This window comes from Dermacentor variabilis, chromosome 4 (assembly GCF_050947875.1).
Source record: "Dermacentor variabilis isolate Ectoservices chromosome 4, ASM5094787v1, whole genome shotgun sequence".
Lineage (NCBI taxonomy): Eukaryota > Metazoa > Arthropoda > Arachnida > Ixodida > Ixodidae > Dermacentor > Dermacentor variabilis.
Window position 1 is genome coordinate 197,910,182 of NC_134571.1, and position 72,089 is coordinate 197,982,270.

Consider the following 72,089-nt stretch of genomic DNA (forward strand, 5'->3'; position numbering starts at 1 on the left):
CTCATCTTGATTCTTCTGACATTTATGACATTCTGTTCGCTGAAGCCCTCCAAGAGCTCAGCCTCAGTCAGCTCCAATAAATCATCATCGGAGACTACGCCACGGGTGGTATTCATGGTACGATGAGGAGTTACTGTTACTTTGGCGTCACCAAATGAAACTAGATTGGGTAGATTTTCATATTGTTTCTGGTTGCGGAGCTCCAAGAGGAGATCGCCGCTTGCCATCCTGGATGCTTTATAACCTGTACCAAAAACTTGGGTAAGAGACTTGGACACGAGGAATGGAGAGATTGTTCGCACGGGTTTGCCTGGTGTTTCAGAGTGCACTACATGGAAACGAGGAAAAGTTTCTTTTTGGCGGGCAAAAAATTCAAAGACATCATCGGTGCGCCCCCTCTTGAGGGAGCGATCAGGTAATGGGGGGAAAGAAGAAGCCATAAGAGATTGTAATTTCGGCAGTAACGCCAGCCACCCACCGTGGAGTCCTACAAGGGGACGCTGCAGGATCCGTAAAACACGGCCTGTAAACGCCAGCAGTACGTTACCACTATAACCAAATACGAAATAACCTAGGTTGGCTATTCACACAAGGTTAACCCTTGCTGCCTGGAAAAATTGGAAGTAAGTGGAAGCTAGGAGAAGACAGGAGAGATAAAAAGTGAGAGAAAGACGAAGATTAGAGGAAGAGAGAAACAGGAAAAGGCAACTACCGATTTCCCCCGGGTGGGTCAGTCCGGGGGTGCCGTCTACGTGAAGCCGAGGCCAAAGGGGTGTGTTGCCGCCGCCGAGGGGCCGTAAAGGTCCAAACACCCGGCATTGGCTCAACCCCCAGGATCCCCTTTTCCCCGGACACGGCTAAGCCGCGCACGGCTACACGCGGGAGGGTCCAACCCTCGTGTGCTCGGGTCCGTGGTGTCGCAACACACCAAACGCCTGCTGACGCAGACGCCCCTGCGGGGTGCTCATTCTGCTCCTTCCTTATGACTGGACGAAAATTATGTACGCGTGCAATTTCTTTAAGGACAGCACTTGCTCCCCAGAAATATGCGAGTCCGCATTTGAAAGCGTTGGCTGCATTGACATTACCAGTTCAACTACTCGATTTCCGTGTCCAAGTTGCGTGGTTACTAGTTTTCTTTTTTATTTTCAAATTTTGAGACAAGCATGCGTTTTTATTGTTATATTCTGTCGACAGTTTCTAAGAGCGTGCGTGTTAGGGCTTACAGCCTTCGAAAATGGCTAGTGTAACGGTGACATGAATGTTTCTTTCATCACTAAAGAAACTGTATTAGCAGGTACATTCCGCTGAACAGCTGCATATGAAGCGTATCACGACGTTATAATTGCTCTGATTGTTCCGATAGGTTGAACTTGAGCTTGCGAGATAATGCTGCGGCAGATATCAGCAATCTAACCTATAAAAATAGTTAAGCAACAGCACATTTACTAGATTACGACCAATATTGCGCATTACCTTCCGCGTTATGGGCATTACAATAAACGTCATTTTGAAGGCCTTGCGATTTCATGTCCTCAGGCATAAACCAAGCAGCAGTGGAGCTGACACCTCTCAACCACTTCAACAAAGGCTTCACCCACCCGCTGTCAACAAAGGAATGTCAACGATTTGCTGGCCTCCCTTTCGTTTGTAAAAAATTCGTCACAGTTTGACCCTCCCCTTTCCTTTGCGGAGAACACGTTCTCACTTTGCTCTTGGTGTGCCAGCTGACAAGACGTGTTCGTTTTCAGAGCGAAGACGTCTTCACGGCAGACACGATGGAGAAGAATTTGCGCAAGATCCTTGCTATTTCGTACAAAAAGCAGCAGCTAACATTATCAAAGCGTGGCATGTAAGCCTTCGTGTTAAGGTGTTTGTGAAGTGTATGGTAGATAAGCTTGAATCAATACTGGCGGCGCAGCAAGACCAATATTCGGACAGCGATTCCTCTGACGACGGCATTGTGTCCGTTCTTGTTTGAAGTTTGAGTTTGCCTTCCGGAGGGGAAATATGAATAGCGCCACCTTTGTCAGAAAGCGAAGCACATTGCCTTAGCAGTGGCCGCGCGTGTGTAAGTATTCTTAACGTTCTTAGTTATTTCACTATTATTTTCGAAAGAATGTCAGACCAGTACCCCCACTTTGCTCTTTCTTACGTTATCTTTAAACCGCCCTACTTCCGTCCTTGTTTATTTCTTGACCGTTACTTTGCTTGTACTTTGGCAAAGGCTAGCTCGCGCCTGCTCATTCTCCTCCTTCCATATGACTGGACGAAAATTATGTACGCGTGCAATTTTTTTAAGGATAGCAGTTGCTCCCCAGAAATATGCGAGTCCGCATTTGGAAGAGTTGGCTGCATTGACATTACCAGTTCAACTACTCGATTTCCGTGTCCATGTTGCGTGGTTACTAGTTTTCTTTTTTATTTTCAAGTTTTGAGACACGCATGCGTTTTTATTGTTATATTCTATCGACAGTTTCTAAGAGCGTACGTGTCAGGGCTTACACCCTTCGAAAATGGCTAGTGTAACGGTGACATGAATGTTTCTTTCATCACTAAAAAAACTGTATTAGCAGGTACATTCCGCTGAACAGCTGCATATGAAACGTATCACAACGTTATAATTGCTCTGATGGTTCCGATAGGTCGCACTTGAGCTTGCGAGATAATGTTGCGGCAGATATCAGCCATCTAACCTATAAAAATAGTTAAGCAACAGCACTTTCACTAGATTACGACCACTACTGCGCATTACCTTCTGCGTTATGGGCATTACAATGAACGTCAGTTTGCAGGCCTAGCGATTTCAGTTCCTCAGGCATAAACCAAGCAGCAGTGGAGCTGACACCTCTCAACCACTTCAAGAAAGGCTTCACCCACCCGCTGGCAACAAAGGAATGTCAACGATTTGCTGGCCCCCCTTTCGTTTCTAAAAAATTCGTCACAGTTTGACCCTTCCCTTTCTTTTCCGGAGAACTCGTTCTCACTTTGCTCTTCGGGTGCCAGCTGACAAGACGTGTTTATTTTCAGAGCGAAGACGTCTTCACGGCAGACACGATGGAGAAGAATTTGCGCAAGATCCTTGCTATTTCGTACAAAAAGCAGCAGCTAACGTTATCAAATCGTGGCATGTAAGCCTTCGTGTTAAGGTGTTTGTGAAGTGTATGGTAGATAAGCTTGAATCAATACTGGCGGCGCAGCAAGACGAATATTCGGACAGTGATTCCTCTGACGACGGCATTGTGTCCGTTCTTGTTTGAAGTTTGAGTTTGCCTTCCGGAGGGGAAATATGAATAGCGCCAGCTTTGTCAGAAAGCGAAGCACATTGCCTTAGCAGTGGCCGCGCGTGTGTAAGTATTCTTAACGTTCTTAGTTATTTCATTATTATTTTCGAAAGAATGTCAGACCAGTACCCCCACTTTGCTCTTTCTTACGTTATCTTTAAACCGCCCTACTTCCGTCCTTGTTTATTTCTTGACCGTTATTTTGCTTGTACTTTGACAAAGGCTAGCTCGCACCTGCTCATTCTCCTCCTTCCTTATGAGGGGACGAAAATTATGTACGCGTGCAATATTTTTAAGGATGGCAGTTGCTCCCCAGAAATATGCGAGTCCGCATTTGGAAGCGTTGGCTGCACTGACATTATCAGTTCAACTACTCGATTTCCGTGTCCATGTTGAGTGGTTACTAGTTTTCCTTTTTATTTTCAAGTTTTGAGACATGCATGCGTTTTTATTGTTATATTCTGTGGACAGTTTCTATGAGCGTACGTGTCAGGGTTTACAGCCTTCGAAAATGGCTAGTGTAACGGTGACATGAATGTTTCTTTCATCACTAAAGAAACTGTATTAGCAGGTACATTCCGCTGAACAGCTGCATATGAAGCGTATCAGAACGTTATAATTGCTCTGATGGTTCCGATAGGTCGCACTTGAGCTTGCTAGATAATGTTGCGGCAGATATCAGCAATCTAACCTATAAAAATAGTTAACCAACAGCACATTTACTTGATTACGATCAATATCGCGCATTACCTTCTGCGTTATGGGCATTACAATAAACGTCAGTTTGCAGGCCTAGCGATTTCAGTTCCTCAGGCATAAACCAAGCAGCAGTGGAGCTGACACCTCTCAACCACTTCAACAAAGGCTTCACCCACCCGCTGGCAACAAAGGAATTTCAACGTTTTGCTGGCCCCCCTTTCGTTTCTAAAAAATTCGTCACAGTTTGACCCTTCCCTTTCTTTTGCGGAGAACTCGTTCTCAATTTGCTCTTGGTGTGCCAGCTGACAAGACGTGTTTGTTTTCAGAGCGAAGACGTCTTCACGGCAGACACGATGGAGAAGAATTTGCGCAAGATCCTTGCTATTTCGTACAAAAAGCAGCAGCTAATGTTATCAAATCGTGGCAAAGTAAGCCTTCGTGTTAAGGTGTTTGTGAAGTGTATGGTAGATAAGCTTGAATCAATACTGGCGGCGCAGAAAGACGAATATTCGGACAGCGATTCCTCTGACGACGGCATTGTGTCCGTTTTTGTTTGAAGATTGAGTTTGCCTTCCGGAGGGGAAATATTTATAGCGCCAGCTTTGTCAGAAAGCGAAGCACATTGCCTTAGCAGTGGCCGCGTGTGTGTAAGTTTTCTTAACGTTCTTAGTTATTTCACTATTATTTTCGAAAGAATGTCAGACCAGTACCCCCGCTCTGCTCTTTCTTATGTTGTTTTCAAACCGCCCTATTTCCGTCCTTGTTGATTTCTTGACCGTTATTTTGCTTGTACTTTGACAAAGGCTAGCTCGCACCTGCTCATTCTCCTCTTTCCTTATGAGTGGACGAAAATTATGTACGCGTGCAATTTCTTTAAGTATAGCAGTTGCTCCCCAGAAATATGCGAGTCCGCATTTGGAAGCGTTGGCTGCAGTAACATTACCAGTTCAACTATTCGATTTCCGTGTCCATGTTGCGTGGTTACTAGTTTTCTTTTTTATTTTCAAGTTTTGAGACACGCATGCGTTTTTATTGTTATATTCTGTGGACAGTTTCTAAGAGCGTACGTGTCAGGTCTTACAGCCTTCGAAAATGGCTAGTGTAACGGTGACATGAATGTTTCTTTCATCATTAAAAAAACTGTATTAGCAGGTACATTCCGCTGAACAGCTGCATATAAAGCGTATATGAACGTTATAATTGCTCTGATGGTTCCGATAGGTCGCACTTGAGCTTGCGAGATAATGTTGCGGCAGATATCAGCAATCTAACCTATCAAAATAGTTAACCAACAGCACATTTACTAGATTACGATCAATATTGCGCATTACCTTCTGCGTTATGGGCATTACAATAAACGTCAGTTTGGAGGGCTAGCGATTTCAGTTCCTCAGGCATAAACCAAGCATCAGTGGAGCAGACACCTCTCAATCACTTCAACAAAGGCTTCAGCCACACGCTGGCAACAAAGGAATGTCAACGATTTGCTGGCCCCCCTTTCGTTTCTAAAAAATTCGTCACAGTTTGACCCTTCCCTTTCTTTTGCGGAGAACTCGTTCTCAATTTGCTCTTGGTGGACCAGCTGACATGACGTGTTTGTTTTCAGAGCGAAGACGTCTTCACGGCAGACACGATGGAGAAGAATTTGCGCAAGATCGTTGCTATTTCGCACAAAAAGCAGCAGCTAATGTTATCAAACCGTGGCAAAGTAAGCCTTCGTGTTAAGGTGTCTGTGAAGTGTATGGTAGATAAGCTTGAATCAATACTGGCGGTGCCGCAAGACGAATATTCGGGCAGCGATTCCTAAGACGACGGCATTGTGTCCGTTCTTGTTTGAGTTTGCCTTCCGGAGGGGAAATATGAATAGCGCAAGCCTTGTCAGAAAGCGAAGCACATTGCCTTAGCAGCGGCCGCGCGTGTGTAAGTATTCTTGACGTTCTTAGTTATTTCACTATTATTTTCATAAGAATGTCAGACCACTACCCCCACTCAGCTCTTTCTTATGTTATTTTCAAACCGCCCTACTTCCGACCTTGTTTATTTCTTGACCGTTATTTTTCTTGTACTTTGACAAAGGCTAGCTGGCGCCTGCTCATTCTCCTCCTTCCTTATGACTGGACGAAAATTATGTACGCGTGCAATTTTTTTAAGGATGGCAGTTGCTCCCCAGAAATATGCGAGTCCGCATTTGGAAGCGTTGGCTGCACTGACATTATCAGTTCAACTACTCGATTTCCGTGTCCATGTTGCGTGGTTACTAGTTTTCTTTTTTATTTTCAAATTTTGAGGCACGCATGCGTTTTTATTGTTATATTCTGTCGACAGTTTCTAAGAGCGTACGTGTCAGGGCTTACAGCCTTCGAAAATGGCTAGTGTAACGGTGACATGAATGTTTCTTTCATCATTGAAAAAATTGTATTAGCAGGTACATTCCGCTGAACAGCTGCATATGAAGCGTATCAGAACGTTATAATTGCTCTGATGGTTCCTATAGGTCGCACTTGAGCTTGCTAGATAATGTTGCGGCAGATATCAGCAATCTAACCTATAAAAATAGTTAACCAACAGCACATTTACTAGATTACGATCAATATCGCGCATTACCTTCTGCGTTATGGGCATTACAATAAACGTCAGTTTGCAGGCCTAGCGATTTCAGTTCCTCAGGCATAAACCAAGCAGCAGTGGAGCTGACACCTCTCAACCACTTCAACAAAGGCTTCACCCACCCGCTGGCAACAAAGGAATTTCAACGTTTTGCTGGCCCCCCTTTCGTTTCTAAAAAATTCGTCACAGTTTGACCCTTCCCTTTCTTTTGCGGAGAACTCGTTCTCAATTTGCTCTTGGTGTGCCAGCTGACAAGACGTGTTTGTTTTCAGAGCGAAAACGTCTTCACGGCAGACACGATGGAGAAGAATTTGCGCAAGATCCTTGCTATTTCGTACAAAAAGCAGCAGCTAATGTTATCAAATCGTGGCAAAGTAAGCCTTCGTGTTAAGGTGTTTGTGAAGTGTATGGTAGATAAGCTTGAATCAATACTGGCGGCGCAGAAAGATGAATATTCGGACAGCGATTCCTCTGACGACGGCATTGTGTCCGTTCTTGTTTGAAGTTTGAGTTTGCCTTCCGGAGGGGAAATATTTATAGCGCCAGCTTTGTCAGAAAGCGAAGCACATTGCCTTAGCAGTGACCGCGTGTGTGTAAGTATTCTTAACGTTCTTAGTTATTTCACTATTATTTTCGAAAGAATGTCAGACCAGTACCCCCGCTCTGCTCTTTCTTATGTTGTTTTCAAACCGCCCTATTTCCGTCCTTGTTGATTTCTTGACCGTTATTTTGCTTGTACTTTGACAAAGGCTAGCTCGCACCTGCTCATTCTCCTCCTTCCTTATGAGTGGACGAAAATTATGTACGCGTGCAATTTCTTTAAGTATAGCAGTTGCTCCCCAGAAATATGCGAGTCCGCATTTGGAAGCGTTGGCTGCAGTAACATTACCAGTTCAACTATTCGATTTCCGTGTCCATGTTGCGTGGTTACTAGTTTTCTTTTTTATTTTCAAGTTTTGAGACACGCATGCGTTTTTATTGTTATATTCTGTGGACAGTTTCTAAGAGCGTACGTGTCAGGTCTTACAGCCTTCGAAAATGGCTAGTGTAACGGTGACATGAATGTTTCTTTCATCATTAAAAAAACTGTATTAGCAGGTACATTCCGCTGAACAGCTGCATATAAAGCGTATATGAACGTTATAATTGCTCTGATGGTTCCGATAGGTCGCACTTGAGCTTGCGAGATAATGTTGCGGCAGATATCAGCAATCTAACCTATCAAAATAGTTAACCAACAGCACATTTACTAGATTACGATCAATATTGCGCATTACCTTCTGCGTTATGGGCATTACAATAAACGTCAGTTTGGAGGGCTAGCGATTTCAGTTCCTCAGGCATAAACCAAGCATCAGTGGAGCAGACACCTCTCAATCACTTCAACAAAGGCTTCAGCCACACGCTGGCGACAAAGGAATGTCAACGATTTGCTGGCCCCCCTTTCGTTTCTAAAAAATTCGTCACAGTTTGACCCTTCCCTTTCTTTTGCGGAGAACTCGTTCTCAATTTGCTCTTGGTGGACCAGCTGACATGACGTGTTTGTTTTCAGAGCGAAGACGTCTTCACGGCAGACACGATGGAGAAGAATTTGCGCAAGATCCTTGCTATTTCGTACAAAAAGCAGCAGCTAATGTTATCAAACCGTGGCAAAGTAAGCCTTCGTGTTAAGGTGTTTGTGAAGTGTATGGTAGATAAGCTTGAATCAATACTGGCGGTGCCGCAAGACGAATATTCGGGCAGCGATTCCTCTGACGACGGCATTGTGTCCGTTCTTGTTTGAGTTTGCCTTCCGGAGGGGAAATATGAATAGCGCAAGCCTTGTCAGAAAGCGAAGCACATTGCCTTAGCAGCGGCCGCGCGTGTGTAAGTATTCTTGACGTTCTTAGTTATTTCACTATTATTTTCATAAGAATGTCAGACCACTACCCCCACTCAGCTCTTTCTTATGTTATTTTCAAACCGCCCTACTTCCGACCTTGTTTATTTCTTGACCGTTATTTTTCTTGTACTTTGACAAAGGCTAGCTGGCGCCTGCTCATTCTCCTCCTTCCTTATGACTGGACGAAAATTATGTACGCGTGCAATTTTTTTAAGGATGGCAGTTGCTCCCCAGAAATATGCGAGTCCGCATTTGGAAGCGTTGGCTGCACTGACATTATCAGTTCAACTACTCGATTTCCGTGTCCATGTTGCGTGGTTACTAGTTTTCTTTTTTATTTTCAAATTTTGAGGCACGCATGCGTTTTTATTGTTATATTCTGTCGACAGTTTCTAAGAGCGTACGTGTCAGGGCTTACAGCCTTCGAAAATGGCTAGTGTAACGGTGACATGAATGTTTCTTTCATCATTGAAAAAATTGTATTAGCAGGTACATTCCGCTGAACAGCTGCATATGAAGCGTATCAGAACGTTATAATTGCTCTGATGGTTCCGATAGGTCGCACTTGAGCTTGCTAGATAATGTTGCGGCAGATATCAGCAATCTAACCTATAAAAATAGTTAACCAACAGCACATTTACTAGATTACGATCAATATCGCGCATTACCTTCTGCGTTATGGGCATTACAATAAACGTCAGTTTGCAGGCCTAGCGATTTCAGTTCCTCAGGCATAAACGAAGCAGCAGTGGAGCTGACACCTCTCAACCACTTCAACAAAGGCTTCACCCACCCGCTGGCAACAAAGGAATTTCAACGTTTTGCTGGCCCCCCTTTCGTTTCTAAAAAATTCGTCACAGTTTGACCCTTCCCTTTCTTTTGCGGGGAACTCGTTCTCAATTTGCTCTTGGTGTGCCAGCTGACAAGACGTGTTTGTTTTCAGAGCGAAGACGTCTTCACGGCAGACACGATGGAGAAGAATTTGCGCAAGATCCTTGCTATTTCGTACAAAAAGCAGCAGCTAATGTTATCAAATCGTGGCAAAGTAAGCCTTCGTGTTAAGGTGTTTGTGAAGTGTATGGTAGATAAGCTTGAATCAATACTGGCGGCGCAGAAAGATGAATATTCGGACAGCGATTCCTCTGACGACGGCATTGTGTCCGTTCTTGTTTGAAGATTGAGTTTGCCTTCCGGAGGGGAAATATTTATAGCGCCAGCTTTGTCAGAAAGCGAAGCACATTGCCTTAGCAGTGGCCGCGTGTGTGTAAGTATTCTTAACGTTCTTAGTTATTTCACTATTATTTTCGAAAGAATTTCAGACCAGTACCCCCACTCTGCTCTTTATTATGTTATTTTCAAACCACCTATATACTTCCGTCCTTGTTTATTTCTTGACCGTTATTTTGCTTGTACTTTGACAAAGGCTAGCTCGCACCTGCTCATTCTCCTCCTTCCTTATGAGTGGACGAAAATTATGTACGCGTGCAATTTCTTTAAGTATAGCAGTTGCTCCCCAGAAATATGCGAGTCCGCATTTGGAAGCGTTGGCTTCCAAATGCGGACTCACATTACCAGTTCAACTACTCGATTTCCGTGTCCATGTTGCGTGGTTACTAGTTTTCTTTTTATTTTCAAGTTTTGAGACACGCATGCGTTTTTAGTGTTATATTCTGTGGACAGTTTCTAAGAGCGTACGTGTCAGGGCTTACAGCCTTCGAAAATGGCTAGTGTAACGGTGACATGAATGTTTCTTTCATCATTAAAAAACTGTATTAGCAGGTACATTCCGCTGAACAGCTGCATATGAAGCGTATAGTAACGTTATAATTGCTCTGATGGTTCCGATAGGTCGCACTTGAGCTTGCGAGATAATGTTGCGGCAGATATCAGCAATCTAACCTATCAAAATAGTTAACCAACAGCACATTTACTAGATTACGATTAATATTGCGCATTACCTTCTGCGTTATGGGCATTACAATAAACGTCAGTTTGGAGGGCTAGCGATTTCAGTTCCTCAGGCATAAACCAAGCATCAGTGGAGCAGACACCTCTCAACCACTTCAACAAAGGCTTCAGCCACCCGCTGGCAACAAAGGAATGTCAACGATTTGCTGGCCCCCCTTTCGTTTCTAAAAAATTCGTCACAGTTTGACCCTTCCCTTTCTTTTGCGGAGAACTCGTTCTCAATTTGCTCTTGGTGGACCAGCTGACATGACGTGTTTGTTTTCAGAGCGAAGACGTCTTCACGGCAGACACGATGGAGAAGAATTTGCGCAAGATCCTTGCTATTTCGCACAAAAAGCAGCAGCTAACGTTATCAAATCGTGGCATGTAAGCCTTCGTGTTAAGGTGTTTGTGAAGTGTATGGTAGATAAGCTTGAATCAATACTGGCGGCGCAGCAAGACGAATATTCGGACAGCGATTCCTCTGACGACGGCATTGTGTCCGTTCTTGTTTGAAGTTTGAGTTTGCCTTCCGGAGGGGAAATATGAATAGCGCCAGCTTTGTCAGAGAGCGAAGCACATTGCCTTAGCAGTGGCCGCGCGTGTGTAAGTATTCTTAACGTTCTTAGTTATTTCATTATTATTTTCGAAAGAATGTCAGACCAGTACCCCCACTTTGCTCTTTCTTACGTTATCTTTAAACCGCCCTACTTCCGTCCTTGTTTATTTCTTGACCGTTATTTTGATTGTACTTTGACAAAGGCTAGCTCGCACCTGCTCATTCTCCTCCTTCCTTATGAGTGGACGAAAATTATGTACGCGTGCAATATTTTTAAGGATGGCAGTTGCTCCCCAGAAATATGCGAGTCCGCATTTGGAAGCGCTGGCTGCACTGACATTATCAGTTCAACTACTCGATTTCCGTGTCCATGTTGAGTGGTTACTAGTTTTCTTTTTTATTTTCAAGTTTTGAGACATGCATGCGTTTTTATTGTTATATTCTGTGGACAGTTTCTATGAGCGTACGTGTCAGGGTTTACAGCCTTCGAAAATGGCTAGTGTAACGGTGACATGAATGTTTCTTTCATCACTAAAGAAACTGTATTAGCAGGTACATTCCGCTGAACAGCTGCATATGAAGCGTATCAGAACGTTACAATTGCTCTGATGGTTCCGATAGGTCGCACTTGAGCTTGCTAGATAATGTTGCGGCAGATATCAGCAATCTAACCTATAAAAATAGTTAACCAACAGCACATTTACTTGATTACGATCAATATCGCGCATTACCTTCTGCGTTATGGGCATTACAATAAACGTCAGTTTGCAGGCCTAGCGATTTCAGTTCCTCAGGCATAAACCAAGCAGCAGTGGAGCTGACACCTCTCAACCACTTCAACAAAGGCTTCACCCACCCGCTGGCAACAAAGGAATTTCAACGTTTTGCTGGCCCCCCTTTCGTTTCTAAAAAATTCGTCACAGTTTGACCCTTCCCTTTCTTTTGCGGAGAACTCGTTCTCAATTTGCTCTTGGTGTGCCAGCTGACAAGACGTGTTTGTTTTCAGAGCGAAGACGTCTTCACGGCAGACACGATGGAGAAGAATTTGCGCAAGATCCTTGCTATTTCGTACAAAAAGCAGCAGCTAATGTTATCAGATCGTGGCAAAGTAAGCCTTCGTGTTAAGGTGTTTGTGAAGTGTATGGTAGATAAGCTTGAATCAATACTGGCGGCGCAGAAAGACGAATATTCGGACAGCGATTCCTCTGACGACGGCATTGTGTCCGTTCTTGTTTGAAGATTGAGTTTGCCTTCCGGAGGGGAAATATTTATAGCGCCAGCTTTGTCAGAAAGCGAAGCACATTGCCTTAGCAGTGGCCGCGTGTGTGTAAGTATTCTTAACGTTCTTAGTTATTTCACTATTATTTTCGAAAGAATTTCAGACCAGTACCCCCACTCTGCTCTTTCTTAGGTTATTTTCAAACCACCTATATACTTCCGTCCTTGTTTATTTCTTGACCGTTATTTTGCTTGTACTTTGACAAAGGCTAGCTCGCACCTGCTCATTCTCCTCCTTCCTTATGAGTGGACGAAAATTATGTACGCGTGCAATTTCTTTAAGTATAGCAGTTGCTCCCCAGAAATATGCGAGTCCGCATTTGGAAGCGTTGGCTGCAGTAACATTACCAGTTCCACTACTCGATTTCCGTGTCCATGTTGCGTGGTTACTAGTTTTCTTTTTTATTTTCAAGTTTTGAGACACGCATGCGTTTTTATTGTTATATTCTGTGGACAGTTTCTAAGAGCGTACGTGTCAGGGCTTACAGCCTTCGAAAATGGCTAGTGTAACGGTGACATGAATGTTTCTTTCATCATTAAAAAAACTGTATTAGCAGGTACATTCCGCTGAACAGCTGCATATGAAGCGTATATGAACGTTATAATTGCTCTGATGGTTCCGATAGGTCGCACTTGAGCTTGCGAGATAATGTTGCGGCAGATATCAGTAATCTAACCTATCAAAATAGTTAACCAACAGCACATTTACTAGATTACGATCAATATTGCGCATTACCTTCTGCGTTATGGGCATTACAATAAACGTCAGTTTGGAGGGCTAGCGATTTCAGTTCCTCAGGCATAAACCAAGCATCAGTGGAGCAGACACCTCTCAACCACTTCAACAAAGGCTTCAGCCACCCGCTGGCAACAAAGGAATGTCAACGATTTGCTGGCCCCCCTTTCGTTTCTAAAAAATTCGTCACAGTTTGACCCTTCCCTTTCTTTTGCGGAGACCTCGTTCTCAATTTGCTCTTGGTGTGCCAGCTGACATGACGTGTTTCTTTTCAGAGCGAAGACGTCTTCACGGCAGACACGATGGAGAAGAATTTGCGCAAGATCCTTGCTATTTCGCACAAAAAGCAGCAGCTAATGTTATCAAATCGTGGCAAAGTAAGCCTTCGTGTTAAGGTGTTTGTGAAGTGTATGGTAGATAAGCTTGAATCAATACTGGCGGCGCAGAAAGATGAATATTCGGACAGCGATTCCTCTGACGACGGCATTGTGTCCGTTCTTGTTTGAAGATTGAGTTTGCCTTCCGGAGGGGAAATATGAATAGCGCCAGCTTTGTCAGAAAGCGAAGCACATTGCCTTAGCCGTGGCCGCGTGTGTGTAAGTATTCTTAACGTTCTTAGTTATTTCACTATTATTTTCGAATGAATGTCAGACCAGTACCCCCCCTCAGCTCTTTCTTATGTTATTTTCAAACCGCCCTACTGCCGTCCTTGTTTATTTCTTGACCGTTATTTTGCTTGTACTTTGACAAAGGCTAGCTCGCGCCTCCTTATTCTCCTCCTTCCTTATGACTAGACGAAAATTATGTACGCGTGCAATTTATTTAAGGATAGCAGTTGCTCCCCAGAAATATGCGAGTCCGCAATTGGAAGCGTTGGCTGCAGTGACATTACCAGTTCAACTACTCGATTTCCGTGTCCGTTTTGCGTGGTTACTAGTTTTCTTTTTTATTTTCAAGTTTTGAGACACGCATGCGTTTTTATTGTTATATTCTGTCGACAGTTTCTAAGAGCGTACGTGTCAGGGCTTACAGCCTTCGAAAATGGCTTGTGTAAGAGTGACATGAATGTTTCTTTCATCATTAAAAAAACTGTATTAGCAGGTACATTCCGCTGAACAGCTGCATATGAAGCGTATCAGAACGTTATAATTGCTCTGATGGTTCCGATAGGCCGCACTTGAGCTTGCGAGATAATGTTGCGGCAGATATCAGCAATCTAACCTACAAAAATAGTTAAGCAACAGCACTTTTACTAGATTACGACCACTATTGCGCATTACCTTCTACGTTATGGGCATTAGAATAAACGTCATTTTGCAGGCCTAGCGATATCAGTTGCTCAGGCATAAACCAAGCAGCAGTGGAGCTGACACCTCTCAACCACTTCAACAAAGGGTTCACCCACCCGCTGGCAACAAAGGAATGTGAATGATTTGCTGGCCCCCCTTTCGTTTCTAAAAAATTCGTCACAGTTTGACGCGTCCCTTTCTTTTGCGGAGAACTCCTTCTCACTTTGCTCTTGGTGTGCCAGCTGACAAGACGTGTTTTTGAATTTGCGCAAGATCCTTGCTATTTTGTACAAAAAGCAGCAGCTAACGTTATCAAATCGTGGCAAAGTAAGCCTTCGTGTTAAGGTGTTTGTGAAGTGTAAGGTAGATAAGCTTGAATCAATACTGGCGGCGTAGCAAGACGAATATTCGGACAGCGATTCCTCTGACGACGGCATTGTGTCCGTTCTTGTTTGAAGTTTGAGTTTGCCTTGCGGAGGGGAAATATGAATAGCGCCAGCTTTGTCAGAAAGCGAAGCACATTGCCTTAGTAGTGGCCGCGCGTGTGTAAGTATTCTTAACGTTCTTAGTTATTTCACTATTATTTTCGAAAGAATGTCAGACCAGTACCCCCACTCTGCTCTTTCTTATGTTATTTTCAAACCACCCTACTTCCGTCCTTGTTTATTTCTTGACCGTTATTTTGCTTGTACTTTGACAAAGGCTAGCTCGCGCCTGCTCATTCTCCTCCTTCCTTATGACTGGACGAAAATTATGTACGCGTGCAATTTTTTTAAGGATAGCCGTTGCTCCCCAGAAATATGCGAGTCCGCATTTGAAAGCGTTGGCCGCATTGACATTTCCAGTTCAACTACTCGGTTTGCGTGTCCATGTCGCGTGGTTACTAGTTTTCTTTTTTATTTTCAAGTTTTGAGACACGCATGCGTTTTTATGGTTATATTCTGTCGACAGTTTCTAAAAGCGTACGTGTCAGGGCTTACAGCCTTCGAAAATGGCTAGCGTAACGGTGACATGAATGTTTCTTTCATCACTAAAAAAACTATATTAGCAGGTACATTCCGCTGAACAGCTGCATATGAAACGTATCACAACGTTATAATTGCTCTGATGGTTCCGATAGGTCGAACTTGAGCTTGCGAGATAATGTTGCGGAAGGTATCAGCAATCTAACCTATAAAAATAGTTAAGCAACAGCACATTTGCTAGATTATGACCAATATTGCGCATTACCTTCTGCGTGATGGGCATTACAATAAACGTCAGTTTGCAGGCCTAGCGATTTCAGTTCCTCAGGCATAAACCAAGCAGCAGTGGAGCTGACACCTCTCAACCACTTCAACAAAGGCTTCACCCAGCCGCTGGCAACAAAGGAATGTCAACGATTTGCTGGCCCCCCTTTCGTTTCTAAAAAATTCGTCACAGTTTGACCCGTCCCTTTCTTTTGCGGAGAACTCGTTCTCACTTTGCTCTTGGTGTGCCAGCTGACAAGACGTGTTTATTTTCAGAGCAAAGACGTCTTCACGGCAGACACGATGGAGAAGAATTTGCGCAAGATCCTTGCTATTTCGTACAAAAAGCAGCAGCTAATGTTATCAAATCGTGGCAAAGTAAGCCTTCGTGTTAAGGTGTTTGTGAAGTGTATGGTTAATAAGCTTGAATCAATACTGGCGGCGCAGCAAGACGAATATTCGGACAGCGATTCCTCTGACGACGGCATTGTGTCCGTTCTTGTTTGAAGTTTGAGTTTGCCTTCCGGAAGGGAAATATGAATAGCGCCAGCTTAGTCAGAAAGCAAAGCACATTGCCTTAGCAGTGGCCGCGCGTGTGTAAGTATTCTTAACGTTCTTATTTATTTCACTATTATTTTCGAATGAATGTCAGACCAGTACCCCCCCTCAGCTCTTTCTTATGTTATTTTCAAACCGCCCTACTGCCGTCCTTGTTTATTTCTTGACCGTTATTTTGCTTGTACTTTGACAAAGGCTAGCTCGCACCTGCTCATTCTCCTCCTTCCTTATGACTGGACGAAAATTATTTACGCGTGGAATTTTTTTAATGATAGCAGTTGCTCCCCAGAAATATGCGAGTTCGCATTTGGAAGCGTTGGCTGCATTGACATTACCAGTTCAACTACTCGAATTCCGTGTCCATGTTGCGTGGCTACTAGTTTTCTTTTTTATATTCAAGTTTTGAGACACGCATGCGTTTTTATTTTTATATTCCGTCGACATTTTCTAAGAGCGTACGTGTCAGGTCTTACAGCCTTCGAAAATGGCTAGTGTAACGGTGACATGAATGTTTCTTTCATCATTAAAAAAACTGTATTAGCAGGTACATTCCGCTGAACAGCTGCATATAAAGCGTATATGAACGTTATAATTGCTCTGTTGGTTCCGATAGGTCGCACTTGAGCTTGCGAGATAATGTTGCGGCAGATATCAGCAATCTAACCTATCAAAATAGTTAACCAACAGCACATTTATTAGATTACGATCAATATTGCGCATTACCTTCTGCGTTATGGGCATTACAATAAACGTCAGTTTGCAGGCCTAGCGATTTCAGTTCCTCAGGCATAAACCAAGCAGCAGTGGAGCTGACACCTCTCAACCACTTCAACAAAGGCTTCACCCACCCGCTGGCAACAAAGGAATGTCAACGATTTGCTGGCCCCCCTTTCGTTTCTAAAAAATTCGTCACAGTTTGACCTTTCCCTTTCTTTTGCGGAGAACTCGTTCTCAATTTGCTCTTGGTGTGCCAGCTGACAAGACGTGTTTGTTTTCAGAGCGAAGACGTCTTCAAGGCAGACACGATGGAGAAGAATTTGCGCAAGATCCTTGCTATTTCGTACAAAAAGCAGCAGCTAGTGTTATCAAATCGTGGCAAAGTAAGCCTTCGTGTTAAGGTGTTTGTGAAGTGTATGGTAGATAAGCTTGAATCAATACTGGCGGCGCAGCAAGACGAATATTCGGATAGCGATTCGTCTGACGACGGCATTGTGTCCGTTCTTGTTTGAAGTTTGAGTTTGTCTTCCGGAGGGGAAATATGAATAGCGCCAGCTTTGTCAGAAAGCGAAGCACATTGCCTTAGCAGTGGCCGCGCGTGTGTAAGTATTCTTAACGTTACTAATTATTTCACTATTATTTTCGAATGAATGTCAGACCAGTACCCCCACTCTGCTCTTTCTTATGGTATTTTCAAACCACCCTACTTCCTTCCTTGTTTATTTCTTGACCGTTATTTTGCTTGTACTTTGACAAAGGCTAGCTCGCGCCTGCTCATTCTCCTCCTTCCTTATGACTGGACGAAAATTATGTACGCGTGCAATTTTTTAAGGAAAGCAGTTGCTCTCCAGAAATATGCGAGTCCGCATTTGGAAGCGTTGGCTGCAGTGACATTACCAGTTCAACTACTCGATTTCCGTGTCCATGTTGCGTGGTTACTAGCTTTCTTTTTTATTTTCAAGTTTTGAGGCACGCATGCGTTTTTATTGTTATATACTGTCGACAGTTTCTAAGAGCGTACGTGTCAGGGCTTACAGCCTTCGAAAATGGCTAGCGTAACGGTGACATGAATGTTCCTTTCATCATTAAAAAACTGTATTAGCAGGTACATTCCGCTGAACAGCTGCATATGAAGCGTATCACAACGTTATAATTGCTCTGATTGTTCCGATAGGTCGAACTTGAGCTTGCGAGATAATGTTGCGGCAGATATCAGCAATCTAACCTATCAAAATAGTTAAGCAACAGCACTTTTACTAGATTACGCCCAATACTGCACATTACCTTCTGCGTTATGGGCATTACAATAAACGTCATTTTGCAGGCCTAGCGATTTCAGTTCCTCAGGCATAAACCAAGCAGCAGTGGAGCTCACACCTCTCAACCACTTCAACAAACCCTTACACAAAATTCTAGTAACTTTCAATAAACTTTCTTTAGACAAATGTTACTAGAACCTACCGACAGTCTATTGAATTTTTTTAGACCGTTTTCAAACTTCTTATATACTTCATACCAACATCCTATCGACTATTGGCGACCGATATTCAATTGAAACCCTTTTTACAAACTTTCTTTAGACAATGAATGAACATCCTTTAGACACTAAAAGCAGGATTTATCGACCATTTTCATACTTCTTAGAAACATTTTAGTAACATTCTACTAACTTTCTATTGCTCGATCTAGAAACATCTTAGTAACTTTCTGTCGCTCGGTCTAGAAACTTTTTAGCAACATTCTGCTAACGTTCTGTTGCTTGATCTAGAAACATCTTAGCAACTTTCTATAACTCGACCTAGAAACGGCCTAGTAACATTCTACCAACTTTCTGTTGCTCCCCCTAGAAACATTCTAGCAACTATTTTAGTATGCTTTAAATGTGCTGGTGACATTTAAGCAAATTTCTCTGGTATTGTGGTGCTGTTCCAATGTAACCTTCAACATGGGTAGTATATATAAATGTACTTGCCTATGAACAAAACACTCCAATCTTTTTGAAAATTAACATTTATTTAGCACATTTCAAAACCTATGTGCAAGCATCAATGACATGTTTTTGATCTCCGCTGTGTCGAAGTGCCTTGCTGTGTAGCCTAAGGGAAGAGAAAAAGTAAAGAGTTAGTTGAGCCTTATGTCTCTGTTAGTGTATCTGGGTAGGACGGCACAAAGGGGTGATCCACAAGATTTTAACTTCAAATTACGAATTAAAGCAAACATTTAGTTGTCTGCGCTGTCACACATACTCAGAATGGCGTTCTCACGCCTTGGGTCCAAAGCCTCTTTTTCAGGGACATCCTTGTGGGCTTTGGAATGCCGCCCAAATAGAGATTTGTGCTCTCTAACTCTTCTGGGCTGAAAAGAACCTTCAGGAGGCCCCGTGCACATCTTTAGCCTGAGTTTTTGCGTCTCGCTGCAGTCGTGCCAGTGTGGCCTCATCAAGGAGGATTTCTTACCCAAGGTCCACCTGAAAACGAAAAGCAAACATTAGTTCTCGTTTTTATGCTTTGTAACTAAAACACTTGTTTTTCCTTTGCTATAATATTCGGAAAGAATAATTTCTTACTTAGATGGTCTATTGTAGGAAGTCATTCTATGATACAATAACATAGGTGACTTTGCAACAAAAGCTGTGGTTTATATCTATAGGTCTCTAAACACTTCCAGTGAGTCAGGATGCAAAAGAAATGTGATGGCTTCATTCGGCATATTGCTGCATCTAGACTTTCCAGCTCACGTAAAACTTGCAACAATTGCTACCCCATTTCACTCTTCAGAAGTGAAGTGTTTCATGTTTCGACTTTATTTTATGTCACCTCAGCAGCGAATTCCAGCAATTATGTAAGCTTTGCCACCAACCCATCTTTCGTCCTAACTAGCCAGTTTTTCATTTGGGGCACTTCAACTCTTTCAGCCACACACATTAAAATAAGAACTGCTCCTGGCTCCAGCCCATTTGTTCGTACGTATTCTGCTCTCCCTATCATGCATTGCTGCAGCAGATTGCACATTGGTCCTTATAGCATCAACATCAATGGCAGCTCACCATGCTAGTGGCTTTGATGAGCAAGGTGTCGGAAGGGTATGCCAGATGGAGTGTCAGGCTGAAACTATCTTACAGCCTTTGAAATAATGGTGTTGAACTTGACTAAGTGAACATCATTCAGGACTATACAAGATCTCTGCAACAACATATTGCATTGCACTGGTTAGTGCCAACAGCGTTTTATCCACATATCAGTGTACTGTCTGCATGTGCAGCATCTTACAATCACGTCACAAATATTCTAGGCTCGTGCAGACTAGCTAGTTCACACTCAGGTGGTTGGCAACAGCCAAACTTGCATGTGTGTGTTTGGTTTCATTTTCTTTAACCAAAGGTTTGCTACCAAATAAATGAAGAAAGGAGTTTTGAAGGAATAACTTATATGACTAAGATGTCTTAATGTTTCATTTAGTGTCTGTTTTGTGAGGTGGGCTAGGAGCTTCTGAAAGTCGTGCTGCTTGGTTCAGAAATGAAGTAGCTCATTTTTTTTTATGGAAGCAGAATTAACTGCACCTGCAATCAATGTAATGGAATTGAAGTAGTTTTTGAAGCCCAAATTGAAAATACCTCACTTCACTAGCTTTGAATGAGGTGAGTATGCAAGAATGAGTTTTTTGCCTCTAAGCTCGTAAAACCAACATGAGGCAAGAAACCCATCCTTGCATACTTATCAGCTCATGAATGTCCATAACCATAGTGTCTTACAAAGAGTATGCTACGTTCTCTTTGACAGATTACTGCTGAACAAGTATTTAGAAGAAATTCTGCATATTGAATAGAGTTATGATCAAATTTCAAAAACAGTAATCGAACAAATTAAATACACAGAATGCATAATGAAAGAAATCTATATGTACATTTACAGCAAGGTTCCACAATTACTTGCCCTATACTCAAAAGTATAATGTGCATGTAAATTTCTATTTTCTCGGCTAGATTGAACTTTGGCAGACATGCAACTGAAAAGCACTTTGCTTGAAGCAAATGGCAACTCGTGGCATCGAATGCTTTGGCAGAGCATGCAGCAATTATTAAGCACAACAATGACTGCATGAACTCTAGTGCAATTGGCCAGGAAAGAAACTGGAAGCCACACCTGTACCTGTGGGTTCTCTAGATATACAATCAACAGGACACACACTTATCAAAACGAAGGAACCCTCTCCATGTTATGCGCGATGGATGCGTCACATGCTAAAACCTACTAAGTAGGCACTTCTACTTTGTGCCCCATTGAGAATAAGGCTTTCGAATAGACGCCAAACTGTCTAGCTTTTAAAGTTTTATTTGATTAGTCTATGTCATTCTTTGTCATGTTCCATCGCGACCAGACAAGCTTCCATCAAACTCTCAATGATAGAACTTTTGGCGAAAGCATTAAGGCACTTTTTGCCTAAACCATGTATGTGGGTAGCAGAACACATTCTTCTAGGTGCTCTAGAGTGCATTATTCGCAGTATGAAACCTCAATTTGATAAGAAGTGCAACAAATAATTGCACTATAACAAAAAGTGAATAGTTCAAAAATTAAGTGCAAGGCAGCTTGAGCTTAAAGCAAGCCTTCTTGCGACATCTTGGTAAATCTGAGGGAAAGTAAAATCACTTCTTCGCATTACACATAAGTAATTGCACAGAACAAGCTTTAGCCCATGCCAACTGAAAAAGGGCAAGGAAATTGAGAAAAATTATGGCAATGTAACAGTGAATTGTCAGCATTGAGCTGTGCTGTCATGGTATGGTTCGCAACTACTGCATTGGGCTGGTTGCTATATGATTCATCAGTTTCCTATAGCATGTTACCAACTCAAATTTCTGTAATGTATAAAGGAGACCAGCTTCCAGCCTGAAACGAACCTGCACTTGAGACTCATTGTGAGCTTCTAACAGCAAAAGGTTAATGATTTGTTATAAGTTTGAGGAATTGAACACTCATACTGACTAGGAATTCAGCAGCTACATAATAAAGCCAGAAAACATTATTTTATGCAAATGTATTTAGCAGGTGAAGTATGGCATGCAATACATAAGTGTGACCGATTGGAGGGAAGAATATAGGCACACAGGCAATAGTGTGAGAATTTAACTCCATAAGACTGCATAATGAAAAGATAAAAATTATACACGTCTGGACACCTCATGCATCTCAACTACGTTCTTATAAAGGCAATTTGGCTAGATATTTATAGAGCCTGTATGGAGTATATCATGCATAATTACTTAAGCCCCCCTCCCCAATTATATGCAACTCAGAGGAGGCTACTTTGGTAAGTTGATTAAACTGAGGGCATTCCAGATCACCAAAAGATAAAATTCAAGTGATCTGCCACTAGAAATCCCGAAAATGGCACATACAGTAAAATGATTGCATACTGCACAAACGTATCCTACAACTCACAAGGTAGCGACAGTTTTGTACGCACCTTTGTGAAAGCATGCAGATCAGGTGCTTTATCGTTGTGCTTCCCAGCTTTCAGCAGTGCAGCAGGTTCCTGCGGGGTGTAGGGATGCCTCCAAAACCTGCATAGCCTTCAACAGGAAGAAATGATTGTTTATTGTACTGTGAAGGAGGAAATTTGTGATTTACCAGTGTCATGTAGAATTGCAATGAGTGCCTCACATAGCCAGCAGCATCAATCTATGTCTGGTTGTACAAATTTCTTTTCGTTATATCTCAGGTGGTTTACACTGCTATTTTGTAACAAGTGAAATTTCAGGAAGGAACGAAATCAGCAGCAACAACGGACGACTAGGACGATCATCAACAAAACTCGAATATATAGTAAAACACAGAGCATTGGATTAAGAAAAAAAATATTGAGCACATGAGAAGCATTCTGAAAGCTAGGCCGCGATTTCGTAGCGATGCTATTGTTTTCGCTATCCGTTAGTGGTCTGACCGACGCCTCGGCCCTTGTTAGCCGGCCGTTAGCGGTGGGCGACAAGAGTGGCATAGAATCGAGCGGTAAGCATCGCTAAAAAATCGCAGTCCTTACTTTATTATGCACTAGCCCTAACCTACGATTGCCAAGAGCGGACATCCAGTTATTTATATATAAAGAAGGCCAGCGTCTCACTGAAATGTCTCGATTAAAAAGAAACCTTGTCATTGTACTATCGGCGCCAAGAGCGGACATCCAGTTATTTATATATAAAGAAGGCCAGCGTCTCACTGAAATGTCTCGAATAAAAAGAAACCTTGTCATTGTACTATCGGCCGATATCTGCTCCGGTTCACAGATAAATTCGCGAAGACACTCAAGAACATGAACGATACAGGCAGGTTCTCGCGACGCAGACCTTCAAACCCAACTGCATACGTACAAACATCTTCATACAAGGCTATATCTGCTCAATCGTCAAACTTAGCTATCGTGTGCCAAAGCGCGAAGCCCATCACACATCAACGTATACATTACACATGTACTCTAATTGCGGGAACGCCGACATAACGAAGAATTTTTTGCCAGGAAACTACCGAGCAAAGAGCAACTTTCAGTGTTTTCTTAATTGTGCGCCTATTCAGTCATAGCAATCAATGCGGGTAGCATATACTTCACAGAAGAATACTAGTACGCTGCAACATCAGACGAAGCTTTCGTCAAATTGCTTGCTAAATGAACACAGCAACATGGGCAACCTGCGATCAGAAAGCGCTCTGCTCTGGCTAGTTACAGGACTCTCATTACATGGACCATAAGCTTCAAGAATGCGTGCAAGCGCCCAACTTGCTTACCTTTCAAGACGTAGTCAGCAAACGCTTCTTCGTCTCACCCGTACCGTGGCACCGACGTTTTTCTGGCGCAAGCACTGTAGAACTTTCGATGAACTCCAGCTCCGCAAAATCACCACCTTCAACAAAGTCTTCCACACACTATGATTCGAAGCCCCAGTACCAGACTTTTCACGAGAGCGCGGGCGGGCAGCTCGGCAGAACAAAGGTAGCTCGGACGGGCGGGCGCTGCAGTAGGACACTCACTGTCGACACTAGTGGATCGCACGCAACACACGGCGAACTAATGTCGTTACACGAGTCCGGAAGGTTTTGCGATGGTTAATGCACACGACAAGGTGCACATTTTGTCTAGGCACTTCTAAAACATAATTCCACTACCGCCTTACAGCGACGAGCACTTTGTACAACCAACGTGATCTGTGAACCAAACAAATACTGCAGTGGCGCCACACTGCGGTTCTTTGAAAAATGTAACGTAAATGAGAAAATTCCGTGTTTTTTCCTAATAAGAATCGGTAGAGACCTTTTAACGAATTTGGTAGGTTTGAAAAGTGTGTAATTTGTAAAAGTATGCACTTTGTGATACGAAGTTTAAGGAAATGTATATAAGAAGAAAAAAAGAAACGAAGTGGATATTGCCTCCAAGATTCCCATCCGCTTTAGGCGCATGCAGTTTTCAAAAGCACCGCCTTCGAGATCAGATTTTGTTACTAAAAGGAAGCCGCAGCTGGGAGGAGGGCAGGAATTAGTTAGTTAGTTAAATGGGGTTTAATGGCGCAAAAGCAGCTAAGGCTATGCTGCGCCAAACACGAGGTATTTTACAATCCTGTTTGTGAAGGAAAAGGCTTTGTTAATAACCTATATTTTATGTAAAAATCCAGTGTCATGTAGAAATTTACGGACGTCACATAATGGGACTAGCGGATCATCACCTAAAATCAGAGCAGGGTGTAAAGGTATGTGTAGTTGATATAATTTGTGCAAAAGTGTTCGTCTGTGTGTTTCAGTCTGCGTACATGTGAGTAATATGTGCATAACTGTTAGTGGCTGTTGACATTTCTCGCATGTTGGTGTGTCTTCTTTCGTAAGTAAGTAATTGTGTGTGAGGTGTGTGTGCCCAATGCGTAGCCGGCATAAAACTACTTCGATGAACCGCTCTTGATGATAACACGACTTCCACTCGCCAACTATGGGTTTCGTGAGATGTAGCTTGTTGTCAGTACAATGGTCCCATTCGCGTTGCCATTTTACCGTGAAGGCTTTTCTAATTGCACGGATGCTATCACTATATGGGAGTGTCGTGTTTGTAATATCTTTGTGCGCTGCCATCAATGCACATCTATCAGCTGCTTCGTTACCTGGTATCCCAACATGGCTCGGGACCCAGCAGAAACGAATTGACCTCCCGTATTCGTTAAGCACCAACATGTTTAAAATGTCTCCTATCAGGGGTTCACACTCAGATTTCAGATGTAGAGCCTTCAGTGTACTTAAGGAATCAGTGTATATGACTGTGTTTTTGTGCTTGCCAGTGATAATCTTTTTAACTGCAACCCATACAGCATAAACTTCAGCAGTGAAAACAGAAGCATGTATTGGTAGACGGACACTTGTTTCCCAATTTTCTGTTACGGCCCCTACACCCACGTGTTCTTTTGTTTTGGAGCCATCCGTGTAGAATTCCATGTGATTTTGATACTTGTCTTGAAGAGCACGGAATTCTTGCATGATGTGTTCATGTGGAGTGTTTCTTTTTTTTATATGTGTTAATGTCCAGTCACACAACTGCGTGAAATTGTACCATGGGGCCAACCGTTGTGGTTTCTTGGCGACCTGGAGGACTTCATGGGGGATGTCATAATCCTGACAGTATTTCTCATACCGCAGGAGAAGTGGCCTAATCATGTTCGGTTTATTTGTGTAGTGTAAGCGTGAGTTGCACTGTGTGAGGATGTTGAAGCATATGTGTTGCGGTGATGACTGAATTCTGAGTAGGTACGAGAATGTTAATAAGGCTCTGCGCTGCTGTAATGAGGGTTCATTACACTCAACATATAAACTTTGAATGGGTGACGTTCTGTAGGCACCACTTGCCAGTCGTAATCCAAGGTTATGTACTGGATCAAGGAGTTGGACGTAGGACTGCCTGGCTGAGCCGTAAACCACGGAGCCGTAGTCTAAAAGGCTACGCACAAGAGACCGGTAAATACGTAAAAGACAGGTTCGGTCGGAACCCCAGTGCTTATGAGCCAGAACTTTTAGGATATTCAATGCTTTATTTGCCTTAATTTTGAGTGTTTTAATGTGGGCTAGGAAGTTTAGTTTTTTATCAAAAATTACTCCCAAGAATTTACATTCCTGTTTTACCGGCAGTGCGACATCATTCAATTTTAGAAGCGGGTCTAAGTACAATCCTCGTTTTTGCGAGAATAGCACAGTAACGGTTTTTTGAGTAGAGAAGCGGAAGCCATTTTTCTCAGCCCACTCGGTTAGTTTATTAATTGTTATCTGGAGCTGTCTTTCACATGTTTGTAAGTTTGAGGCGCGGCACGCTATTTGCAGATCATCCACATATATGGAGTGCATAACAGAGGGGGGGATTGCTTTGTTAACAGAGTTCATTTTTACTATAAAGAGTGTTGTACTTAGTACGCATCCTTGTGGCACTCCATTTTCCTGGATGAATATACGTGACAGCGCCGTTCCTAAACGCACCTGGAATGTTCGGTCCGACATGAAATCGGCTAGACATTTGAGCATTCTACCTCGGATTCCTAAATCTGCTAAGTCCCTTAAGATACCAAACCTCCATGTTGTGTCGTAGGCCTTTTCTAAATCAAAGAAAACAGTGAGACAGTATTGTTTGTGTAGAAAGGCCGCACGTATCTCGTCTTCTAGCCGGACTAGGTGATCTGTGTTGGAGCAACCTTTCTTGTATCCACACTGATGGTTATCTAGCATGTTCTCTGTTTCAAGGATGTATGTCAGTCTTATGTTGATGATGGCTTCATAGGACTTTGCAAGACAACTTGTGAGTGCTATGGGTCTATAGCTGGTTGCTGTTGTGGGAGGTTTTCCAGCTTTCAAGAACGGGATTATGATAGCTTTCTTCCACTCTTTCGGCATTTTTCCCGTTTCCCAGATTTTATTAAAGAAACGAAGCAAGGTTTCAACTGCATTAGGAGGTAGATGAGCGAGCATCGCGTAATGTACTCTGTCCGGACCAGGTGCTGTTTTTTTGTCAGTTGTTAGTACTCTATTGATTTCCGGTAGTGTTAGAGCGGCATTATACGTTCTTTCTGAACTTCCTGTGGTCGGAAGCTTTAGTTTTTCTGCTAATTGCTTATGTTTTAGAAATGCAGCTGAATAGTTTACCGAGCTTGATATAGTATAGAAGTGTTGTCCTAATATGTCTGCTTGTTCGTCTATATTTGTTTGCGTGCCTGGAGGGGATAGTATGGGGATAGTGTAAGAAGCGTAGTCGCCTCTAAACTTACGAACCTGATCCCACATTCGTTTGGATGTTATTGAACTATTTATAGACGAGACATAATTTTTCCAGGACTGTCTTACGGCTTGTCTGCGTGTGTACCTGGCTTTCGCTTTTGCTTTTTTGAAGGAGAGTAGATTGTCTTGTGTAGGGTATCGCCGGAAGATACCCCACGCTTTGTTTTGTAGTTTTTTTGTTTGTGTACATTCCTTCGTCCACCAGGGTTTCAGATTTTTTCTTAATAGGCCAGAGGATTGTGGGATTGTTTCTGCTGCTGCAGCAAGTATACAGGCGGTGATCCTATAATTCATTTCATCTATGGTTAGCTCATCTGATATGTTATCTAGACTGGCCTTTTCAGTAAAGAGAGGCCAGTCTGCTAGGTGGAGTTTCCAACGGGGTGGTCTTAATGGTATGGTAGGAGAAGGAGATTTTCTTTTAATAATATGGTCACTACCATAGGGGTTGTCAATAACACTCCATTGAAAATCGTCAAAGAGAGATGGAGAGCATAGTGCCAGATCTAAGCAACTCATAGCGCCTGTGCTTGGGGAGTAGTAAGTTGCCGCACCGGTGTTTAAAAGGCATATGGTATTTGTTAGGATAAAATCTTCAAGCGTTTGACCCCTGGTGTCAGTTGTTTGACTACCCCACAACGTGTTATGTGAATTAAAATCACCGGCTAATAAAAATGGTTCGGGTAGCTGGTTTAAAATTAACTCTAGGTCTCTTACGGTAAAATGTAAATGCGGCGGAATGTATACTGAACAAATGGTGATGGTTTTGTGAGCTAAAACGGTGACAGCAACGGCTTCTATGTGAGTGTTAATGGGAACTTCTCTGGCTGCTATACCACCTGGCAGGACAATGGCTACACCACCTGAGAGCCGGTTCGCCTGAGTACGGTCGCGCCGTACAACAGTGAAACCTTTCAAAATGTTTTTGTGTTTTTCGCCTAGGTTGGTTTCCTGTAAGCACAGGGCCACAGGAGAGAAGTTTATTAACAGGTCTTTTATGTCACCTAAGTTATGTAAGAGACCTCTACAATTCCAATGGATCATAAAAGCCATTATAAAATTGAAAGGTAAAAAGTGATATTAACGAGTGAATGGGAGATAAGAAAGATGTTAGGTGACATGGATCTGAAGAAGGCAGATACAAACAGAGCGATAACCCTTAGGTTATCGCCTTCTTATTTTGAGTTGTTATTGGGATTTTGTCCCTCTTACCGCTCTCGAGGGAGCGTTTGTCCTTCGGTGTCGAGGACACCGGGGTTTTTGTGTCGACCTCCATCGCTCTCTCTGAGGCGCTGGAGGACCGAGAGTTTGGCGCCGAGACACGTGTCTCGGGCCTTGGAGTTCGCTTGATCTTAGGACCCTGCGGGACTGGTGTCTGCAGGGCCGTTGAAGAGGGCGGAGCAGTACTGACTGCTTCCACCACGGGGGCGGGAGGAGTCACTGCGGCACCACTGCGCGTGGGCTCGGAGGACTCCGGAGGCCTCTGTGACGCTGCCCCCGCCTGCGTCACATCGGCATAACTTCTTCGGGGAAGGTACGACAGTCTTTTTCTGGCTTCGAAGAACGAGATTTTTTCTTTAACAGTTAGTGCAATGACTTCTTTTTCTTTTTTCCAGCAAGGGCAGGACCGCGAATAAGCTGGGTGATCTCCCTTGCAGTTAACACAATGTGGCGAAGAAGTGCAATTCTCTGATTGGTGATCGTTGGAGCTGCATTTAGCACAAGTTGTTTGTCCTCGGCATGCATGTGAAGCATGTCCAAATCTTTGACACTTAAAACACCGTCTGGGATTCGGAATATACGGTCTCACATTGACTTTGACATAACCTGCATCGAGTGAAGGGGGCATTACGCTTGTTCCGAAGGTGAGTATAACATGTTTGGTGGGGATTTCTTGATCGTTTCGTCGGATTACTATTCTTTGTACTTTGGTGACATTTTGTTCCTGGAAACCTTCCAGCAGTTCCTCGTCGCTTAAACCAATGAAGTCTTCTTCAGATATTACTCCCCTGCTTGTATTAAGTGTTCTGTGGGCTGAAGCAGTCACTGTCGCTTCGCCAATACTGGTAAGTTCAGAGAGCTTATCTGCTTGATCTTTGTTATTCAGTTCTAGGAGGAGGTCCCCGCTAGACATTTTGGATGCTTTGTATGTTGGTCCGATTTTGTCTTTCAGACACTTCGCTACCAGGAAAGGAGAGAGTTTCCTTACCGGAATGTTGCTTTCACTATGCACTACATAGTACTTTGGAAATGTTGGGGCGTTGCTTTGGAAGGAAAATTGAAATGGTACTTCGGTGCGGCATCTCTTCAGACGCCGATCATAAACAACAGAGGCTTGCGCTGCCATAGGAAAATGTGTATGTTCGGCAACAGCGCCGACCGCCCACCACGGAGCCCAACGAGGGGACGCGGCACAGCTTGTGTACAAGCCTGCACGACGCCAGCCGTACGCCATCACTATAACCCAATATGGTGTACCCAAGGTAGGATATCCACACAAGGTTAACCCTTGCCGCCGTGGAGAAAGGAAGTAAATGGAAGAGAGAAGAAGACAGGAAAGATGTAAAGTGAGAGATAAAGACGAAGGTTTGAGGGGAGAGAGATAGGAAGAGGCGACTACCGATTTCCCCCGGGTGGGTCAGTCCGGGGGTGCCGTCTACGTGAAGCAGAGGCCAAAGAGGTGTGTTGCCTCCGCCGAGGGGCCTTAAAGGTCCGAACACCCAGCACCGGCTCAACCTCCAGGATCCCTCTTTCCCCGGACACGGCAAAGCCGCGCACGGCTACACGCGGGAGGGTCCAACCCTCGTGTGCTCGGGTCAGTGGTGTCGCAACACACCAAACGCCTGCTTACGCAGACGCCCCTGCGGGGGGAGGGCAGGAATTTAGGCCCCATTTGGTGGGCTTACAGTAACTGGGTAAGCTTGCTTATTTATAAAGCATGTACAGGGACTTAAGCCGAACCATGAGCGAACTTTAGTTGCGAACACGAGCCTATCAGCGCGCCGTCCGTGCAGGTCCGTTTGCTGCAATGGTGGACGGCCTACTGGCTTCTTTGACACCTACCGAGCGCACATAAATGATCACCGCCCATATACACGCTTCCAGAGCCTAGTGCAGCGCCGGATTATGGACCCAGTGCCGTGCTCTGGATGCTGGGGCGTTGGCAGGCGCGGCGTACTGGGAGGCGCTGACGCGAAAAACAGCTCTAGCGTGTTAAATACGCGGTGCCTAGACATCCCATATATTTTTTGAACGCAGAAAGCAACAGTGAGCGTTTTAGTGCAATAAAAAATAAAAGAAACGTAACAATAAAAAACGCTTTTATCAGGATTCGACCCTCCGACCTTGAAATTTCAAATGCGGTACCCTACCGCTGCGCCACGCCAGCCAGTTGAAGTTCAAGGATAATTTGTAAAATTGAACTAAGGCATTGGTTAAACTCGAGAAGCAGTTTTAGTTTTCCAGCGATACGTTTCGCACAGACATGGTAGTGCGGTAGATGCGCTATCGCCCAGCAACTAAAACTCACGCCTGTACCACAAAGGCAAATCTGCTGTCCGTATTCAACATGTCTTTCAGTCGATCCGTCTGCCTAGTGATATCTCTTCGTCAGAGAAGCGCAGGCTAGTGCTGGGAGCCTTCGGCGACAGCACATATACCTGTGTTTATGACGCGTAGCATCGGCACTGATCGCTTGTGCTGGCGCTGTAAATATGAAAAAATGGTTTATTTAAAAACACCGATGCGAAATCTGAAAAGAACAGTGATTTATCCTTGTGAGACTTCTTTATTCCTGAGCCTTGACGGGCCGATAGACCTCAGACTCTGCCCAGGCGGCGCTGCGGAAAAACCCGTCACCAGCGCCCCCATCGGAGCCTTGGCGCGAACTGAGTAGTGCAAGGAGAGCTGTCCGCAAGCGAAGGTGCATAGGCCACAATGGACCCTTCTCTTTCGTTTGTGTTGAGCCACGGTTTCCTAAAAATCAAGGACCTGGAAAGCTTCTTCCGCCCGTCCACGCTTCGGAAAGGAAGCTCAGCAGGGCGAAGTACGTGTACAATATAAAATAAAGGCTCAAGTGTTACTTCGGCGTGCTGCAAATCGCAAGTACAGAGAGCATCAGGTTTGTCTATAGGCATATCAGCATAAAAATCTAAGCATTTAAAATTGGTTCATATTGAATATGTCCTGAACACAAGACTTATTAAGTATCTCCTATATTTTTATGTATTTTATCGTAATGTTTTGTCTCGCAATTATTTACAAAGAGTAAATCCTTTCATAGCCTTTTGCAGGGCAACAAACAGAAAACATTTTCCAAGGCAGCAAATAGCGTGCGATCATAACGAAAGTAAGCTTCCTACAGTGCCTACGCGCTGCATCTTTCTTTCTCGCTGGAGCTACAGCGTCGCCCAGTACCTTAATTTGAACTTTTTGCAGACGCTTCGAGCAACAAGCGCGCACAAATAAATGTAAATAAACGCGACATTCTTTTCTTTACACACGTGCGTTATTTCGCAATTACTCATCCAGTGCTTCTACACGAACTTTATTGCTCACATTTGTAAAACGCAGTCGAGCAGGCTCAGCACATTCCGAAGCGTGCTTGTTGTATCGGCGCAGGACATACAAAATACCGAAAGTAGAAATGAGTTCGCGATACAACAATGCTCTAGAGCAGGATTTTGAATTCATAAACGAACCAAAATGTTTGGTAAAAGTGACCTGCCAAATCTCTCCGTTCCACTTGTTGAGTTAAGCGGAGGCGGACGTCTGTTAAAAGGCGGCGATATCGATGGCACATAAGCAGGATGGTTCGCAACGTTGTTTTTTTCTGTTACCAACGAAGTGGCGGCTGCAGATTCTTGAGTTTTCGCTTAGTTACCACAGTCCTCCATCATGGCTACGCAACACAATTACAGAAGAAAAAAATTGTCGCACTTTCTCATGCGAGCCGCTGTGTTGTGGGGAATGCAAGTAATCCGATTACCCAACAGGTTGAACGGCCCGTATCCAGCGCTCTCGCCTTTCCCCTTCATACGATCGCGATGGAAATCGGCAAAACTGAACGTTGTTATTCGGTCCTTCCCGTTCACTGCAATTTACAACACAACAGTAGCGTCGATTGCGGCGTTTCTTCGTAGCGCGCGGAGCTATCGCGGTTGCCGTCGTTTCCGCCATCAGTCTGAAAAGTGAGCCAGCAAGCGCTTTATGGCAGTTCGGCGGCGCGTCCGACTAGCGTAGAAATTCATAGCTCTCTGTCTGGGTGTTAAATGCGCAAAACACTCGCCATATGGACCAAAATCTAGTTAAATCGTTGTTTCACGGTCGCTAGCTGCATAGGCAACTTAGCAAGGGAGTCGGGCTTCGCACTACATAATTACTGCCTCTTCGCTCCGGCAGGCGGCGCTACGCGTCTTGCAAAACTCGAGAGTCTGACGTCCATAGCGTGCAGACGGACTCGGAAGGATACGCTGTGCCTAAGCTTCGATGGGGAATGATCTTGGCGCGGGTATAGTTGGCGAAAGCTAAAATGTGTCTATTTGAGCCTCAGAACTCTTTTTAGTACAATAGGGAAAGTGTAAACGCACGAACCGCCCCATATTTGTTATCGGTGCGATAATATCAATCAGCGGTAGGCTTCGAACTCGGGGCCCGTTCGAGCGCGTCTGAACGACTTCTGGATTTCATGTTCACTCCACAACACTGCGACAACGGCGACAACTCCGAGTCATATGTTGCTTTGCGAACTACTAAAAAACGCGGTGTCCTCTGCGTGTGCGTGGTTTCGTTCACGAATTTAGCTATCCGCCCAGTCAAAAGGGAAAAAGGCAAAAAAGCGTCGCGAACAAAAGTAAACGGCCTTACAATATGTCAAGAAGTCCAATAATGCCACTGTTTTAGATGGAGCAGAGGTAGTGTGTCTGCCTCACACGGAGACATAAAGGGACTCAAAATGTATAAAAGTATTTTTTTATAGTAGAAGAAACGTCCTAAATAGACAATTTCGGCGGTGTAGGCAAATATAATCAGCTGAAGCAAAAGTAAAATATATGTCCATGCGCAGCAAAAAATTATTTTGTCTCCTATTATTGCTTTATTTCAAAGTGCACGAAGGAATTATCTCTATGACACCCTGGCATTCGTACTAATTATTGTATTACCAATTTGCATGTTACGCTTCTTTATCGCAGTATTAAATGAACAAACGAATTAAACAAATACAATTGGTATAATTTTCTTTAAACGAAAGTAAGAACAGAGCCTACCAACTTTTCTAAAACTTTCTTGCAACAAACTTTCTTCACACAAAAGTAAAAACACAGCCTACCAACTTTTTTAAAACTTTCTGCAAACAAAAGTAAAAACAGAGCCTATCAACTTTTTTAAAACTTGCTTTCAACAAACTTTCTTCTAACGAAAGTAAGAACAGAGCCTTCCAACTTCCTTTAAACTTTCTTTTAACAAACTTTCTTCAAACGAAAGTGAATACAAAGCCTACCAACTTTCTTTAAACTTTCTTTTAACAAACTTTCTTCAAACGAAAGTAAATACAAAGCCTACCAACTTCCTTTAAACTTTCTTTTAACAAACTTTCTTGAAACTAAAGTAAATACAAATCCTACCAACTTCCTTGTAACAAGCGTTAATAGGAAGTAAAAGTACATAGGATGTTAATAAAGTTGATAGAAAGTTGAAAAAAAGTCTAAAGAAAGTAAGTATTTTTTGTATGGGAAGGCTTGACCCACCCGCTAGCAACAAAGGAATGTCAACGATTTGCTGGCCCCCCTTTCGTTTCTAAAAAATTCGTCACAGTTTGACCCTTCCCTTTCTTTTGCGGAGAACTCGTCCTCACTTTGCTCTTGGTGTGCCAGCTGACAAGACGTCTTCATTTTCAGAGCGAAGACGTCTTCACGGCAGACACGATGCAGATGAATTTGCGGAAGATCCTTGCTATTTCGTACAAAAAGCAGCAGCTAATGTTATCAAATCGTGGCCAAGTAAGCCTTCGTGTTAAGGTGTTTGTGAAGTGTATGGTAGATAAGCTTGCATCAATACTGGCGGTGCAGCAAGACGAATATTCGGACAGCGATTCCTCTGACGACGGCATTGTGTCCGTTCTTGTTTGAAGTTTTAGTTTGCCTTCAAGAAAGGAAATATGAATAGCGCCAGCCTTGTCAGAAAGCGAAGCTCATTGCCTTAGCGGTGGCCGCGCGGGTGTAAGTATTCATAACGTTCTTAGTTATTTCTCTATTGTTTTCAAAATAATGTCAGACCAGTACGCCCCTGTGCTCTTTCTTATGTTATTTTTAAACCGCCCTACTGCCGTCCTTGTTTATTTCTTGACCGTTATTTTGCTTGTACTTTGACAAAGGCTAGCTCGCGCCTGCTCTTTCTACTCCTTCATTATGACTGGACGAAACTTATGACCGCGTGCAATTTTTTGTAAGGATAGCAGTTGCTCCCCAGAAATATGCGAGTCCGCATTTGGAAGCGTTGGCTGCATTGACATTACCAGTTCAACTACTCGATTTCCGTGTCCATGTTGCGTGGTCACTAGTTTTCGTTTTTATTTTCAAGTTTTGATACACGCATGCGTTTTTGTTGTTATATTCTGTCGACAGTTTCTAAGAGCGTACGTGTCAGGGCTTACAGCCTTCGAAAATGGCTAGTGTAACGGTGACATGAATGTTTCTTTCATCAGTAAAAAAACTGTATTAGCAGGTACATTCCGCTGAACAGCTGCATATGAAACGTATCACAACGTTATAATTGCTCTGATGGTTCCGATAGGTCGCACTTGAGCTTGCGAGATAATATTGCGGCAGATATCAGCAATCTAACCTATCAAAATAGTTAAGCAACAGCACTTCTACTAGATTACGACCAATATTGCACATTACCTTCCGCGTTATGGGCATTACAATAGACGTCATTTTGCAGCCCTAGCGATTTCAGTTCCTCAGGCATAAACCAAGTAGCAGTGGAGCTGACACCTCTCAACCACTTCAACAAAGGCTTCACACACCCGCTGGCAACAAAGGAATGTCAACGATTTGCTGGCCCCCCTTTCGTTTCTAAAAAATTCGTCACAGTTTGACCCTTCCCTTTCCTTTGCGGAGAACTCGTTCTCACTTTGCGCTTGGTGTGCCAGCTGACAAGACGTGTTTATTTTCACAGCGAAGACGTCTTCACGGCAGAGACGATGGAGAAGAATTTGCGCAAGATCCTTGCGTTTTCGTACAAAAAGCAGCAGCGAATGTTATCAAATCGTGGCAAAGTAAGCCTTCGTGTTAAGGTGTTTGTGAAGTGTATGGTAGATAAGCTTGAATCAATACTGGCGGCTCAGCAAGACGAATATTCGGACAGCGATTCCTCTGACGACGGCAATGAGTCCGTTCTTGTTCGAAGTTTGAGTTTGCCTTCCGGAGGGGAAATATGAATCGCTCCAGCTTTGAAAGAAAGCGAAGCACATTGCCTTAGCAGTGGCCGCGCGTGTGCAAGTATTCTTAACGTTCTTAGTTATTTCTCTATTTTTTTCGAAATAATGTCAGACCAGTACCCCCACTCTGCTCTTTCTTATGTTATTTTCAAACCACCCTACTTCCGTCGTTGTTTATTTCTTGACCGTTATTTTGCTTGTACTTTGACAAAGGCTAGCTCGCGCCTGCTCATTCTCCTCCTTCATTATGACTGGACGAAAATTATGACCGCGTGCAATTTTTTGTAAGAATAGCAGTTGCTCCCCAGAAATATGCGAGTTCGCATTTGAAAGCGTTGGCTGCGTTGACATTACCAGTTCAACTACTCGATTTCCGTGTCCATGTTGCGTGTTTACTAGTTTTCTTTTTTATTTTCAAGTTGTGATACACGCATGCGTTTTTATTGTTATATTCTGTCGACAGTTTCTAAGAGCGTACGTGTCAGCGCTTACAGCCTTCGAAGATGGCTAGTGTAACGGTGACGTGAAGGTTTCTTTCATCAGTAAAAAAACTGTATTAGCAGGTACGTTCCGCTGAACAGCTGCATATGAAACGTATCACAACGTTATAATTGTTCTGATGGTTCCGATAGGTCGCACTTGAGCTTGCGAGATAATGTTGCGGCAGATATCAGCAATCTAACCTATAAAAATAGTTAAGCAACACCACTTTTACTAGATTACGACCAATATTGCACATTACCTTCCGCGTTATGGGCATTACGATAAACGTCATATTGAAGGCCTTGCGATTTCAGTTCCTGAGGCATAAACCAAGCAGCAGTGGAGCTGACACCTCTTATCCACTTCAACAAAGGCTTCACCCACCCGTTGGCGACAAAGGAATGTCAACGATTTGCTGGCCCCCCTTTCGTTTCTAAAAAATTCGTCGCACTTTGACCCTTCCCTTTCTTTTGCAGAGAACTCGTTGTCACTTTGCTCTTGGTGTGCCAGCTGACAAGACGTGTTTGTTTTCAGAGCGAAGACGTCTTCACGGCAGACACGATGGAGAAGAATTCGCGCAAGATCCTTGCTATTTCGTACAAAAAGGAGCAGCTAATGTTATCAAATCTTGGCAAAGTCAGCCTTCGTGTTAAGGTGTTTGTGAAGTGTATCGTAGATAAGCTTGAATCAATACATGGCTTGCACTGACGTCACTTCCGCAGACGCCAAGTTTGTTTTCCGGCATACTGGAGCACCACGCCGAACGTCGACTGCGCTGTCAACGCTGTGAGTCGTATGCGAATGGAAAAGCTTTGCCATGGCTATTTGCGCAGTTGTAGGGTGTGCTAATCGCAGCAAAAGCAGCTCGAGAAAGCAGTCTTCAAACACAAACCTTTTTCGCCTTCCGAAAGTTGTAGAACGGCAAGGTGAACGAACGAAAACGCTTAGCTCGAAGCGACGCAGCCTGTGGCTTGCGCGTATCAAGCGTGCCGATCTCAAAGGCGATCTACCAAACATCCGAGTGTGTGGCGCTCACTTCGTAACAAGTAAGCCTGCACTTTTATTACATGTAAGGCGTAGCCAGTGTGCTAGACTCACATTTGCATGCATTTTAGGGAGACCAGCGAAGCTCTGGGAAGAAGCAAGCTCGGACTGGGCACCAACACTTTTGCTAGGCTACAGAGCAAAGCATGGAGGCAGTGCGCGCTACGAGCATGCTGCGAGGCGACGGTTCAAGCTGGCGACTACCGAGGTCGACGCGGAGACCGCAGCTACGGCTGGAACTTCTGGACTCGCCGCAACGCCACCCGAAAACCTGTGCGGCGGCGACGACGACGGCGACGCACACGCAGACGACAGCCCATCACTGCCGCGAGCTGAATGTGAAGGCCAGGCTGCAGAAAATGAGTCAGGTCAGTATCTCCATTACTTTGTTTTTGTTTCTTTGAAAAGTAGGAAAAGCAGATCTCGTTTACTCTGGATCTTTGTTTGGTTTGTTTACATCTCCACTATGAAATGTTTACATGCTGGTGTACCGGTCTGCTTTGATCCCTAAGTTTGCATTGTTCATTTCAGGAGTTGCTGTACAGGCGGAGATGACCATGGCAGACATTGCAGCATTGGAGCAACAGTGTAATGAACTGAATGATCATCTCTATGCCCTGCGTGCCCACATTGACCAGCTGGAGTGGACTGAAGCAGCATTCAGGAAGAACAAGGCCAAGGTCCTGTATTACACAGGAATGGCAAACTTCGACATTTTAAATGGCTTATTTAAACTTGTGGAGTGCTATGTCCAACATGGTGTGAACAATACCCTGTCAAAGTTTCAGGAGTTTGTCCTCTTTCTAATGAAGCTGAAGTTGAATTTGCAGAATGCTGATCTTGGCTTTAGATTTAGAGTTTCAGAGGCAACAGTGTCACGCATTTTTCGTAAGTGGCTGTACGTTGCAGACTGTCGGCTGAAGCCATACATTTCATGGCCAGACCGGGTCACACTGCAGGAGACAATGCCCCAGTCTTTCTTCGATTCTTTTGTAGGTAATGTGGCCACAGTCATTGACTGTTTTGAAATAAAAATAGAACGGCCATCGTCATACGAGGCAAGAAGCGAGACATGGTCGCAATACAAGCAGAGCAACACTGCAAAATTTCTGATCGGCATCGCTCCTCAGGACGTCGTCACCTTCATTTCAGAGGGTTGGGGGGGGGGGGCGCTGCAGTGATAAGCATATCACGGAACATTGTGGAATTTTAGATAACTTGCGCCCTGATGATGTTGTGCTTGCTGACCGAGGATTTAATATCTCCGAGAGTGTTGGGTTCTATTGTGCACGTTTGCATGTTCCAGCCTACACTAAAGGCAAAAAACAACTGTCAGCAGAAGAAGTCCAGAGTACCAGAAAACTTGCCAACGTTCGCATTCATGTGGAGCGAGTTATTGGCCTCATAAGAAATAAGTTTACCATATTGAAATGCACTCTCCCCATTGAGTACGTTACCCGCCGAGAAGCGGTGATCACGCTCCGCCACTGGACAAAATTGTCACTGTATGCTGAGCTTTATCCAATCTTTGCCCATCAATTGTTGCCGAGCTGAAGGAAGCCAGTGGTGAAGTGGCCTTGCATACCTCACAGCCTTATTAGTGTGCGAGGCTTTCATAAATCTTTGCTCGTACCATGCTATTCACTACTGTCTTTTATTTTCATGGAGTTTTTTCACTGGAACAATCTCACTTCTATCAACCTGTATGCCTAAGGTAGAACATTTCTGATGAATGAAAAAAATCACTACATTACTCTGCAGTGCTACAATCTTGCATGTGCTTTGCTCTGTGTGGAGCAGAGAGCAAAATGCCCCAGTAAATAAAATATGCTTGATTTGTAGGTGGTACATTTGTTTATTTACTCATTGAATTGGTTGGTACCTAAACCATCATTGAATTGATTACTGTTCATTCAAGGAACTTGTCCAAAACAATACAGCATGAATTTCAAGTGAACTAGTTTTCTTTATCTTGCTTGCATAGTGGACAATGCCACTTCTTTGCCTTTGGTGCCCGTGTGATCCCCACACATGAGAAATGAAACCATTTAAATGTGCATGACGGGTTGTCGCATGCAATCATTTTCCCCGTCTCTGGTCCTTGACAGAAGCAGTAAACTTCTGCTGGTGGCAGTTCCTTTTGTGGGGCACCCTGCTTTCGCGTGAAGAACTTGCTGAAGAGCTCGGGAAGAATTGCTCTGATGAAAAATTCCTTTGCATTTGCAAACATCAGGTCGCAGAACTCTTTGTCTCTTCTAATTCTGTGCACATGAAAAAGGTCTGGAGCCCAAACAATGAAATCACTATAGCTAACCTTACATATTGTCATCTGGGCTTGCACTTGGTAAAAATACTCATGCTGCTTAGGAAGCTGCAGAACTCCATTAATGTCCATCAAACACGACCTAGCCTCGGTGAATGAGGAGGCATCACGCAGCAAATAGGGGCATTTCACTTCGGCTACACCTCTCCCACAGCACGAGCATGAAATCAGAGCGTCTGGTGTTGCTCCGGCAAATCGATATGATTCACTTAAGTGAAGTCCAGACCTGAAGCACTTGAAATCTTTGTGCTTCTTCTTCCGATGATCTTCATATGTCTTCAGCGCATCTCGTTCATGTTCTAAACCCCATGTCATGGCAGGAGTCTTTAGTATAGATTTTTCTGGGTAACTTATTGATTTCAGTAATGATAGGCTAGGATTATCTATGGCTGTTCGGCAGACTGTTTTCATAACAGAGGCTGTCACTCTACCCGCTCGGTAAAGGTGCCAGTCTGGTGAATTGCTCTGGTTTTTTGTTTTTGATTCAATGAACTTCACTGCTTCATCAGTGACGTGAAGTGTGCTCATAAATTTGTTGGCCTTGTCAATGAGAGTGTCGAGTCCATCTGGCAAAGCATCATCTGTGTACAAATCTCGAAGGTGTACTTGCTGTTTGGGCACTGGTTCCTTGAAGGCAGCAGAATGGTGAGACAGCATGGAAAAAAATGCTGGAACAACACCAGTTCTCTTGCATATACTGTGCAGGTCTTTCATCTCTGCTAGTGAAACTGGTGGCACATCAATTCTGCGTACTGCCGCTTTCTTGTTTGTAGGAGTGCCCTCAATCCTATCATCAAGCTGTCGTTTTTTCCCTTTGGCAGAGGCAAAATTGATTTCTTTCAATCTTTTGAATTGAGCCTTTTCCACATAGGTAGGGAGCCAAATGTTGTCTTTTTGAGTGCAGCTAACAGAGTTCCTCATCCTTACACCTGTGTCGACAGCAAACAAACAGGCACCGACATGTGAGCAGGCTTCTCCCACACCAGCCATACAGGTGCAGTGCGCAGTCAGCACGGCACCACCGTCTTTGCAAAGAATCCATACTTTCAGTGGACGTCCGCCCAGTCGTTGCGAGTGGTTCACCTGCAAGGCCAATCAAAAGAAGATTAAACTGTTGACATCAAAACATACATCATGCACACAATGCAGAGATATCCAAAACTGCAGGGCAAGCACACAAACACTGCATTCTTATCAGCAAAGCCAATAAAGAAAAAATTCAACACTGTAGATGAAAACATACATCATGCAAACAATGTAGGCGTCCAAAAAATGCATGGCAAGCACACACACACTGCGTTCTTCCCTGCAAAGCCAATAAAGGAAAAATTATTGATATCGAAGCATACACGAATGCAGACATATAAAAAAAGCGTGGCAAACACATATTGCAATTCCTAGCCATAATACACTCGCGCTAACAGCTGCCTTCTTTGATGATATTTACACATCAGCACGCGAAACTCTGCTTCTGCGCGACTGTAAAGGGACAGTGTCAGTTCACCATTGATTAGCCAGGGAATGCCTCCGAGTGTTGTACACCAAATGCAGGACTAAACAGGCGTCAACTTACCTCTCCTAGTAGGAGCACTTTTTCGCCTTGCAGCCGCTTCGCCGACAGAGTTTTCACCCAACCGCTTGTGGATATAGTTGTGGGATTCAAGCGATTTATAAGCCTTCATTTCCTCCAGAGTCGTGAAATTTGAAGAGAAAACCAGGTAGTTGACAATATCTCCGTGTGAGACCTCGGGGAAAGCGCTGACGTCCATCGTCGTATCAGCACCCGGCCGCAAAGTGTAGGGGTCCACATCGTCGCACAGTTTTACTTTTTCTTGGTATCGCTCACACGCCGAACCGATCAGTCCGGCGTAATATGCCTCGTTAAACGCAGGTTTACTGTAAACGGGCGGCATTACTCGCGGGGAGTGTTGACATCCGACACAGTGGGACAGCAGCTGAACAGTGCACACGACCGGTCACCACAGGAACCACAAGCGAAAGGAACAAATGCCGAGCGCGCGGTGCTCCAGCATGGCGTTGACGCTGCGGCGCGAGCGGATGTGACGTCACGTGCAAGCCATGTATACTGGCGGCGCAGCAAGACGAATATTCGGACATCGATTCCTCTGACGACGGCATTGTGTCCGTTCTTGTTTGAAGTTTGAGTTTGCGTTCCGGAGGGGAAATATGAATAGCGCCACCTTTGTCAGAAAGCGAAGCACATTGCCTTAGCAGTGGCCGCGCGTGTGTGAGTATTCTTAACGTTCTTATTTATTTCACTTTTATTTTCGAAAGAATGTCAGACCAGTACCCCTACTCAGCTCTTGCTTGTGTTATTTTCAAACCGCCCTACTTCCGTCCTTGTTTATTTCTTGACCGTTATTTTGCTTGTACTTTGACAAAGGCTAGCTCGCGCCTGCTCATTCTCCTCCTTCCTTATGACTGGACGAAAATTATGTACGCGTGCAATTTTTTTAAGGATAGCAGTTGCTCCCCAGAAATATGCGAGTCCGCATTTGAAAGCGTTGGCTGCATTGACATTACCAGTTCAACTACTCGATTTCCGTGTCCATGTTGCGTGGTTAGTAGTTTTCTTTTTTATTTTCAAGTTTTGAGACACGCATGCGTTTTTATTGTAATATTCTGTCGACAGTTTCTAAGAGCGTACGTGTCAGGGCTTACAGCCTTCGAAAATGGCTCGTGTAACGGTGACATGAATGTTTCTTTCATCAGTAAAAAAACTGTATTAGCAGGTACATTCCGCTGAACAGCTGCATATGAAACGTATCACAACGTTATAATTGCTCTGATGGTTCCGATAGGTCGCACTTGAGCTTGCGAGATAATGTTGCGGCAGATATCAGCAATCTAACCTATAAAAATAGTTAAGCAACACCACTTTTACTAGATTACGACCAATATTGCACATTACCTTCCGCGTTATGGGCATTACAATAAACGTCATTTTGCAGGCCTAGCGATTTCAGTTCCTCAGGCATAAACCAAGCAGCAGTGGAGCTGACACCTCTCATCCACTTCAACAAAGGCTTCACCCACCCGCTGGCAACAAAGGAATGTCAACGATTTGCTGGCCCCCCTTTCGTTTCTAAAAAATTCGTCACACTTTGACCCTTCCCTTTCTTTTGCGGAGAACTCGTTCTCACTTTGCTCTTGGTGTGCCAGCTGTCAAGACGTGTTTGTTTTCAGAGCGAAGACGTCTTCACGGCAGACACGATGGAGAAGAATTTGCGCAAGATCCTTGCTATTTCGTACAAAAAGCAGCAGCTAATGTTATCAAATCGTGGCAAAGTAAGCCTTCGTGTTAAGGTGTTTGTGAAGTGTATGGTAGATAAGCTTGAATCAATACTGGCGGCGCAGCAGGACGAATATTCGGACAGCGATTCCTCTGATGACGGCATTGTGTCCGTTCTTGTTTGAAGTTTGAGTTTGCCTTTCGGAGGCGAAATATGAATAGCGCCAGCTTTGTCGGAAAGCGAAGCACATTGCCTTAGCAGTAGCCGCGTTCGTGTAAGTATTCTTAACGTTCTTAGTTATTTCACTATTATTTTCGAAAGAATGTCAGACCAGTACCCCCACTCTGCTCTTTCTTATGTTACTTTCAAACCGCCCTACTTCCGCCCTTGTTTATTGCTTGACCGTTATTTTGCTTGTACTTTGACAAAGACTAGCTCGCGCCTGCTCATTCTCCTGCTTCCTTATGACTGGAGGAAAATTATGTACGCGTGCAATTTTTTTAAGGATAGCAGTTGCTCTCCAGAAATCTGCGAGTCCGCATTTGAAAGCGTTGGCTGCATTGACATTACCAGTTCAACTACTCGATTTCCGTGTCCATGTAGCGTGGTCACTAGTTTTCTTTTTTTATTTTCAAGTTTTGAGACACGCATGCGTTTTTATTGTTATATTCTGTCGACAGTTTCTAAGAGCGTACGTGTCAGGGCTTACAGCCTTCGGAAATGGCTCGTGTAACGGTGACATGAATGTTTCTTTCATCAGTAAAAAAACTGTACTAGCATGTACATTCCGCTGAACAGCTGCATATGAAACGTATCACAACGTTATAATTGCTCTGATGGTTCCGATAGGTCGCACTTGAGCTTGCGAGATAATGTTGCGGCAGATATCAGCAATCTAACCTATAAAAATAGTTAAGCAACAGCACTTTTACTAGATTACGACCAATATTGCACATTACCTTCCGCGTTATGGGCATTACAATAAACGTCATTTTGCAGGCCTAGCGATTTCAGTTCCTCAGGCATAAACCAAGCAGCAGTGGAGCTGACACCTCTCAACCACTTCAACAAAGGCTTCACCCAGCCGCTGGCAACAAAGGAATGTCAACGATTTGCTGGCCCCCCTTTCGTTTCTAAAAAATTCGTCCCAGTTTGACCCTTCCCTTTCTTTTGCGGAGGACTCGTTCTCACTTTGCTCTTGGTGTGCCAGCTGACAAGACGTGTTTGTTTTCAGAGCGAAGACGTCTTCACGGCAGACACGAGGGAGCAGAATTTGCGCAAGATCCTTGCTATTTCGTACAAAAAGCAGCAGCTAATGTTATCAAATCGTGGCAAAGTAAGCCTTCGTGTTAAGGTCTTTGTGAAGCGTATGGTAGATAAGCTTGAATCAATACTAGCGGCGCAGCAAGACGAATATTCGGACAGCGATTCCTCTGACGACGGCATTGTGTCCGTTCTTGTTTGAAGTTTGAGTTTGCCTTCCGGACGGGAAATATGAATAGCGCCAGCTTTGTCAGAAAGCCAAGCACATTGCTTTAGCAGTGGCCGCGCGTGTGTAAGTATTCTTAACGTTACTAATTATTTCACTATTATTTTCGAATGAATGTCAGACCAGTACCCCCCCTCAGCTCTTTCTTATGTTATTTTCAGACCGCCCTACTGCCGTCCTTGTTTATTTCTTGACCGTTATTTTGCTTGTACTTTGACAAAGGCTAGCTCGCGCCTGCTCATTCTCCTCCTTCATTATGACTGGACGCAAATTATGTACGCGTGCAATTTTTTTAAGGATAGCAGTTACTCCCCAGAAATATGCGAGTCCGCATTTGGAAGCGTTGGCAGCCTCGACATTAACAGTTCAACTACTCGATTTCCGTGTCCATGTTGCGTGGTTACTGGTTTTCTTCTTTATTTTCAAGTTTTGAGGAACGCATGCGTTTTTATTGTTACATTCTGTCGACAGTTTCTAAGAGCGTACGTGTCAGGGCTTACAGCTTTCGAAAATGGCTAGTCTAACGGTGACATGAATGTTTCTTTCATCAGCAAAAAAACTGCATTAGCAAGTACATTCCGCTGAACAGCTGCATATGAAACGTATCACAACGTTATAATTGCTCTGATGGTTCCGAGAGGTCGCACTTGAGCTTGCGAGATAATGTTGCGGCAGATATCAGCAATCTAACCTATCAAAATAGTTAAGCAACAGCACTTTTACTAGATTACGACCAATATCGCGCATTACCTTCCGCGTTATGGGCATTACAATAAACGTCATTTTGCAGGCCTAGCGATTTCAGTTCCTCAGGCATAAACCAAGCAGCAGTGGAGCTGACACCTCTCAACCACTTCAACAAAGACTTCACCCACACGCTGGCAATAAAGGAATGTCAACGATTTGCTGGCCCCCCTTTCGTTTCTAAAAAATTGGGCACAGTTTGACCCTTCCGTTTCTTTTACGGAGAACTCGTTCTCACTTTGCTCTTGGTGTGCCAGCTGACAAGACGTGTTTGTTTTCAGAGCGAAGACGTCTTCACGGCAGACACGATGGAGAAGAATTTGCGCAAGATCCTTGCTATTTCGTACAAAAAGCAGCACCTAATGTTATCAAATCGTGGCAAAGTAAGCCTTCGTGTTAAGGTCTTTGTGAAGTGTATGGTAGATAAGCTTGAATCAATACTGGCGGCGCAGCAAGACGAATATTCGGACAGCCATTCCTCTGACGACGGCATTGTGTCCGTTCTTGTTTGAAGTTTGAGTTTGCCTTCCGGACGGGAAATATGAATAGCGCCAGCTTTGTCAGAAAGCCAAGCACATTGCTTTAGCAGTGGCCGCGCGTGTGTAAGTATTCTTAACGTTACTAATTATTTCACTATTATTTTCGAATGAATGTCAGACCAGTACCCCCCCCTCAGCTCTTTCTTATGTTATTTTCAGACCGCCCTACTGCCGTCCTTGTTTATTTCTTGACCGTTATTTTGCTTGTACTTTGACAAAGGCTAGCTCGCGCCTGCTCATTCTCCTCCTTCATTATGACTGGACGCAAATTATGTACGCGTGCAATTTTTTTAAGGATAGCAGTTACTCCCCAGAAATATGCGAGTCCGCATTTGGAAGCGTTGGCAGCCTCGACATTAACAGTTCAACTACTCGATTTCCGTGTCCATGTTGCGTGGTTACTGGTTTCTTCTTTATTTTTCTTTATTTTCAAGTTTTGAGGAACGCATGCGTTTTTAGTGTTACATTCTGTCGACAGTTTCTAAGAGCGTACGTGTCAGGGCTTACAGCCTTCGAAAATGGCTAGTGTAACGGTGACATGAATGTTTCTTTCATCATTAAAAAAACTGTATTAGCAGGTACATTCCGCTGAACAGCTGCGTATGCAACGTATCACAACGTTATAATTGCTCTGATGGTTCCGAGAGGTCGCACTTGAGCTTGCGAGATAATGTTGCGGCAGATATCAGCAATCTAACCTATCAAAATAGTTAAGCAACAGCACTTTTACTAGATTACGACCAATATCGCACATTACCTTCCGCGTTATGGGCATTACAATAAACGTCATTTTGCAGGCCTAGCGATTTCAGTTCCTCAGGCATAAACCAAGCAGCAGTGGAGCTGACACCTCTCAACCACTTCAACAAAGACTTCACCCACCCGCTGGCAACAAAGGAATGTCAACGATTTGCTGGCCCCCCTTTCGTTTCTAAAAAATTCGGCACAGTTTGACCCTTCCCTTTCTTTTGCGGAGAACTCGTCCTCAATTTGCTCTTGGTGTGCCAGCTGACAAGACGTGTTTGTTTTCAGAGCGAAGACGTCTTCACGGCAGACACGATGAAGAAGAATTTGCGCAAGATCCTTGCTATTTCGTACAAAAAGCAGCAGCTAATGTTATCAAATCGTGGCAAAGTAAGCATTCGTGTTAAGGTACCTTGTGAAGTGTATGGTAGATAAGCTTGAATCAATTCTGGCGGCGCAGCAAGACGAATATTCGGACAGCGATTCCTCTGACGACGGCATTGTGTCCATTCTTGTTCAAAGTTTGAGTTTGCCTTCCGGAGGGGAAATATGAATAGCGCCAGCTTTGTCAGAAAGCGAAGCACATTGCCTTAGCAGTGGCCGCGCGTGTGTAAGTATTCTTAGCGTTCTTAGTTATTTCACTATTATTTTCGAAAGAAATTCAGACCAGTACCCCCACTCTCCTCTTTCTTATGGTATTTGCAAACCGCCCTACTTCCGTCCTTGTTTATTTATTGATCGTTATTTCGCTTGTACTTTGACAAAGGCTAGCTCGCGCCTGCTCATTCTCCTCCTTCCTTATGACTGGACGAAAATTATGTACGCCTGCAATTTTTTTAAGGATAGCAGTTGCTCCCCAGAAATATGCGAGTCCGCATTTGGAAGCGTTGGCTGCATTGACATTACCAGTTCAACTACCCGATTTCCGTGTCCATGTTGCGTGGTTACTGGTTTTCTTCTTTATTTTCAAGTTTTGAGGCACGCATGCGTTTTTCTTGTTATATTCTGTCGACAGTTTCTAAGAGCGTACGTGTCAGGGCTTACAGCCTTCGAAAAAGGCTAGTGTAACGGTGACATGAATGTTTCTTTCATCATTAAAAACTGTATTAGCAGGTACATTCCGCTGAATAGCTGCATATGAAACGTATCACAACGTTATAATTGCTGTGATGGTTCCGATCGGTCGCACTTGAGCTTGCGAGATAATGTTGCGGCAGATATCAGCAATCTAACCTATCAAAATAGTTAAGCAACAGCACTTTTACTAGATTACGACCGATATCGCACATTACCTTCCGCGTTATGGGCATTACAATAAACGTCATTTTGCAGGCCTAGCGATTTCAGTTCCTCAGGCATAAACCAAGCAGCAGTGGAGCTGACACCTCTCAACCACTTCAACAAAGACTTCACCCACCCGCTGGCAACAAAGGAATGTCAACGATTTGCTGGCCCCCCTTTCGTTTCTAAAAAATTGGGCACAGTTTGACCCTTCCCTTTCTTTTGCGGAGAACTCGTTCTCACTTTGCTCTTGGTGTGCCAGCTGACAAGACGTGTTTGTTTTCAGAGCGAAGACGTCTTCACGGCAGACACGATGGAGAAGAATTTGCGCAAGATCCTTGCTATTTCGTACAAAAAGCGGCACCTAATGTTATCAAATCGTGGCAAAGTAAGCCTTCGTGTTAAGGTCTTTGTGAAGTGTATGGTAGATAAGCTTGAATCAATACTGGCGGCGCAGCAAGACGAATATTCGGACAGCCATTCCTCTGACGACGGCATTGTGTCCGTTCTTGTTTGAAGTTTGAGTTTGCCTTCCGGACGGGAAATATGAATAGCGCCAGCTTTGTCAGAAAGCCAAGCACATTGCTTTAGCAGTGGCCGCGCGTGTGTAAGTATTCTTAACGTTACTAATTATTTCACTATTATTTTCGAATGAATGTCAGACCAGTACCCCCCCTCAGCTCTTTCTTATGTTATTTTCAGACCGCCCTACTGCCGTCCTTGTTTATTTCTTGACCGTTATTTTGCTTGTACTTTGACAAAGGCTAGCTCGCGCCTGCTCATTCTCCTCCTTCATTATGACTGGACGCAAATTATGTACGCGTGCAATTTTTTTAAGGATAGCAGTTACTCCCCAGAAATATGCGAGTCCGCATTTGGAAGCGTTGGCAGCCTCGACATTAACATTTCAACTACTCGATTTCCGTGTCCATGTTGCGTGGTTACTGGTTTCTTCTTTATTTTTCTTTATTTTCAAGTTTTGAGGAACGCATGCGTTTTTATTGTTACATTCTGTCGACAGTTTCTAAGAGCGTACGTGTCAGGGCTTACAGCCTTCGAAAATGGCTAGTGTAACGGTGACATGAATGTTTCTTTCATCATTAAAAAAACTGTATTAGCAGGTACATTCCGCTGAACAGCTGCGTATGCAACGTATCACAACGTTATAATTGCTCTGATGGTTCCGAGAGGTCGCACTTGAGCTTGCGAGATAATGTTGCGGCAGATATCAGCAATCTAACCTATCAAAATAGTTAAGCAACAGCACTTTTACTAGATTACGACCAATATCGCACATTACCTTCCGCGTTATGGGCATTACAATAAACGTCATTTTGCAGGCCTAGCGATTTCAGTTCCTCAGGCATAAACCAAGCAGCAGTGGAGCTGACACCTCTCAACCACTTCAACAAAGACTTCACCCACCCGCTGGCAACAAAGGAATGTCAACGATTTGCTGGCCCCCCTTTCGTTTCTAAAAAATTCGGCACAGTTTGACCCTTCCCTTTCTTTTGCGGAGAACTCGTCCTCAATTTGCTCTTGGTGTGCCAGCTGACAAGACGTGTTTGTTTTCAGAGCGAAGACGTCTTCACGGCAGACACGATGGAGAAGAATTTGCGCAAGATCCTTGCTATTTCGTACAAAAAGCAGCAGCTAATGTTATCAAATCGTGGCAAAGTAAGCATTCGTGTTAAGGTACTTTGTGAAGTGTATGGTAGATAAGCTTGAATCAATTCTGGCGGCGCAGCAAGACGAATATTCGGACAGCGATTCCTCTGACGACGGCATTGTGTCCATTCTTGTTCAAAGTTTGAGTTTGCCTTCCGGAGGGGAAATATGAATAGCGCCAGCTTTGTCAGAAAGCGAAGCACATTGCCTTAGCAGTGGCCGCGCGTGTGTAAGTATTCTTAGCGTTCTTAGTTATTTCACTATTATTTTCGAAAGAAATTCAGACCAGTACCCCCACTCTCCTCTTTCTTATGGTATTTTCAGACCGCCCTACTGCCGTCCTTGTTTATTTCTTGACCGTTATTTTGCTTGTACTTTGACAAAGGCTAGCTCGCGCCTGCTCATTCTCCTCCTTCCTTATGACTGGACGAAAATTATGTACGCCTGCAATTTTTTTAAGGATAGCAGTTGCTCCCCAGAAATATGCGAGTCCGCATTTGGAAGCGTTGGCTGCATTGACATTACCAGTTCAACTACCCGATTTCCGTGTCCATGTTGCGTGGTTACTGGTTTTCTTTTTTATTTTCAAGTTTTGAGGCACGCATGCGTTTTTCTTGTTATATTCTGTCGACAGTTTCTAAGAGCGTACGTGTCAGGGCTTACAGCCTTCGAAAAAGGCTAGTGTAACGGTGACATGAATGTTTCTTTCATCATTAAAAACTGTATTAGCAGGTACATTCCGCTGAATAGCTGCATATGAAACGTATCACAACGTTATAATTGCTGTGATGGTTCCGATCGGTCGCACTTGAGCTTGCGAGATAATGTTGCGGCAGATATCAGCAATCTAACCTATCAAAATAGATAAGATACAGCACTTTTACTAGATTACGGCCTATATTGCACATTACCTTCCGCATTATGGGCATTACAATAAACGTCATTTTGCAGGCCTAGCGATTTCAGGTCCTCAGGCATAAACCAAGCAGCAGTGGAGCTGACACCTCTCAACCACTTCAACAAAGGCTTCACCCACCCGCTGGCAACAAAGGAATGTCAACGATTTGCTGGCCCCCCTTTCGTTTCTAAAAAATTCGTCACAGTTTGACCCTTCCCTTTCTTTTGCGGAGGACTCATTCTCACTTTGCTCTTGGTGTGCCAGCTGACAAGACGTGTTTGTTTTCATAGCGAAGACGTCTTCACGGCAGACACGATGGAGAAGAATTTGCGCAAGATCCTTGCTAGTTCGTACAAAAAGCAGCACCTAATGTTATCAAATCGTGGCAAAGTAAGCCTTCGTGTTAGGGTCTTTGTGAAGTGTATGGTAGATAAGCTTGAATCAATAATGGCGGCGCAGCAAGACGAATATTCGGACAGCCATTCCTCTGACGACGGCATTGTGTCCGTTCTTGTTTGAAGTTTGAGTTTGCCTTCCGGACAGGAAATATGAATAGCGCCAGCTTTGTGAGAAAGCCAAGCACATTGCTTTAGCAGTGGCCGCGCGTGTGTAAGTATTCTTAACGTTACTAATTATTTCACTATTATTTTCGAATCAATGTCAGACCAGTACCCCCCCTCAGCTCTTTCTTATGTTATTTTCAGACCGCCCTACTGCCGTCCTTGTTTATTTCTTGACCGTTATTTTGCTTGTACTTTGACAAAGGCTAGCTCGCGCCTGCTCATTCTCCTCCTTCATTATGACTGGACGCAAATTATGTACGCGTGCAATTTTTTTAAGGATAGCAGTTACTCCCCAGAAATATGCGAGTCCGCATTTGGAAGCGTTGGCAGCCTCGACATTAACAGTTCAACTACTCGATTTCCGTGTCCATGTTGCGTGGTTACTGGTTTTCTTCTTTATTTTCAAGTTTTGAGGAACGCATGCGTTTTTATTGTTACATTCTGTCGACAGTTTCTAAGAGCGTACGTGTCAGGGCTTACAGCCTTCGAAAATGGCTAGTGTAACGGTGACATGAATGTTTCTTTCATCATTAAAAAAACTGTATTAGCAGGTACATTCCGCTGAACAGCTGCATATGCAACGTATCGCAACGTTATAATTGCTCTGATGATTCCGAGAGGTCGCACTTGAGCTTGCGAGATAATGTTGCGGCAGATATCAGCAATCTAACCTATCAAAATAGTTAAGCAACAGCACTTTTACTAGATTACGACCAATATCGCACATTACCTTCCGCGTTATGGGCATTACAATAAACGTCATTTTGCAGGCCTAGCGATTTCAGTTCCTCAGGCATAAACCAAGCAGCAGTGGAGCTGACACCTCTCAACCACTTCAACAAAGACTTCACCCACCCGCTGGCAACAAAGGAATGTCAACGATTTGCTGGCCCCCCTTTCGTTTCTAAAAAATTCGGCACAGTTTGACCCTTCCCTTTCTTTTGCGGAGAACTCGTTCTCACTTTGCTCTTGGTGTGCCAGCTGACAAGACGTATTTGTTTTCAGAGCGAAGACGTCTTCACGGCAGACACGATGGAGAAGAATTTGCGCAAGATCCTCTCTATTTCGTACAAAAAGCAGCAGCTAATGTAATCAAATCGTGGCAAAGTAAGCCTTCGTGTTGAGGTCTTTGTGAAGTGTATGGTAGATAAGCTTGAATCAATACTGGCGGCGCAGCAAGACGAATATTCGGACAGCGATTACTCTGACGACGGGATTGTGTCCGTTCTTGTTTTAAGTTTGAGTTTGCCTTCCGGAGGGGAAATATGAATAGCGCCAGCTTTGTCAGAAAGCGAAGCACATTGCCTTAGCAGTGGCCGCGCGTGTGTAAGTATTCTTAACGTTCTTAGTTATTTCACTATTATTTTCGAAAGAATGTCAGACCAGCACCCCCACTCTGCTCTTTCTTATGTTATTTTCAAAACGCCCTACTTCCGTCCTTGTTTATTTCTTGACCGTTATTTTGCTTGTACTTTGACAAAGGCTAGCTCGCGCCCGCTCATTCTCCTCCTTCCTTATCACTGGACGAAAATTATGTACGCGTGCAATTTTTTTAAGGATAGCAGTTGCTCCCCAGAAATATGCGAGTCCGCATATGGAAGCGTTGGCTGCCATGACATTAACAGTTCAACTACTCGATTTCCGTGTCCATGTAGCGTGGTCACTAGTTTTGTTTTTTTATTTTCAAGTTTTGAGACACGCATGCGTTTTTATTGTTATATTCTGTCGACAGTTTCTAAGAGCGTACGTGTCAGGGCTTACAGCCTTCGGAAATGGCTCGTGTAACGGTGACATGAATGTTTCTTTCATCAGCAAAAAAACTGCATTAGCAAGTACATTCCGCTGAACAGCTGCATATGAAACGTATCACAACGTTATAATTGCTCTGATGGTTCCGAGAGGTCGCACTTGACCTTGCGAGATAATGTTGCGGCAGATATCAGCAATCTAACCTATCAAAATAGTTAAGCAACAGCACTTTTACTAGATTACGACCGATATCGCACATTACCTTCCGCGTTATGGGCATTACAATAAACGTCATTTTGCAGGCCTAGCGATTTCAGTTCCTCAGGCATAAACCAAGCAGCAGTGGAGCTGACACCTCTCAACCACTTCAACAAAGACTTCACCCACCCGCTGGCAACAAAGGAATGTCAACGATTTGCTGGCCCCCCTTTCGTTTCTAAAAAATTCGGCACAGTTTGACCCTTCCCTTTCTTTTGCGGAGAACTCGTCCTCAATTTGCTCTTGGTGTGCCAGCTGACAAGACGTGTTTGTTTTCAGAGCGAAGACGTCTTCACGGCAGACACGATGGAGAAGAATTTGCGCAAGATCCTTGCTATTTCGTACAAAAAGCAGCAGCTAATGTTATCAAATCGTGGCAAAGTAAGCATTCGTGTTAAGATCTTTGCGAAGTGTATGGTAGATAAGCTTGAATCAATTCTTGCGGCGCAGCAAGACGAATATTCGGACAGCGATTCCTCTGACGACGGCATTGTGTCCGTTCTTGTTCAAAGTTTGAGTTTGCCTTCCGGAGGGGAAATATGAATAGCGCCAGCTTTGTCAGAAAGCGAAGCACATTGCCTTAGCAGTGGCCGCGCGTGTGTAAGTATTCTTAACGTTCTTAGTTATTTCACTATTATTTTCGAAAGAAATTCAGACCAGTACCCCCACTCTCCTCTTTCTTATGTTATTTTCAAAACGCCCTACTTCCGTCCTTGTTTATTTCTTGACCGTTATTTTGCTTACACTTTGACAAAGGCTAGCTCGCGCCTGCTCATTCTCCTCCTTCATTATGACTGGACGCAAATTATGTACGCGTGCAATTTTTTTAAGGATAGCAGTTACTCCCCAGAAATATGCGAGTCCGCATTTGGAAGCGTTGGCAGCCTCGACATTAACAGTTCAACTACTCGATTTCCGTGTCCATGTTGCGTGGTTACTGGTTTTCTTTTTTATTTTCAAGTTTTGAGGCACGCATGCGTTTTTATTGTTATATTCTGTCGACAGTTTCTAAGAGCGTACATGTCAGGGCTTAGAGCCTTCGAAAATAGCGTGTGTAACGGTGACATGAATGTTTCTTTCATCATTAAAAAAACTGCATTAGCAGGTACATTCCGCTGAACAGCTGCATATGAAACGTATCACAACGTTATAATTGCTGTGATGGTTCCGATCGGTCGCACTTGAGCTTGCGAGATAATGTTGCGGCAGATATCAGCAATCTAACCTATCAAAATAGTTAAGCAACAGCACTTTTACTAGATTGCGTCCAATATTGCACATTACCTTCCGCGTTATGGGCATTACAATAAACGTCATTTTGCAGGCCTAGTGATTTCAGTTCCTCAGGCATAAACCAAGCAGCAGTGGAGCTGACACCTCTCAACCACTTCAACAAAGACTTCACCCACCCGCTGGCAACAAAGGAATGTCAACGATTTGCTGGCCCCCCTTTCGTTTCTAAAAAATTGGGCACAGTTTGACCCTTCCCTTTCTTTTGCGGTGAACTCGTTCTCACTTTGCTCTTGGTGTGCCAGCTGACAAGACGTGTTTGTTTTCAGAGCGAAGACGTCTTCACGGCAGACACGATGGAGAAGAATTTGCGCAAGATCCTTGCTATTTCGTACAAAAAGCGGCACCTAATGTTATCAAATCGTTGCAAAGTAAGCCTTCGTGTTAAGGTCTTTGTGAAGTGTATGGTAGATAAGCTTGAACCAATACTGGCGGCGCAGCAAGACGAATATTCGGACAGCCATTCCTCTGACGACGGCATTGTGTCCGTTCTTGTTTGAAGTTTGAGTTTGCCTTCCGGACGGGAAATATGAATAGCGCCAGCTTTGTCAGAAAGCCAAGCACATTGCTTTAGCAGTGGCCGCGCGTGTGTAAGTATTCTTAACGTTACTAATTATTTCACTATTATTTTCGAATGAATGTCAGACCAGTACACCCCCTCAGCTCTTTCTTATGTTATTTTCAGACCGCCCTACTGCCGTCCTTGTTTATTTCTTGACCGTTATTTTGCTTGTACTTTGACAAAGGCTAGCTCGCGCCTGCTCATTCTCCTCCTTCATTATGACTGGACGCAAATTATGTACGCGTGCAATTTTTTTAAGGATAGCAGTTACTCCCCAGAAATATGCGAGTCCGCATTTGGAAGCGTTGGCAGCCTCGACATTAACAGTTCAACTACTCGATTTCCGTGTCCATGTTGCGTGGTTACTGGTTTTCTTCTTTATTTGCAAGTTTTGAGGAACGCATGCGTTTTTATTGTTACATTCTGTCGACAGTTTCTAAGAGCGTACGTGTCAGGGCTTACAGCTTTCGAAAATGGCTAGTGTAACGGTGACAAGAATGTTTCTTTCATCATTAAAAAAACTGTATTTGCAGGTACATTCCGCTGAACAGCTGCATATGCAACGTATCACAACGTTATAATTGCTCTGATGGTTCCGAGAGGTCGCACTTGAGCTTTCGAGATAATGTTGCGGCAGATATCAGCAATCTAACCTATCAAAATAGTTAAGCAACAGCACTTTTACTAGATTACGACCAATATCGCGCATTACCTTCCGCGTTATGGGCATTACAATAAACGTCATTTTGCAGGCCTAGCGATTTCAGTTCCTCAGGCATAAACCAAGCAGCAGTGGAGCTGACACCTCTCAACCACTTCAACAAAGACTTCACCCACCCGCTGGCAATAAAGGAATGTCAACGATTTGCTGGCCCCCCTTTCGTTTCTAAAAAATTGGGCACAGTTTGACCCTTCCGTTTCTTTTACGGAGAACTCGTTCTCACTTTGCTCTTGGTGTGCCAGCTGACAAGACGTGTTTGTTTTCAGAGCGAAGACGTCTTCACGGCAGACACGATGGAGAAGAATTTGCGCAAGATCCTTGCTATTTCGTACAAAAAGCAGCACCTAATGTTATCAAATCGTGGCAAAGTAAGCCTTCGTGTTAAGGTCTTTGTGAAGTGTATGGTAGATAAGCTTGAATCAATACTGGCGGCGCAGCAAGACGAATATTCGGACAGCCATTCCTCTGACGACGGCATTGTGTCCGTTCTTGTTTGAAGTTTGAGTTTGCCTTCCGGACGGGAAATATGAATAGCGCCAGCTTTGTCAGAAAGCCAAGCACATTGCTTTAGCAGTGGCCGCGCGTGTGTAAGTATTCTTAACGTTACTAATTATTTCACTATTATTTTCGAATGAATGTCAGACCAGTACCCCCCCTCAGCTCTTTCTTATGTTATTTTCAGACCGCCCTACTGCCGTCCTTGTTTATTTCTTGACCGTTATTTTGCTTGTACTTTGACAAAGGCTAGCTCGCGCCTGCTCATTCTCCTCCTTCATTATGACTGGACGAAAATTATGTACGCGTGCAATTTTTTTAAGGATAGCAGTTACCCCCCAGAAATATGCGAGTCCGCATTTGGAAGCGTTGGCAGCCTCGACATTAACAGTTCAACTACTCGATTTCCGTGTCCATGTTGCGTGGTTACTGGTTTTCTTCTTTATTTTCAAGTTTTGAGGAACGCATGCGTTTTTATTGTTACATTCTGTCGACAGTTTCTAAGAGCGTACGTGTCAGGGCTTACAGCTTTCGAAAATGGCTAGTGTAACGGTGACATGAATGTTTCTTTCATCATTAAAGAAACTGTATTAGCAGGTACATTCCGCTGAACAGCTGCATATGCAACGTATCACAACGTTATAATTGCTCTGATGGTTCCGAGAGGTCGCACTTGAGCTTTCGAGATAATGTTGCGGCAGATATCAGCAATCTAACCTATCAAAATAGTTAAGCAACAGCACTTTTACTAGATTACGACCAATATCGCGCATTACCTTCCGCGTTATGGGCATTACAATAAACGTCATTTTGCAGGCCTAGCGATTTCAGTTCCTCAGGCATAAACCAAGCAGCAGTGGAGCTGACACCTCTCAACCACTTCAACAAAGACTTCACCCACCCGCTGGCAACAAAGGAATGTCAACGATTTGCTGGCCCCCTTTTCGTTTCTAAAAAATTCGGCACAGTTTGACCCTTCCCTTTCTTTTGCGGAGAACTCGTTCTCACTTTGCTCTTGGTGTGCCAGCTGACAAGACGTATTTGTTTTCAGAGCGAAGACGTCTTCACGGCAGACACGATGGAGAAGAATTTGCGCAAGATCCTCTCTATTTCGTACAAAAAGCAGCAGCTAATGTTATCAAATCGTGGCAAAGTAAGCCTTCGTGTTAAGGTCTTTGTGAAGTGTATGGTAGATAAGCTTCAATCAATACTGGCGGCGCAGCAAGACGAATATTCGGACAGTCATTCCTCTGACGACGGCATTCTGTCCGTTCTTGTTTGAAGTTTGAGTTTGCCTTCCGGACGGGAAATATGAATAGCGCCCGCTTTGTCAGAAAGCCAAGCACATTGCTTTAGCAGTGGCCGCGCGTGTGTAAGTATTCTTAACGTTACTAATTATTTCACTATTATTTTCGAATGAATGTCAGACCAGTACCCCCCCTCAGCTCTTTCTTATGTTATTTTCAGACCGCCCTACTGCCGTCCTTGTTTATTTCTTGACCGTTATTTTGCTTGTACTTTGACAAAGGCTAGCTCGCGCCTGCTCATTCTCCTCCTTCATTATGACTGGACGCAAATTATGTACGCGTGCAATTTTTTTAAGGATAGCAGTTACTCCCCAGAAATATGCGAGTCCGCATTTGGAAGCGTTGGCAGCCTCGACATTAACAGTTCAACTACTCGATTTCCGTGTCCATGTTGCGTGGTTACTGGTTTCTTCTTTATTTTTCTTTATTTTCAAGTTTTGAGGAACGCATGCGTTTTTATTGTTACATTCTGTCGACAGTTTCTAAGAGCGTACGTGTCAGGGCTCACAGCCTTCGAAAATGGCTAGTGTAACGGTGACATGAATGTTTCTTTCATCATTAAAAAAACTGTATTAGCAGGTACATTCCGCTGAACAGCTGCGTATGCAACGTATCACAACGTTATAATTGCTCTGATGGTTCCGAGAGGTCGCACTTGAGCTTGCGAGATAATGTTGCGGCAGATATCAGCAATCTAACCTATCAAAATAGTTAAGCAACAGCACTTTTACTAGATTACGACCAATATCGCACATTACCTTCCGCGTTATGGGAATTACAATAAACGTCATTTTGCAGGCCTAGCGATTTCAGTTCCTCAGGCATAAACCAAGCAGCAGTGGAGCTGACACCTCTCAACCACTTCAACAAAGACTTCACCCACCCGCTGGCAACAAAGGAATGTCAACGATTTGCCGGCCCCCCTTTCGTTTCTAAAAAATTCGGCACAGTTTGACCCTTCCCTTTCTTTTGCGGAGAACTTGTCCTCAATTTGCTCTTGGTGTGCCAGCTGACAAGACGTGTTTGTTTTCAGAGCGAAGACGTCTTCACGGCAGACACGATGGAGAAGAATTTGCGCAAGATCCTTGCTATTTCGTACAAAAAGCAGCAGCTAATTTTATCAAATCGTGGCAAAGTAAGCATTCGTGTTAAGGTACTTTGTGAAGTGTATGGTAGATAAGCTTGAATCAATTCTGGCGGCGCAGCAAGACGAATATTCGGACAGCGATTCCTCTGACGACGGCATTGTGTCCATTCTTGTTCAAAGTTTGAGTTTGCCTTCCGGAGGGGAAATATGAATAGCGCCAGCTTTGTCAGAAAGCCAAGCACATTGCTTTAGCAGTGGCCGCGCGTGTGTAAGTATTCTTAACGTTACTAATTATTTCACTATTATTTTCGAATGAATGTCAGACCAGTACCCCCCCTCAGCTCTTTCTTATGTTATTTTCAGACCGCCCTACTGCCGTCCTTGTTTATTTCTTGACCGTTATTTTGCTTGTACTTTGACAAAGGCTAGCTCGCGCCTGCTCATTCTCCTCCTTCATTATGACTGGACGAAAATTATGTACGCGTGCAATTTTTTTAAGGATAGCAGTTACTCCCCAGAAATATGCGAGTCCGCATTTGGAAGCGTTGGCAGCCTCGACATTAACAGTTCAACTACTCGATTTCCGTGTCCATGTTGCGTGGTTACTGGTTTCTTCTTTATTTTTCTTTATTTTCAAGTTTTGAGGAACGCATGCGTTTTTATTGTTACATTCTGTCGACAGTTTCTAAGAGCGTACGTGTCAGGGCTTACAGCTTTCGAAAATGGCTAGTGTAACGGTGACAAGAATGTTTCTTTCATCATTAAAAAAACTGTATTTGCAGGTACATTCCGCTGAACAGCTGCATATGCAACGTATCACAACGTTATAATTGCTCTGATGGTTCCGAGAGGTCGCACTTGAGCTTTCGAGATAATGTTGCGGCAGATATCAGCAATCTAACCTATCAAAATAGTTAAGCAACAGCACTTTTACTAGATTACGACCAATATCGCGCATTACCTTCCGCGTTATGGGCATTACAATAAACGTCATTTTGCAGGCCTAGCGATTTCAGTTCCTCAGGCATAAACCAAGCAGCAGTGGAGCTGACACCTCTCAACCACTTCAACAAAGACTTCACCCACCCGCTGGCAATAAAGGAATGTCAACGATTTGCTGGCCCCCCTTTCGTTTCTAAAAAATTGGGCACAGTTTGACCCTTCCGTTTCTTTTACGGAGAACTCGTTCTCACTTTGCTCTTGGTGTGCCAGCTGACAAGACGTGTTTGTTTTCAGAGCGAAGACGTCTTCACGGCAGACACGATGGAGAAGAATTTGCGCAAGATCCTTGCTATTTCGTACAAAAAGCAGCACCTAATGTTATCAAATCGTGGCAAAGTAAGCCTTCGTGTTAAGGTCTTTGTGAAGTGTATGGTAGATAAGCTTGAATCAATACTGGCGGCGCAGCAAGACGAATATTCGGACAGCCATTCCTCTGACGACGGCATTGTGTCCGTTCTTGTTTGAAGTTTGAGTTTGCCTTCCGGACGGGAAATATGAATAGCGCCAGCTTTGTCAGAAAGCCAAGCACATTGCTTTAGCAGTGGCCGCGCGTGTGTAAGTATTCTTAACGTTACTAATTATTTCACTATTATTTTCGAATGAATGTCAGACCAGTACCCCCCCTCAGCTCTTTCTTATGTTATTTTCAGACCGCCCTACTGCCGTCCTTGTTTATTTCTTGACCGTTATTTTGCTTGTACTTTGACAAAGGCTAGCTCGCGCCTGCTCATTCTCCTCCTTCATTATGACTGGACGAAAATTATGTACGCGTGCAATTTTTTTAAGGATAGCAGTTACCCCCCAGAAATATGCGAGTCCGCATTTGGAAGCGTTGGCAGCCTCGACATTAACAGTTCAACTACTCGATTTCCGTGTCCATGTTGCGTGGTTACTGGTTTTCTTCTTTATTTTCAAGTTTTGAGGAACGCATGCGTTTTTATTGTTACATTCTGTCGACAGTTTCTAAGAGCGTACGTGTCAGGGCTTACAGCTTTCGAAAATGGCTAATGTAACGGTGACATGAATGTTTCTTTCATCATTAAAGAAACTGTATTAGCAGGTACATTCCGCTGAACAGCTGCATATGCAACGTATCACAACGTTATAATTGCTCTGATGGTTCCGAGAGGTCGCACTTGAGCTTTCGAGATAATGTTGCGGCAGATATCAGCAATCTAACCTATCAAAATAGTTAAGCAACAGCACTTTTACTAGATTACGACCAATATCGCGCATTACCTTCCGCGTTATGGGCATTACAATAAACGTCATTTTGCAGGCCTAGCGATTTCAGTTCCTCAGGCATAAACCAAGCAGCAGTGGAGCTGACACCTCTCAACCACTTCAACAAAGACTTCACCCACCCGCTGGCAACAAAGGAATGTCAACGATTTGCTGGCCCCCTTTTCGTTTCTAAAAAATTCGGCACAGTTTGACCCTTCCCTTTCTTTTGCGGAGAACTCGTTCTCACTTTGCTCTTGGTGTGCCAGCTGACAAGACGTATTTGTTTTCAGAGCGAAGACGTCTTCACGGCAGACACGATGGAGAAGAATTTGCGCAAGATCCTCTCTATTTCGTACAAAAAGCAGCAGCTAATGTTATCAAATCGTGGCAAAGTAAGCCTTCGTGTTAAGGTCTTTGTGAAGTGTATGGTAGATAAGCTTGAATCAATACTGGCGGCGCAGCAAGACGAATATTCGGACAGCCATTCCTCTGACGACGGCATTCTGTCCGTTCTTGTTTGAAGTTTGAGTTTGCCTTCCGGACGGGAAATATGAATAGCGCCCGCTTTGTCAGAAAGCCAAGCACATTGCTTTAGCAGTGGCCGCGCGTGTGTAAGTATTCTTAACGTTACTAATTATTTCACTATTATTTTCGAATGAATGTCAGACCAGTACCCCCCCTCAGCTCTTTCTTATGTTATTTTCAGACCGCCCTACTGCCGTCCTTGTTTATTTCTTGACCGTTATTTTGCTTGTACTTTGACAAAGGCTAGCTCGCGCCTGCTCATTCTCCTCCTTCATTATGACTGGACGCAAATTATGTACGCGTGCAATTTTTTTAAGGATAGCAGTTACTCCCCAGAAATATGCGAGTCCGCATTTGGAAGCGTTGGCAGCCTCGACATTAACAGTTCAACTACTCGATTTCCGTGTCCATGTTGCGTGGTTACTGGTTTCTTCTTTATTTTTCTTTATTTTCAAGTTTTGAGGAACGCATGCGTTTTTATTGTTACATTCTGTCGACAGTTTCTAAGAGCGTACGTGTCAGGGCTCACAGCCTTCGAAAATGGCTAGTGTAACGGTGACATGAATGTTTCTTTCATCATTAAAAAAACTGTATTAGCAGGTACATTCCGCTGAACAGCTGCGTATGCAACGTATCACAACGTTATAATTGCTCTGATGGTTCCGAGAGGTCGCACTTGAGCTTGCGAGATAATGTTGCGGCAGATATCAGCAATCTAACCTATCAAAATAGTTAAGCAACAGCACTTTTACTAGATTACGACCAATATCGCACATTACCTTCCGCGTTATGGGCATTACAATAAACGTCATTTTGCAGGCCTAGCGATTTCAGTTCCTCAGGCATAAACCAAGCAGCAGTGGAGCTGACACCTCTCAACCACTTCAACAAAGACTTCACCCACCCGCTGGCAACAAAGGAATGTCAACGATTTGCCGGCCCCCCTTTCGTTTCTAAAAAATTCGGCACAGTTTGACCCTTCCCTTTCTTTTGCGGAGAACTTGTCCTCAATTTGCTCTTGGTGTGCCAGCTGACAAGACGTGTTTGTTTTCAGAGCGAAGACGTCTTCACGGCAGACACGATGGAGAAGAATTTGCGCAAGATCCTTGCTATTTCGTACAAAAAGCAGCAGCTAATTTTATCAAATCGTGGCAAAGTAAGCATTCGTGTTAAGGTACTTTGTGAAGTGTATGGTAGATAAGCTTGAATCAATTCTGGCGGCGCAGCAAGACGAATATTCGGACAGCGATTCCTCTGACGACGGCATTGTGTCCATTCTTGTTCAAAGTTTGAGTTTGCCTTCCGGAGGGGAAATATGAATAGCGCCAGCTTTGTCAGAAAGCGAAGCACATTGCCTTAGCAGTGGCCGCGCGTGTGTAAGTATTCTTAGCGTTCTTAGTTATTTCACTATTATTTTCGAAAGAAATTCAGACCAGTACCCCCACTCTCCTCTTTCTTATGGTATTTGCAAACCGCCCTACTTCCGTCCTTGTTTATTTATTGATCGTTATTTCGCTTGTACTTTGACAAAGGCTAGCTCGCGCCTGCTCATTCTCCTCCTTCCTTATGACTGGACGAAAATTATGTACGCCTGCAATTTTTTTAAGGATAGCAGTTGCTCCCCAGAAATATGCGAGTCCGCATTTGGAAGCGTTGGCTGCATTGACATTACCAGTTCAACTACCCGATTTCCGTGTCCATGTTGCGTGGTTACTGGTTTTCTTTTTTATTTTCAAGTTTTGAGGCACGCATGCGTTTTTCTTGTTATATTCTGTCGACAGTTTCTAAGAGCGTACGTGTCAGGGCTTACAGCCTTCGAAAAAGGCTAGTGTAACGGTGACATGAATGTTTCTTTCATCATTAAAAACTGTATTAGCAGGTACATTCCGCTGAATAGCTGCATATGAAACGTATCACAACGTTATAATTGCTGTGATGGTTCCGATCGGTCGCACTTGAGCTTGCGAGATAATGTTGCGGCAGATATCAGCAATCTAACCTATCAAAATAGATAAGATACAGCACTTTACTAGATTACGGCCTATATTGCACATTACCTTCCGCATTATGGGCATTACAATAAACGTCATTTTGCAGGCCTAGCGATTTCAGGTCCTCAGGCATAAACCAAGCAGCAGTGGAGCTGACACCTCTCAACCACTTCAACAAAGGCTTCACCCACCCGCTGGCAACAAAGGAATGTCAACGATTTGCTGGCCCCCCTTTCGTTTCTAAAAAATTCGTCACAGTTTGACCCTTCCCTTTCTTTTGCGGAGAACTCATTCTCACTTTGCTCTTGGTGTGCCAGCTGACAAGACGTGTTTGTTTTCATAGCGAAGACGTCTTCACGGCAGACACGATGGAGAAGAATTTGCGCAAGATCCTTGCTAGTTCGTACAAAAAGCAGCACCTAATGTTATCAAATCGTGGCAAAGTAAGCCTTCGTGTTAGGGTCTTTGTGAAGTGTATGGTAGATAAGCTTGAATCAATAATGGCGGCTCAGCAAGACGAATATTCGGACAGCCATTCCTCTGACGACGGCATTGTGTCCGTTCTTGTTTGAAGTTTGAGTTTGCCTTCCGGACAGGAAATATGAATAGCGCCAGCTTTGTCAGAAAGCCAAGCACATTGCTTTAGCAGTGGCCGCGCGTGTGTAAGTATTCTTAACGTTACTAATTATTTCACTATTATTTTCGAATGAATGTCAGACCAGTACCCCCACTCTGCTCTTTCTTATGTTATTTTCAAAACGCCCTACTTCCGTCCTTGTTTATTTCTTGACCGCTATTTTGCTTGTACTTTGACAAAGGCTAGCTCGCGCCTGCTCATTCTCCTCCTTCCTTATGACTGGACGAAAATTTTGTACGCGTGCAATTTTTTAAGGATAGCAGTTGCTCCCCAGAAATATGCGAGTCCGCATTTGGAAGCGTTGGCTGCAGTGACATTACCAGTTCAACTACACGATTTCCGTGTCCATGTTGCGTGGTTACTGGTTTCCTTTTTATTTTCAAGTTTTGAGGCACGCATGCGTTTTTATTGTTATATTCTGTCGACAGTTTCTAAGAGCGTACGTGTCAGGGCTTACAGCCTTCGAAAATGGCTCGTGTAACGGTGACATGAATGTTTCTTTCATCAGTAAAAAAACTGTGTTAGCAGGTACATTCCGCTGAACAGCTGCATATGAAACGTATCACAACGTTATAATTGCTCTGATGGTTCCGATAGGTCGCACTTGAGCTTGCGAGATAATGTTGCGGCAGATATCAGCAATCTAACCTATAAAAATAGTTAAGCAACACCACTTTTACTAGATTACGACCAATATTGCACATTACCTTCCGCGTTATGGGCATTACAATAAACGTCATTTTGCAGGCCTAGCGATTTCAGTTCCTCAGGCATAAACCAAGCAGCAGTGGAGCTGACACCTCTCATCCACTTCAACAAAGGCTTCACCCACCCGCTGGCAACAAAGGAATGTCAACGATTTGCTGGCCCCCCTTTCGTTTCTAAAAAATACGTCACAGTTTCACCCTTCCCTTTCTTTTGCGGAGAACTCGTTCTCACTTTGCTCTTGGTGTGCCAGCTGACAAGACGTGTTTGTTTTCATAGCGAAGACGTCTTCACGGCAGACACGATGGAGAAGAATTTGCGCAAGATCCTTGCTATTTCGTACAAAAAGCAGCAGCTAATGTTAGCCAATCGTGGCAAAGTAAGCCTTCGTGTTAAGGTCTTTGTGAAGTGTATGGTAGATAAGCTTGAATCAATACTGGCGGCGCAGCAAGACGAATATTCGGACAGCGATTCCTTTGACGACGGCATTGTGTCAGTTCTTGTTTGAAGTTTAAGTTTGCCTTCCTGAGGGGAAATATGAATTGCGCCAGCTTTGTCAGAAAGCGAAGCACATTGCCTTAGCAGTGGCCGCGCGTGTGTAAGTATTCTTAACGTTCTTAGTTATTTCACTATTATTTTCGAAAGAAATTCAGACCAGTACCCCCACTCTCCTCTTTCTTATGGTATTTGCAAACCGCCCTACTTCCGTCCTTGTTTATTTATTGATCGTTATTTTGCTTGTACTTTGACAAAGGCTAGCTCGCGCCTGCTCATTCTCCTCCTTCCTTATGACTGGACGAAAATTATGTACGCCTGCAATTTTTTTAAGGATAGCAGTTGCTCCCCAGAAATATGCGAGTCCGCATTTGGAAGCGTTGGCTGCATTGACATTACCAGTTCAACTACTCGATTTCCGTGTCCATGTTGCGTGGTTACTGGTTTTCTTTTTTATTTTCAAGTTTTGAGGCACGCATGCGTTTTTCTTGTTATATTCTGTCGACAGTTTCTAAGAGCGTACGTGTCAGGGCTTACAGCCTTCGAAAAAGGCTAGTGTAACGGTGACATGAATGTTTCTTTCATCATTAAAAACTGTATTAGCAGGTACATTCCGCTGAATAGCTGCATATGAAACGTATCACAACGTTATAATTGCTGTGATGGTTCCGATCAATCGCACTTGAGCTTGCGAGATAATGTTGCGGCAGATATCAGCAATCTAACCTATCAAAATAGATAAGCAACAGCACTTTTACTAGATTACGGCCTATATTGCACATTACCTTCCGCGTTATGGGCATTACAATAAACGTCATTTTGCAGGCCTAGCGATTTCAGTTCCTCAGGCATAAACCAAGCAGCAGTGGAGCTGACACCTCTCAACCACTTCAACAAAGGCTTCACCCACCCGCTGGCAACAAAGGAATGTCAACGATTTGCTGGCCCCCCTTTCGTTTCTAAAAAATTCGTCAAAGTTTGACCCTTCCCTTTCTTTTGCGGAGAACTCATTCTCACTTTGCTCTTGGTGTGCCAGCTGACAAGACGTGTTTGTTTTCATAGCGAAGACGTCTTCACGGCAGACACGATGGAGAAGAATTTGCGCAAGATCCTTGCTATTTCGTACAAAAAGCAGCACCTAATGTTATCAAATCGTGGCAAAGTAAGCCTGCGTGTTAAGGTATTTGTGAAGTGTATGGTAGATAAGCTTGAATCAATACTGGCGGCGCAGCAAGACGAATATTCGGACAGCCATTCCTCTGACGACGGCATTGTGTCCGTTCTTGTTTGAAGTTTGAGTTTGCCTTCCGGACGGGAAATATGAATTGCGCCAGCTTTGTCAGAAAGCGAAGCACATTGCCTTAGCAGTGGCCGCGCGTGTGTAAGTATTCTTAACGTTCTTAGTTATTTCACTATTATTTTCGAAAGAATGTCAGACCAGTACCCCCCCTCAGCTCTTTCTTATGTTATTTTCAGACCGCCCTACTGCCGTCCTTGTTTATTTCTTGACCGTTATTTTGCTTGTACTTTGACAAAGGCTAGCTCGCGCCTGCTCATTCTCCTCCTTCATTATGACTGGACGCAAATTATGTACGCGTGCAATTTTTTTAAGGATAGCAGTTACTCCCCAGAAATATGCGAGTCCGCATTTGGAAGCGTTGGCTGCAGTGACATTACCAGTTCAACTACACGATTTCCGTGTCCATGTTGCGTGGTTACTGGTTTTCTTCTTTATTTTCAAGTTTTGAGGAACGCATGCGTTTTTATTGTTACATTCTGTCGACAGTTTCTAAGAGCGTACGTGTCAGGGCTTACAGCCTTCGAAAATGGCTAGTTGATGATGATGATGATATGTGGTGTTTAATGGCGCAAGGGCCAGGTGTGGCCAAAGAGCGCCATGACAAGTGGTGATGTTGACGATGTATTATGGAGATGTGACTTGGCTGTAAAGTGGCCTAAAATAGTTGCTGTAAAGTGCATAAAATCTACGTGATATAAAATTATGGCGATGACTAATGACGAATACTATGAACATTAAAATCCATCGTAAAAGAATGACATAGAATTGAAAATATATGAGATGGTAAAAATAGCTGGAGCACTGTTGCCTCGCCGGAGCCCTTGAAACACAAGGGCCTAGAGGCAAGTGCTATATGAGAAGAATTATCACAGCGCCATCCTCTGAAGAGAGGAGACGCTACGAACATGTGGGACTAACAACATGAAATACAACATCTTTCAGATAACTTAAGACTGCGTTGGTGTCAAATAGCGGTTCTGGGCCGAGTAACATTAATGGGTGAAGGGGGATGTGCTGCTGGTATGCTAAGGGAAAATGTTTCTTTCTTTCAGATTCGGCTTTCCGGCACTCCAGGAGGACGTGGAGGACGGTAAGCCTCTCCTCGCATCTACCGCAGGTGGGAGGGTCATTTCCGGTGAGTAGAAAATTATGGGTGCCGAATGTGTGTCCTATTCTGAGACGACAGAATAGGACATCTGTTCGGCGTGATCTTGTTACAGAGGGCCAGAATCCTAACTGTGGCTTTATCACGTGGAGCTTATTATTTGTTTCCGCGTCCCATAGGCGCTGCCAGTGGTTCCGTAGTTTCCTCCGTAAGAAGGGATTCAGGTCTGTGAAAGGAACTGCAGCGGTGGAATTAGCAGAATGCGATGCAACTGACGTGGCCATCTGGTCCGCCAGATCATTACCTTCGATGCCCCTGTGACCTGGCACCCAGCATATGATGACATGCTGGTTACCTATATACGCTTTACACAGAACGGAATAGAGTTCATTAATTACCGGATTTTTGTGGTTAGAGAATGACATCAAGGCCTTCACAACACTAAGGGAGTCCGTATATATGACTGATTTCTGGAGTTTTGATTTCCTGATATGCTTCACAGCTGACAATAGTGCGTAGGCCTCAGCCGTAAAGATACTAATTTCCGGATGAAGTACATCGGTTTCCGAGAAGGATGGACCGATGGCTGCGTAGGACACCCCGTCGTGTGACTTCGATGCATCTGTGTAGAACTCCGTGCAGGAGTACTTGTACTGGAGTTCCCGGAAATGCATTTGTATTTCAATCTCTGGAGCATGCTTTGTGACTTGCACGAAAGATATATCGCATTCTATGAGCTGCCAATCCCAAGGAGGTAGCAGCTTGGCTGGATGCATTAGGCGGAGCTCGAGTAGTGGGACATGCATTTCATCACTAAGCTCCCTCACACGCATCGAGAAAGGCTGTCTTACGGAAGGACGATTATGGAAGAGCGTAGCATATGTCATATCGTTGATGGTATTAAAACATGGATGTTGGGGATTAGACTGGACTTTCAGGAAATATGTTTGGCTGATGTTTGCTCTCTGCAGCTGAAGTGACCACTCATTTGAGTCTACGTATAAACTTTCAATGGGACTTGTTCTGAAAGCTCCAGTGGCCAGTCGGATTCCTAGATGGTGGACCGGATCTAGCATTTTTAGCGCGCTCGGGGCTGCAGAATGGTAGACCACGGCACCGTAGTCCAACCGAGATCGAATGAGGCTCTTGTATAAATTCATTAAACATTTCCTGTCGCTGCCCCATGTTGTGTGGGATAACACTTTCAGTAAGTTCATTGTTTTTAAGCATTTGACCTTGAGATTCTTTATGTGTGGAATAAAAGTTAATTTTGAATCAAGTATGATCCCCAAGAACTTGTGTTCTTTGTTCACAGGGATTCGCTGACCATACATTTCGATACTGGGTTCTGCAATGAGCCCTCTCTTTCTAGTGAAAAGCACACAAGAACTTTTGTTGGGGTTCACTTTAAATCCGTTTTCATCTGCCCATTTGGATACTTTGTTCAAGCCCTGTTGTACTTGCCTCTCGCATACTGTAAGGTTGCAGGATTTGAAACCTATCTGTATGTCGTCTACGTAAACAGAATAAAAAATGGCTGGCGGTAATGAAGCACGAAGCGTGTTCATTTTTAAGATGAAGAGCGTGCAGCTAAGTACACCTCCTTGGGGTACACCAGTTTCCTGTATAAAACGTCGGGACAATACATTGCCGACTTTCACACGGAATGTACGGTTGGACAAATAGCTTTCTATTAGGAAGAGCATATTGCCACGGATGCCAATTCCCGACAAGTCTCTCAAGATTCCATAACGCCACGCAGTGTCGTACGCCTTCTCCATATCGAGGAATACGGATAGGAAATATTGTTTATGTAGAAAGGCATCGCGAATGTTTCCCTCAATGCGCACAAGGTGATCGGTTGTGGACCGCCCTTGTCTAAAGCCGCACTGAAAGGGATCGAGAATATTGCTGAGTTCAAGGAAATGTACAAGTCTGCGGTTAACCATTTTTTCAAAAAGCTTACAAATACAGTTTGTAAGGGCTATCGGACGGTAACTTGCCGCCAAGGAAGGGTCCTTGCCCTGTTTAAGAACAGGAACCACAATCGCTTCTTTCCATGTGAATGGGAGGTATCCCGTAGCCCAAATAGCGTTGAAAAGTGTGAGTAGTGTAAGTTTGGTGTCAGTATGTAAATTTATGATCATGTCATACATGACTCTATCAGGTCCCGGTGCAGTGCTTTTGCATGTGTTCAAGGCAGCTGTCAACTCAGCAATATTGAAAGGCCGGTTATAGGGTTCATTCTGTCTGGATTTTCGTATTATTGGCTTACATTCTTCTATTTGTTTGTATTTCAAAAAGGATTGCGAATAATGGTTTGAACTCGACACGCTCTCAAAGTGTTCCCCAAGCGAGTCTGCCTGATCTTTCAGTGTTTGACCTTGTGTGTTTACCAAAGGAAGGGAATATGTTTGTCGCCCTTTTATCCTATTAACCCTGTTCCAAACTTTGGCCTCATCTGTATACGAATTGATACCGGATAAAAACTTCTGCCAACTCTCTCTTCTAGCCTGTCGGCGTGTTCGCCTGCCTTGCGATTTCACTTTCTTATAGTTAAACAGATTTTCCGCAGTGGGAGAGGCGCGTAGCAACCCCCACGCTTTGTTCTGTTTCTTACGAGCGATCCTACAGTCCTCGTTCCACCACGGGACACGCCGTTTGCATGCCAAGCCATTTACTTGTGATATACATTTAGTTGCGGCATCTATTATGAAGGCTGTAAAATATTCCACGGCAGCATCAATTCCTAACGAGGACATGTCATCCCATGATATGCTAGTTAAGTTTCGGAATTTATCCCACTCTGCTGTGTCAATCTTCCACCTAGGAGCCTGTGGTGGATATTCGTTTTCTTTAAGTGTTCTTAGTAGTACGGGAAAGTGGTCGCTTCCGTAAGGATCATTCGTAACTTCCCATTCTAGTTCAGGCAGTATGGACGGAGAAACTATGCTCAGATCAATTGAAGAAAAGGTATTGTTTGCAAGACAGTAATATGTGGGTTTCTTCTTATTCAGAAGGCACGAACCAGAGGAAAAAAGGAACTGTTCAACAAGTCGACCTCGCGCATCTATACGAGAGTCGCCCCACAGGGAGCTGTGCGCATTGAAATCGCCAAGTAGAACGTAAGGTTCTGGCAATTGATCAATAAAGGATTGGAATTCATGCTTCGTTAATTTGTAATGTGGGGGTATGTAAAGAGAGCTAATGGTGATGAGTTTGTTTAGGAATACAGCTCGAACCGCCACTGCTTCGAGAGGCGTTTGTAGCTGTAAAAGTTGACATGCAATGCTCTTATGGATAGAAATGGCAACACCGCCCGATGATGCGATAGCATCAACGCGATCTTTCCGAAACGTGACATACGGTCGTAGAAAGTTTGTGTGTTGTGGTTTTAAGTGTGTTTCCTGTAAACACAGCACTTTTGGATTGTGTTGGTGGATCAGTTCTTGTACATCATCAACGTTTCTAAGGAGACCTCTGACGTTCCATTGTATGATTTGTGTATCCATATTTAATGTAAATTGGTGCTGTGTGTACGGAAACGGAAGTGATGCCTTAGATTACAGAGCCCTTTCGAGGCCCTGTAATCGGGGTTTTGCTTTTTCTGGAGCGTTCGAGGGAGCCTCGCCGCTCCTTAGGCGCTTGGTGCGCCTTGAGGGTAGGTGTAGTGTCCATTGCCTCGTGTGAGGCGCCGGACACGTGCTCTTGCGAGCGAGAAGTTACTAGAGGGGGTCCCGCCTTGGAGGGCAAGACCCCTGCGCCCACCAGCCCGGAGGTCGATGGGGCTCCCTGAGGGATTTGGCTGCGCCGGCTGTTGCCAGCGCAGGAAGGGGCTGGGGAGGCCGGGGTAGCCTCGGCTGCGCCAACCTTCGGGGTCGATGATCCCTCATTTGACGGAGCAGCGCTAGCTGCAACCGCCGCGGGGGCAGATGGCGTAGCTGCCGACTCACTGCCTGTGGGTCGGACAGCCGCCGGAGGCCATTGCGACGCTGCCCCCTGACGCGCCACTTCGGCAAAGCTTTTCTTTGGCAGGTATGCAACCCGTCTGCGTGCCTCTTTGTACGATATGTTTTCTTTAACTTTGATTGTGACTATGTCTTTCTCTTTTTTCCAGGACGGGCACGACCGCGAGTACGCGGCGTGGTCGCCTTCACAGTTTACGCAGTGGAGAGTGTTCTTGCAAGCTTCAGAATTATGTTCGTGGGCACTGCACTTCGCACAGGTTTGACGGCCTCGGCAGCTCTGCGAACTGTGGCCGAAGCGTTGGCATTTGAAACATCTAAGGGGATTTGGCACATATGGCCTAACACGGAGCTTGATGTACCCGGCCTCTACAGACTCGGGCAGAATACTTGAGCCGAAAGTCAATATAAGGTGTTTGGTCTTGATTTCTTTACTGTCACGCCTGATCTTAATTCTTTTAACATTGATTACATTCTGTTCACTGAAGCCCTCCAAGAGTTCATCCTCAGTGAGCTCCAGCAAGTCATCGTCCGAGACAACACCGCGGCTTGTGTTCATGGTACGGTGCGGGGTTACTGTTACTTGGGTCTCTCCAAATGACACAAGTTTCGGCAGCTTCTCATACTGCTTCTGATCTTGGAGCTCCAAAAGGAGATCACCACTTGACATTCTGGACACCTTATATCCTGTACCGAAAACTTCGGTCAAAGTCTTGGAAACAAGGAACGGTGAAATGGATCGCACTAGTTTGTCTGGTTTTTCTGAATGAATCACGTGGAATCGGGGAAAGTTGTGGACTTGTCGTCCGAAAAATTGAAAGATATCTTCGGTGCGCCCTCGTTTCTGAGGGCGATCAGGGAGTTTGGGGAAAGAAGTTTCCATGAAATATATAAAAATTCGGCAACAGCGCCGACCGCCCACCACGGAGCCCAACGGGGGGACGCGGCAGAGCTTGCATGCAAGTCTGCACGGCGCCAGTCGTACGCCGCCACTATAACCAAATATGGTGTACCCAAGGTTGGATAGCCACACAGGGTTAACCCTTGCCGCCAAGAAGAAGGAAGTAAATAGAAGAGAGAAGGAGACAGGAAAGGTGGAAAGTAAGGGAAAGACGAAGGTTGTAGGAAGA

General features: G+C 44.1%; 2 protein-coding genes across 2 annotated transcripts; one reads left to right on the forward strand and one right to left on the reverse strand.

Annotated features, from left to right (window-relative positions):
- Positions 1-18,810: 18,810 nt before the first annotated feature.
- LOC142578495 (uncharacterized) lies at positions 18,811-23,944 on the reverse strand. Its single transcript, XM_075687875.1, has 4 exons — positions 23,565-23,944; positions 22,252-22,357; positions 19,032-19,252; positions 18,811-18,881 (listed from the first exon to the last, which is right to left on the reverse strand). Exons 2-4 carry the CDS (start codon positions 22,263-22,265, stop codon positions 18,811-18,813), a joined length of 306 nt encoding a protein of 101 aa, XP_075543990.1. The 5' UTR covers positions 22,266-22,357; positions 23,565-23,944.
- On the forward strand, positions 22,694-39,060 carry LOC142578496 (uncharacterized). The gene is made up of 4 exons (XM_075687876.1): positions 22,694-22,793; positions 37,110-37,406; positions 37,570-38,193; positions 39,023-39,060. Exons 1-4 carry the CDS (start codon positions 22,694-22,696, stop codon positions 39,058-39,060), a joined length of 1,059 nt encoding a protein of 352 aa, XP_075543991.1.
- Positions 39,061-72,089: the final 33,029 nt, after the last annotated feature.

Coding starts and splice junctions, on each gene's coding strand:
- LOC142578495 (XM_075687875.1), bottom strand. Junction 18,882..19,031: donor GCGTGAGAACGCCATTCTGA/GTATGTGTGACA, acceptor CTCTTCCCTTAG/GCTACACAGCAAGGCACTTC.
- LOC142578496 (XM_075687876.1), top strand. CDS start 22,694: ATGCTATTGTTTTCGCTATCCGTTAGTGGTCTGACCGACGCCTCGGCC. Junction 37,407..37,569: donor GGCTGCAGAAAATGAGTCAG/GTCAGTATCTCC, acceptor TGTTCATTTCAG/GAGTTGCTGTACAGGCGGAG. Junction 38,194..39,022: donor CGTCACCTTCATTTCAGAGG/GTTGGGGGGGGG, acceptor TTGCTTGCATAG/TGGACAATGCCACTTCTTTG.